Source organism: Medicago truncatula, chromosome 3 (assembly GCF_003473485.1).
Source record: "Medicago truncatula cultivar Jemalong A17 chromosome 3, MtrunA17r5.0-ANR, whole genome shotgun sequence".
NCBI lineage: Eukaryota > Viridiplantae > Streptophyta > Magnoliopsida > Fabales > Fabaceae > Medicago > Medicago truncatula.
In genome coordinates this window covers 50,637,564-50,707,619 of record NC_053044.1, presented here as the reverse complement: position 1 = coordinate 50,707,619, position 70,056 = coordinate 50,637,564, and the positions used below count along the sequence as shown (strand labels likewise).

The following is a 70,056-nucleotide window of genomic DNA, read 5'->3' as shown; positions in this document are numbered from 1 at the left end:
TGCTGGTCTAATCCCCTCTTTGCTTTGTTAAGTTCGTTTTTCATAGCAGTGAATAAATGACCATTTTTAACAAATTTTATTATTCTTTTTTTTTTAAGGAACAAATTTTATTATTCTGTAATTGTTGTTTTAAACCATTTAAAATTTTGGAAAACTTGGCCTTTTATTTGTCATTCTTTTTATTTTATTTTGAAGGATGTTGATATTAATATTAAATCTAGTTTGATTCATTTGTGAGCAATGTAGTTATGTATTTAAAGGATGTGAGCGATTTAGTTCTAATTCACTACCAATAAAAAAGGATGTGATTTTTTTTTATCTTTTTTGCCTGACATAAGTTTTGAGGAGCAAAAAATATTTGAGATTTAAAATATTTTTTCTCCTACATATGATGATTTAAACGAGGCTCTAAATTCAAATAAGTCACCCATGAAGTCAAGAATAACAGTGTTAGAACTCAAATTATTATAGATGATTGAGGATCTCATAGCGGTTTAGCCGTGTAGGATTGGCGGAAGAGAATGCCCGTAATAATCCACATCAGAAGGTGCCGATGGTTGGTGGTGGGGTCTAACAATAAACACCAACATTCAAATGAGTCAAACACTTAAAAAAAAAAAAATTCAAACACTGTTTTTATCGTGCTGTTAATTTGTGTAAATTATGAAAATTATTCTATTTATAAAATTTTCCTTTAAAAAAATTCTATTTATAAAATTTTAATTTTGGTCATAATATCCCAAAATGAGTCAGACACTTTTAAAAAAAAATAGTCAAAAACTTTTTTTTATCATATTGTTAATTTGTGTAAATTATGAAAATTATTCTATTTATAAAATTTTCCTTAAAAAAATAATTCTATTTATAAAATTTTAATTTTGGACATAATATCCCAATCTGATTTGGGCTTAAGTCCAGATTGGAACAATTATAATCTTGATTAGTTTTCAAAAATATAGAATAGTTAATAGTAATCCAGGTTTCTTTTGAAGGAGAGAAATATATATATTTTTTAATATGTTTTGTGTAAAAGTGAAAGAGAACGTAATTTAAGTATTTTTAGAGAGAAGTGTAATTTACTTGATAGTCAACCAAATCCTTTTAACAACTACGTAAAACAATTTTCCTTAAAAATGACCTGTTTTTTTAAAGCTTATTATGCCGCCCCTTAAAATCAAGTCTAATATGGCCCCTTAAGATCATAGTTTTGTAGGCACCGTTGTAGACTCTTCCGTATGAGGTACTTTTGTGGGTGAGTTGTTAAGAGTTTTGTATTTTGGAAAAACATATGGCTTGAAGATCCAAATGTTGTGGACACTAATCTTAACATCCATTCCGATTATCATTTTGCCTCTTTGAAAGAGAAAAAAAAACAATAGCAGATGATCTTCCGATCACATTTATAAGTAAAAATTAATTTTTTAGCTTATTTAATAACCAATGTATCTGATATATATATGTGTGTGCGCGCGCGTGATACATTGATTATTCAATGAACTTAAAAAGTTAAATATATTTCTAATAAGTATATAATTTACATATTTTGCTTTTCTCTTAATACCCATTTTCTACTCTGAATAGAAGGACTCACTAAAAAAAAAAAAAAAAATCTAAAGAAGGACTAAAAACATTTGCTATGGTCGTAAAAAAATGCCTAAAAAAGAGTATTTTAAAAGCAAATTACACCAAATAATTTAAAATTTTAATCATCAGGCTAATCGCGGGCGGGTAGAGCCAACGCAAGCCTTTTAAATTTTCGGGGTTTAATTATTTTCAATTTTTAATTGAAGGGGGGTAAAAGTAGCGCGCCAATTCCATGTGAGTCATTTTGGTTTTGGTCTTGTTTTCTAAAACACAAATTTCCCCCCCTTTTCTTTTTGTTATATAAAAGAGAAAAAACCCATTCTTCAATCCTCACCCATTCCCAAACCCTAATTTTCATCACTTTCTCCTTTTCTTTCAGAGCAACACACTTCACTACACTCTTGAAAGATGGAGACTCGTGCCTCAAAGAAGAGAGCCAACACCATTCAACAACCACCACAAGTCATGGTTCCCAAAAGACAGAGAGTTGTTTTAGGTGAATTTTCCGATCTCAATCTTCCTGATTTTGATTATCAACCTACTCAGAAACTCCAATGTAGGAAAAACCCTAACCTCAAGAATTCAGCCACAACCATTCCTTCCCTTGATTCCAATTTGAATAAGCCGGTTCATACCAAAATCAATGCCAAACGTGACAATCAACATATTATTCAGCCTTATGTATCTGATATCTCTGATTATCTTCGCACAATGGAGGTAATCTCTCTTCTTGATAAACTGTTATTCTTTTTACTCAAATCAATTTGTTATTTTATTTACAATTTCTGGGTGTTTAAATTTATTTATTGAATGTTTATCAGATGCAGAAAAAGAGAAGACCAATGGTTGGTTATCTTGAGAATGTTCAGAGAGGCATTTCATCAAACATGAGGGGGACATTGGTTGATTGGTTAGTTGAGGTTGCAGATGAATACAAGCTTCTTCCCGAGACACTTCATCTGTCAGTTTCATACATTGACAGATTCTTATCTATTGAACCTGTCAGCAGATCTAAGCTTCAGTTGCTCGGTGTTTCATCCATGCTCATTGCATCGTAAGCCCTCAACAACTGTTTTTATATTCTTACAAATGTTGTTATGTATTTTTACAAAAATCTAGGCCTTGTGTGGATAAATAGCTTATTTGCAGCTTATAACACAAGCACTTATCATGATAAATGCTCATGTATAAGCTATTTCAATAGCAACATATATAAAGTGAAATTAAATTATTTTTGTATTGGCTATCTTGGAGGACTTATGAAAATAAGCCAAAAACAACTTATGAACATGTCATAAGTGGTTTTCATAAGTTCTTTCAAACAATTTCAATTAATTTATGTCAGCATATAAGCTCAAATAAGCCAATACAAACATGCCCTTAGAGATTAATGAATTTGATAGAGATAAGATGGATGATAGAACATTTTGGTATTGTTTGATCAATGTAGCAGACCCCACTTAGTGTGATGAGGCTTGGCGGTTGTTGTTAGTTGTTGCTATGTCATTTTGCTTAAGCATTTAAATTTATCTCTTTTAAATATGCAGAAAGTATGAAGAAATTACCCCACCAAAGGCAGTGGATTTCTGCCAAATTACTGATAACACCTATGACCTGGAAGAGGTAAATATCCTATTCATGTCATTGCTCTTGAATCAAAATTTGTACATTTTATTTCTTACTGTGTTGCTTTGTTTCTCATGTATGTTGTTGTCTTCCTGCTACCGTAGGTATTAAAAATGGAAGCTGACATACTTAAGTCCCTAAACTTTGAAATGGGCAACCCTAATGTGATAACATTTCTTAAGTAAGGACATTTATTACTGTAAAGTTGAATATATAAATCCTTGCTGAAATGAAATAATTGGACTGACCATGTTTATGTGCAACTGTTATGTTTCCCTTTCAGGAGGTTTATTGGGATTGCTTGTGAGAATCGAAAGGTTAGTTGAAATATTGTTTTATTACTATTAGTTGATGATGTCAAAAGCTTGTGTTGTGTTTACTAATTGTTTGTTTGTTTTAATTGCAGAATTCCAATTTGCAGTTTGAATTCCTGTGCAGCTATCTTGCTGACTTAAGCTTGTTGGACTATGAGTGTACAAGGTTCTTGCCTTCTGTTGTGGCTGCATCGGTTATATTTCTTGCCAGATTTATTATCCGGCCTGGAGCACATCCTTGGGTAAATACTTGTTGTTATGGACATTGATTTATTTGATTATCTAGAGTAATATTTCAAAGTACCTAATGTTCAGAATCTATTGCAGACTCCTTCCCTGTGTGAATGCTTGGGTTACACATCGGCTAATTTAGAAGATTGTGTTATCATTTTACATGATTTGTATATGTCAAGAAAGGCAGGATCCTTCAAAGCTGTTCGTGACAAATACAAGCAGAACAAGGTGATTGTTTTAACTTTTGACAATTCTTTTGTTATAGTTATTTCTTATTATTGCAAGTTCATTGACTTGAAATCGTTTTCTGGAACAGTTAAAATGTGTGGCAAACCTGCCTTCATCGCCAGAGATACCAAATCATTACTTTGAAAAAGAGTTATGTAGTACAATTAACTTTGTGAATGAAGTTCATTGCTGACGAATATAAAGGACTTTTTGTGGTGGGATAGGTGGTGATATTATCAAATTTTGGGGGTTATGCGGCTTTTGACAATCAATTACTGATGGCCACATGCTGCTGGACTGGATCTTGGTATATATAGTAATCCAATCACTGATGCTGACTGCTTGTTAACTTTTGATGATAATCCGCTTGTACTACTAATGGCTATGCCTATTTCACTGTGTTCAAGTTGTCACTTTTACAGCCTATGCTCTGGGGTCCTGTCCATGATAAACAAATTCATATTTTTGGTCACTTACTAAATCGGTTATACTACATTAGTTAGTGGTTATAGTGTTCAATTGTTATGATTTCTGTGGTTGAAATATAATTGCATCAAGTGTAAACAATGTAAGAGATATATTATAGCACATGGTTATAATTTTTGCATGAAGAATACAAGAGTTCTCCTTTAGAGTTGAAACACTCATCTTTGTGCATGTTTGGTGATACAATGGGTCTCTGCCATAATCATTTTGAGTCTGTAATTTTGCAAAACCTACCATGATAACAAACACACACTTATCTTAACTCAATGTTTTAACTCTTTCCGATTTCACCTCTCCAGGTCTCTCTTTAAGTATTCCTGCTCTCTTCATTGTCTCTAAATTTTTTAGTAATCTTATTCCTCCTGTCATCTCTATTTTTCTATGAGAAGGATAGGGAAAGGAGAGGAAAATGTAGTAGAGCACCAATATTGCTATTGACAGCAATTGTGAAAATGGACGGTAGATGTATTGTGTTGTTGAATCAGCATCAATGTAAAATGTAGTTATCAGATAGTAAATCCTTTCTGAAATGTTTGATAGGGCGATCATTATGTTACTGGTGAGATGGACGGTTAGGTGAAGCCCAATGGCCATGTGTCTTACATAAAAATGGTATTTGTACATCTTTTAGACAATTTTAAAATGATGCTTAATAATATTATATTTTTGTAATATTTTTTTTTTGTAGTTAAATTTTATTTTCCAAACTTTTCAAAATTCAAATTCATTTACTAAGTTGTTGTGAGGTTGTGGCGAAATGGAATCATCAAGTCATCTATTTTTATCTTGCAATTTCTTTTTTACTCGCATTTGGTATATGATGCGTCATTGGATTGGATTGTCATCAGTTGATCCATTCACTCTATTGGATCATTTCACTCAGGTTAGTCACTTAGCAGGTAGGTCCCGGATGCGTTGTTCTATCACGAGGATTATTTGGTTTTCGTGCATTTGGATTATTTGGAAAGAAATAAATGACAAATTTTTTAAAAATCAAGAAGTGGGCATTCCTCAGCGTTGGACAAAGTTAAGTTGTTATTTTTTTGATGGTTGAAGGCAAAATATCCGTATTTTGGTTTCGGTTACCATAATTAGTGGTATTGTCCATTTTCTTGTCTTGGAATTGGTTAAGACATTTTTTGAGGTTAAGAGTGTGTTCTTAACCTTCTTTGTTGTTTTTGTTGTAAACTTGTTCGTTTCTCTCTGACACGCCTTATGCTAGAGTGAGCACAAGTTTATGTTAATATATCTTATTTTGATTTGTTAAAAAAAAATTGGTTCATATTAAAAAAAAGAAGAGAGCTTCACAGCAAACACTATTAACAAAAATGTAACAGAAAAAAAAACACTATTAACAAAAAATAAAGATTACAAATCAAGACTAAATGAAAAAATAAGATCAACTTGATTGAACCAAAATACATTTTCTTTTTGGGAAAAACTAATATGAAATTTTCGATTGAACTAATAAAATATGAATGATGTTGATTGTCTGATGCTGGATTTGTTAGTGTAGTTACTGATGTTGACTTGGTGCCTACTAATGACCAAGTTCCTTTGTGCTTAAGTTAGCACTTGTTAATACAACCTATGCTTTTGGGGTCTTGTCCTTGATAAACAAATTGATATGTATGGTCACTTGCAAAATAGGGTATACTACATTGGTTAGTGGAACTTATAATGTTGTTTAATTGTTTATGATATGTATATGGTCGAAGTATAATTGAATCAAAAGTAAAGAACGCAAAAGATATACCCCGTTGGTTTTTATTTTAGCAATGAAGAATACAAGATTTTGCGGTTTTGCCTCTATGATCAAAACACCCAACTTTATCTTAATTTGTACCCTTTCTTTTGTCACCTCTTCGCATCTTTCTTAATTATTCCTGCTCTCTTCATTCTCTTTTAATTTTATTTTTGAGAGGTACGGGGTGAGATGGAAGGTTGGGTGAAGGTGAATGGCCTTATGTGTTACAAGGGATGTTGTTGATCCAGACAAAAAATGAATGGAGTTATGGAGCTGGTAATTACCACGATTTAATTGGGGATTTTAATCTTCTTTTATCTCAAACTGAGATCAAATTTGTGGCGATTGAATTAAAATAAGCATTTTAAATTTATTTCAGTCCCCATGAACTTAAATTAGTAGGTAGGGACATTACATTAAATATGTAGTTGTCGAGGTTCAAACCTATGATTCACCTTAAGAGATAAATTTCTTGCACAAATATGTTAATTGAAGATCTAATTGCGCATTCATGACTTTGATTCCTAAAGCGGTTAGCCCGCATAAGTTATCAGATTTTCAACTGATTCCATCATTAGTTGTATTTATATGTTTATTTAATCTCATTCGACCTTTGTAAATAGTAGACAAATTTTGGATGATATAGTTATCGTAAGAAGGTGGTTGATACTGTTAAAAAAATTGATAGATGAGCTTATTTTGTTTAAAGTTGATTTTGAATTGAGTGGCTTAATTGGAAACCTTATGTTAAAAAAGGGTTTCTGTGCAGATAGTGTAAATTGTTGAATGTTTGAAACAACAACCTCTGCTTTGGTTTATGAAAGTTCCATTTCATATTTCACTAAATGAGGGGATTGAGCCAATGCGACCCTCTCTCGCCTTTGTTGTCATGTTAGATGCATCGGTGTAGGCATACCTTTTTACCGGCTATGGGGTTGGGGCGGAATCCAATTTATGGGTTTCTCATTTATAATTTGTTGATGATACAATGCTACCGGATGAGAAAAGTTGGATAATGCAAATTTGATTCTCTTTGAAATCATACAAGGGAAACTGAACTTTCACAAAAGTCTGTTGGTTGGTGTTAATGTAGCAGGGACTTAGTTATTAGAAGTTGTCGTGGTTTTATAATGTAAAGTTGTCGACATTGTTCGTTAATTTGGCCATTCTAGTGGTATTTTTTAAAATACTCATGAGTTTTGAAAAATTTATCATATCGATTTTTTCATATTGTTACTTTTGATGCAATTCTTTCTTGTACTGCTACTATTATTATGAATGAAACACCTTAAGTTTGCTTTCAAAAATTATTTTTTAGCACGAGATCATAGCTATAAGCCACTAGATGTTTATGTTGATTCTCAAATAGTGGTTCGTTGCCTGTCTTGTGTAGGACATGAGAAGTGTCGGGGATCCAACTTATTCAAAAGATACTGCTACTATTATTATGAATGAAACACCTTAAGTTTGCTTTCAAAAATTATTTTTTAGCACGAGATCATAGCTATAAGGCACTAGATGTTTATGTTGATTCTCAAATAGTGGTTCGTTGCCTGTCTTGTGTAGGACATGAGAAGTGTCGGGGATCCAACTTATTCAAAAGATATGATATTTCTGGAGATGGATTTGGAAAATCAAGATTTGCCAATCCTACCACAAATAGATGTGCTAATGTCCTTGTCAACATAGGTTCCGAAGTACTCGTGAGCTTAGCTCAGTTGGTATAGACAATGCAGTAATAAAAAATCAATTAATTTATCGACTTTTATATTTTAGAAAATATTATTTCATAAGAAAAAATATCATTTAATTATTTATAAGAATCACACCAATTTTTTTTTTTACAATTTATCATAAAAAATAATGAATTTTAACTATTTTAAGTAATAAAAATAATAATAATAAAGTTGTCAACATTTTTTTTTATAAAAGAGAGAAAATGATTTTTTTTAAAAATAATTTTGAAAAGTCATTTTACTATCAATTTAAAGACCATATGTACTTTAGAAATTTTGCTGGTGCATATAAAATTTTGAAACGTACTTTAGAAATTAGGGAGTTTCTATGGTACACCCTTAAATTAAAGTGTACCAGTACACCTATTTCATAAATCAATAAGTTATCGATCATTTTTATGTAATAAAAAGATATTTATCAACTTTTTTTATTTTAGAAAATATTATTTTATAAGAAAAAACGTCATTTCATCCTTTATAAGAATCATTCTAATTTTTTAACATTTTATCCAAAAAAATAATAAATATTCGCTATTATGGGTATTAAAAATTAAAAAAATTTTAATTTTAATTTGCCGACACTTTTGAGAAATAAAATATATTTATTATAATTGTAACTAATAGGAAATATATTTTTTCAAAAAAAAAAAAAATTCATTAAACTATTGATTTAACATATGGGTGTACCGGTACACTCAATTGTACCATAGAAATTGCCTAGAAATTATCAATAAATAAATATTTTTGGGGTTTAATTATTTTTAATTGGACGGGGGAAAGAAGCGCGCGCCATATTCAAACCTCTCAACGAAAGAACAATAAAACCCAAAAAAACAAAATTCGCCAAAAGCTACTATCGGCGCCATGGGAATCATTTTGGTTTTGGTCTTCTTTTTTGAAACACAAATTTTCCTACCTATTCTGTTATATAAAAAAGAAAACCCATTCACCAATTCTCACTCATTCACAAACCCTAACTTTCTCATCCTCTTTCTTTCATAGCAACACTTCACTACACTCTGAAAGATGGAGACTCGCGCATCAAAGAAAAGAGCCAACACCAATCAACAACCTCCACATGTCATCGTTCCCAAAAGACAGAGGGTTGTTTTGGGTGAATTTCCAGATCTCAATCTTCCTGATTTTGATTACCAACCTACTCAGAAACTCCAATGTCCCAAAAATCCCAATCTCAACAAATCAATCTCAACCCTACCTTTCCTTAATTCCAATTTGGATAAGCCTTATGTATCAGACATATTCGATTATCTTCAAACCATGGAGAAAAAGAGAAGACCAATGTTTGGTTATATGGAGAATGTTCAAAGAGGCATTACATCAAACATGAGGGGCACATTGGTTGATTGGTTGGTTGAGGTTGCAGATGAATACACGCTTCTTCCAGAAACCCTTCATCTCTCTGTTTCATACATTGATAGATTCTTATCTAACCAACCTATCATTAGATCTAAGCTTCAGTTGCTTGGTGTTTCATCCATGCTCATTGCATCGTAAGATCTCAACAACTTTTTCTTTTTTTATTTTCATAAATGCTGTTATGTTAGTTTGCTTTTGAATCAAAATTTTAATTCTATTTAATATGCAGGAAGTATGAAGAAATCACCCCACCAAAGGCCATAGATTTCTGCCAAATCACTGATAACACATATGATCTTGACGAGGTAATGTAGTATTCTTTTATCTGGTCTTGAATCAAATTTTGTTCTTGATTGAATAATTTTATTTCATTTTTTTTTCTTGTATTGCTTTGTTTCTCATGTATGTTGTTTGTTGTTAATATAGGTTTTGAAGATGGAAGCTGACATACTCAAAACCCTGAACTTTGAAATGGGCAACCCTAATGTCATCACATTTCTAAAGTAAATACATTTTTTATTGTGAATTTGAATATCTAAAGCCTTGTTGAAATGAAGTTAATTGGACTAATTCTGTTTATTTTCACTTGCTGTGATTCATTTCAGGAGTTTTGTTGGGATTGCTTCTGAGAATCAAAAGGTAATTTGAATTGTTGTTTTATTACTAGCTGGTGATGTCAAAACCTGTTATTGTGTTTTCTAATTGTCGTTTGTTTGTTTTAATTTCAGACTTCCAATTTGCAGTTTGAATATCTGTGCAATTATCTTGCCGATATAAGCCTGCTGGACTATGAATGTATAAGATTCATGCCTTCAATTGTGGCTGCTTCTGTTATCTTTCTTGCTAGATTTATTCTCCGGCCTGGAGTACATCCTTGGGTAAATATTTGATGTTATTGATTTTAATCTATTTGAATTCTAAAAAACAATAATATTTCAAGGTACTTAATGTTGCGAATCTATTTCAGACTTCATCCCTATGTGAATGTCTGGGTTACAAGTCGGCTGAATTGGAAGAATGTGTTATGATTTTACATGACTTGTATTTGTCAAGAAGGGCAGCATCCTTCAAAGCTGTTAGGGAGAAATACAAGCAACAAAAGGTGATTGTTTTAACTTTTAACATTTCATTTGTTATAGTTAATTCTTATTAATGCAAGTTGGTTGACTTGAACTCATTGTCTGGAACAGTTCAAATATGTGGCAAACCTCCCTAGCTCGCCAGAGATACCAAATTATTACTTTGAAGAAGACTGATGCAGTGTGAATAACTTAGTGAATGACTGAATGTGGTTCATGACTGACAAATATATTTTTGGTGGCTATGCGGTTTAACAATCAACTTAATTAGCTCAAGCATAATTATATGATATTCCAGTCACTGCCTGCTAATTTTTTATGATAATCTTAATGACCAAGTTCCTTTGTGTTCAAGTTGTCACTTGTTAATACAACCTATGCTTTTGGGGTCTTGTCTTTGATAGGGTATACTACATTGGTTAGTGAAACTTAAAGTGTTGTTTTATTGTTTATGATTTGTATGGTTGAAGTATAATTGAGTCAAGTGTAAAGGATGCAAAAGATATTACTCCCTCCGTCCTAAATTGTATGACGTTTTAGGCATTTCACACATATTAAGAAATGTAATTAATATTGTGTGGGAAAGAGATATTATGAATTGTTTTACAAAATTATCCTTAATAAATGATATGAGAAAGATAAATGAAAGAATTGAAAGAAGAAAGAGTAATAAATAGTTAAAGATATAATAGGAAAAATAACATTAATGTTTCATTGATATTGTAAAGTGGCATACAATTTGGGACAAATATTTTTTCTAAAGTGACATACAATTTAGGACGGAGGGAGTAATCCATTGTCTATTATTTTTGCAATGAAGAATACAAGACTCTGCCTCTATGGTTGAAACACCCAACTTTATCTTAATTTGTACCCTTTCTGCTGTCACCTCTTAACATCTCTCTTAATTATTCCTGCTCTAGTGCTCTCTTCATTGTCTCTTAATTTTTTTTTATGAGAGGTACGGGGAAAGGAGAGTAAAATGTACTACAATATACCAACCAGTATCACTATTGACAGCAGCTGAGAAAATGGGTGGTAGTTGTATTGTGTTGTTCAATCAGTATCATGAAAGCGTTGTTATCAGCAACTACGTGGTGAGATGGAAGGTTAGGTGAAGGGGGTTGGGAAAATATATGGTCTTGTTGTGTGTTGTAAGGGTGGTTTGGAGAATTAGACTATGGCAGGAATTGGGAGTTGATCCAAAAGAAAATGAATGGTTAATTGGTTATTGAGCTGCTACCGTTTAGTTAGCAAGTTTAATTTGGGGATTTTGATCTTATTGTTTATTGTGGTGATTAGATTAAAATTGGTATTTTTAAAATGCGATATTTTTTTTAAATAGGTTAGAGGCTGAACTCTCACACTTTAAATTTGGAGAAATAATCCTTTCAAAAAAAATATATGGAGAAATGATGAATTTGGATTTGAATTCGAACCATAACTTCTGCATACCAATGTCTTTACAACTATTAACTGAGCTTTATTTATAAAACTTTTCTTTTTAACTAAATAAAATAAAATTATAATGTGAGATTGTATTTTATTCAATTTGTTATCATGTTTTTTTTTAAGGAAGTTGGTGAAGGTTACCATGGGAAATGTCACTTTTTACCTACACATGGCAATGCAACAAGTTGCTACATATTTTGTTTGGTTTTTTTGTTTGAACAAACATAATTGAATGCTATATTATATTTAAATTTGAATTGCATCTCTCCTTTTAGAAAACATTACTTTGTACACCACCATCTTATGTATCTCAATTCTTGACGGAATTTTTTCTTTTCTGCATCACAGACTAAAATTATTGATAACTATACCCCTTGTTGATATTTAATAATGCAATGCAATGCCTTGTTTTTTTTTTTTTGGAAAGATTGCAAATGCCTTGTTCTATACATGCTTTGGAGAATAGGCATTTGTTTTCAAATTTTTTTGTTGTTGTTTTATTTTTATTTTGGCGAACAAGCCATTTTTTTAGTGTAGTTTTCACATAGGCTTTAGGGAACAACCATTTTTAATATTTTTTTTGGTTTTTCTTTTTGATTTTTTTCGTTTAGTTTTAGTTGATTTATTTTAATAATTTTTAGGATTAAATGTTTAATAAAAAATTAGCAACAGACCGTGGTCCATACGGATTAAACGTCAAAGCGCGACTTATGCATCAAATTATTGTGTCATAAATTCTCTTATTATTATTTTGAAGATGTGTAAGAAAATCAATTTAATTAATTAATTAGCGATTGACTTTTGTTCCGTGTATAAATTGTACAACAATATTATCTACTGAATGTTGTTTTCTAAAACAAGACTTTTAATTTTTTTATCAATATTAAAAATTCGTGATGAAATAACGTTTACCAAACGGAGCCTTTTTAAACATACGAGCTTGTAAGTTATTCGCTAAAAGAGGCTTATTTTCAAGTTGACATAAGCCCATAAACAACATGCCCATTCAATAAAAACAATCAGCCCAAACAAATAAACAATATTCTATTTACATGTGGGGTCCGCATTTTTGTGATTTTGTAAAAACAAAAAGTTTTCAAAAAATAGCAAGTAATACATCTGAACCATTCAATTTTTTTATTATTAAATCAATGGTGCAAAAGTCACTTTTCCCATGGTGTCACATATTTTTTTAAGGAACACTTTCTAAAGAAAGACCTTCAAATTTAAGAGTCCTTTGTTTACCATTAAATCAAATCAAATCCTTGGAGTTTTATATCACATTTTTTTTAACAACTTTTAAATGTTGTATATCTAGCAATATTTTCTTTTGACCATTTAGAAAAAAACAATATTTTTTTCATACAAAAATACAATTTGTTTTAGTAAACAAAATTACCGTTTTCAGTTCAAAGTTTAATTTATTTTAAAATAACGAGACATATCAAGATAAATTTGAAATCACTTATAAAAAAAAAAAAGAAGATAAATTTGAAATCATATTTTTAAGACCGGCTTAATACATGCTTTGAATTTTGCTGCCGTATCGTTAAGACCAAAATAAGATTGAAAATAAGTTAAATGATGAAAACATGTATTAACCTTTTTAAAACTACTATAATTTTGAATTTTTACACCATTGCCACATCCCAATTATTTCGTAACTCTCGTTCTTTTGTTGGCCCCAGAAACCCAAAATTGTTGCTACTCCAATACACTTTCCTCTCCCCAAAATAAAAAAAAAAATAAAAAAAAACGCTCATCTCCAAAAATGTCCGACTCAGAAGTCACAACCGTAACCTCATCGGACTCAAACTCCGTTCCACCACCGCAACAAAACGGCGACCAAACCAAACCCCCCTCTGCCGGATTCAGCATATGGCCACCCACTCAACGCACCCGCGACGCCGTCATCACTCGCTTAATCGAAACCCTAACCACTCCCTCCGTCCTTTCCAAACGCTACGGCACATTGCCCTCCGACGAAGCTGTCTCCGCCGCTCGTCAGATCGAGGAAGATGCCTTCTCTGTAGCCGGTGACTCCGCTGTTCCTGACGGTGGTGACGGGATTGAGATCCTTCAGGTGTATTCCAAGGAAATCAGTAAGAAGATGCTCGAAACCGTTAAGGCTAGACCTACCGTTGATTCTAGCGCCGTTGATAAGGATTCTGCTGCTGTGGCACCTACCGTTGATGATCCTCCTTCTGCAGAGGATGCTGCTGAATCCGCGAAGATCGAGACGGAGACTGAAACCTGATCATTGGGGATTATAGTATGTTGTTGTGGGATTTTATATTTTAATATCTTGTTTAGTATGATGATCTATCTGTAGAACTTTGATGATTTCTTGTGTTACCAATCTTTATCACATATTATTAAAATTGTGGGATTGTTGGTTTGTTTTAATTTGCGTCATTTGTGTTAAAGTTTATTTTCATTATGCTATCAAAATGTTTTGGAAATTTTGAAATTGGAATGTATTATCAGTGTGCGAATGTCTATGTCTAGGTATGGTGTTCATGATTCTTGTGGTTAACTTCGTTTATTTGTGTGTGATTAATCCTTATAGATGTTGTGGCTTGTGGGGTTGCATTTTCTGAATCTTGCAATAGAGTTTCACTAGTTTTCTATGCATGCAATTTATTCAAACTACTTGGTGATGATGATTTCAACTTCGCTGACACGATAATTGTTTGTATTAATTACTAAGTGATGATATGTTCTCATCTATTGTGTGGTTGAGTTTTCTTTATACTAGGTGGTGATTTAGATATATGATATACAATAGGAGTAAATATAGAGATGAGAATTTATATTTTACACTTTGTGCATTTTTTTGGTACAATGGTGGCAATGAGGTAAGAAACCTTTATCTCATGAAAACTATCCAAATCTATCACAACTAGTCCAATCCTAGTGAGAAATAAATTATTTGAAAGTTGATCAAGTGTTTAATCTCAGATGGAGGAGTCAGTCTCAGATGAATTCTGAAAGGCTAAAATTGATCCAATCTAATTCTAGAAATGAAGGAAGTGGCCTTCAACCTGCTAACTGTGTTAGTGCCTTAGTGGTAATGCTTTACTAATCTAATAATGAAAAGTACTTTGAAACACCTGTTTATATTAAGAAAGTATCAGATAATCTATTGATCTTTTAGGAAAGTGTAGTGATAATATCGAATTTATATGGAATGGGAATCTTGTTGCAATGGGTGGTGTTGTCGTTGGATTTGAGTTGTGGAATCAGCCTTTTGCAAATGTAAAGTAAGGCTATCTACAATATATCTTAAATGGGTCTGATTCTTTTTTGGACTGCTACAGTAAGAGCTCTACAGTGTTAGGTTTCCTTTTATAGTCTAATTTTTTTTTATGATATGTACTGCTAGCGGTCATACTAATTGATGCTTACAAGAGATTGCTTGATGAGCCTATTTTTTGGTAAAATTACAAATTAACTTCAATGGATTTGGCCTGGTGGTATTGGTTTGGGACCCGGGAGTGTGCTCCTCTTCAAGGTCTCATGTTCGATTCTCCCCGGTGCCAATTTGGGTGGGCTTATTTAGCTTCCTAAAATAAAAAATAAAAAAACGTAAATGGGTCCTCATCCTAATCTGAACATTTCCATTAGTAGAATGTATATCATCACTAGTCATGAGGACATCCAGAGCTTTGTTGGGAAGTGTTGGATTTCTAGCTTTTGATAATCTGAAATGGTAGAATGCAGGGTAGTATACATTATGCCTTGTTCTATTTTTATGTTTGATGCATAACTTGATAACGAAGAAGCCATTGTTTGATTTGATGTCTTATACAACTTGATTTCGTACAGTGAAGTCTTCGGATTTTTATGAACCAATAGAGAAAAGGTCCACCATATTTGGTTCTATTCTATTGGCCTCTGTTGGAAAATCATATGATTTGTAGAATCATATGATTCATCTTTAACTTACATTCTCAACTTCTGAGAAATGTTGGATTTCTATCTTTTTCCCACTGTAATTGTGTCTATTAATCTTAACTCTTTGTAAAGTTACTTATACATCCCTATTTTGATAGCTGAGAAATAGTCTCTAGGTTGTTGAATACATAAATCTTAGCCTGCTTGTTTATATGCATGAACTCTGACTCCATGACTTGGTCCTCTTAACATTACCTCTTATATTGGTTTTGGTTAAATCCTGTATAACACAGAGGCATGGGAAGATTCATCTCAGATTCTTCCCTGTATTATCTATAATCAATAACCAACAAGGAGTAGCGATGGAGCATCAATTTGAGTGCTCCGACTCTCCTTAGTGTTATCCTTCTCTTTTTCTGCCTCACAATTTATGTTGAGATGCACTTGAACACTTCATTTTTTTTTATTTTTTGAATCAGCAAATATTATTAAACGCCATCCCTGCAAGACGCAAGGTATGGACGAAACAAGATACAAATGGTGCCGCATATAGACGGTATACCATAACCATCTAAAAACACCCCTGGAGATAAACCCACCAAAATACATCACCACCTAAAACAGACTTAAAAAAAAACAAGCACTGTAAACACGGTATCCACCACCGTCCATCGTCACTACTCACCCACAAAGAACACCCTCAAAATAAAACTCGCAGACCCCAACACCCAAGCTGAACCACATTTCGAAGAGCACCTAACCGAAGGATCATGCAGCTATCACAAACCTCGCGACCTCTGATCCACCGAAAGAGCAAAACACAAAGCCCAAAAACCAACTTAAGTCAAAGAACCGACTCTCGATCTCGAATCAAACTATAGTCCCAAATTAGCAGGGCACCCCTCGCCCCCGGTACACTGGAGAAAAACCAAACCAAGTCAAACAAAGATTGCAGCTAGACCCTGACTCCCGATCTCGAAGCCAAATGAACCGGCCCATCGAAAACCAGCACACATTATGTAAGACGAAAGACATGGCGTGCGAAGTTTAAACAACAAACAAATCAAAAGGAAAAGGCTCAACACAACGTGACACGCACCCTCCAAACTCCGTAAACACCTAAACCACCCAAAAAAACACAAACAAGAGCTAGAGACGATGAACATGGACCCGTGTAACAAAGGTTGCTTCTAAAGGAAATCACCCCAACCAACACCCACCTCCTCACTTAAACAACACCAGCCACCCTCTATTATTGCTCCCGTCCGCAAACCGTTTTGACACCAAATCCAAGTCCAAAAAAAACCACGACCATCTATCCAACCCACACCAAGACAACCCCACGCAAAGTCATCACCACCTCAACCGAAAACACCACCAAGACCCCGGAGAGGGTCTGCCACCAAATCAAGCAAAACAACCAAACTGAAATTGAAAAGGAAGCTACACAGCCACCAACGCCCACCACCACTGGTACGAACAACCACAACCACCACGATCCTTACAACAACGAACGACCCGAGAGTTGCGTTGAAGGAGGATTAATCGTGGATGAAAGATATTCTGTCGCACCTACAACCGTCGGATACGGAACAGCCGTGGCATATCACCACCGTCAAAACCAGCTAAACAGTCACCGATCTGGACAAACAAAAACCTCAACGAGGAAAGGGGTGTTACAGAGGACAAAGCCACCCATCGCACCACCACCAGACACCACAACAACTAGAAATAATAAGGTTGGATAAGAAAGGAAGGGAGGCGATATCTGGATCCAAACTGAACATGACAGAAACACCAGAACAAAATAGAGCGGAGAAAGCACACCACCATAAAAATGACCTGGAGAGGCTGAAGAAGGTGGTGTCACACCACCACCAACAACAAAACCACCATGTGAAACCGACCCACCAACAAAACCACCATCAGCCTTCAGCTACCACCCACCAACACCAACACGAGTGAACCAGCCCTACCCGCCAACAGATCGCAAGTTCCAAGCAGATCCAGCCTAGAAACGCAAACAACTCAAACCAGATTGAACACCAAACCCAGCAAAACGTGAAACTAAGAGAAACAGGGAGAGGAGATCATGAGGATATAGGAAAGAACCGGCGAAACCAGATTGAAATTGATGAAGAAACCGACCCAGAAAGGGTTAAAGGGCTTGAAGGTGGTGTGGAGGAAGGACCTCATCGCATCACCACCATCGGAATTACATCGGAGAGGAAAGGTTTGGAGAAGAAGGGATGATGTGTTGGTTTCGGGAAGAAACTTCAGAGAGAGGTCAGAGGTTTTGAATTTTAGAGAGAGAACGTAATTTTGAAAATCTTGAACACTTCTCCATGATAGTATGTTAGGCAATGTGATCCTCATCTGCATTGCCAATCCAGTCATTTGTGTTCGCATCTTGAACTCTTCTCTTTATTGAGAACGGTTATACTTGCGACTACAGTTGGATTATCATTCACATTGATTAAGTTTTCTACTCATCAAATGTGTTTTAGTTGGGCCTTAGCGACTATCAATTGAAATTAGTGGTGGTACAGGTGCAGTCACGCAATCCCTTTCAATTGAAATTGGCCGACGAAGATTTAACACCATCAAATAAATTAAAATTATTGAACATAATCTAGTAAGTGTAGCGAAGATGAGGATATTGCGTTGGATGAGTGGTAAGACTAGACATGATAAGATTAGAAATGACACCATTAGAGAGAGAATGGAGGTAGCACCTATAGTAGAAAAGTTGGTAGAAAATAGGCTTAGATGGTTTGGACATGTAGAGAGAAGACCCGTAGATGCCGTTGTTAGAAGAGTAGATCAAATGGAGGAGAGTCAGGTTAAAAGATGTTGAAGAAGACCTAAGAAAACTATTAGAGAAACCATTAGAAAGGAATTAGAGGTCAATGAATTAGATCCAAATATGGTTTTTGATAGAACACTATGGCGTCATTTGATTCATGTAGCCGACCCCAGTTAGTGGGATAAGGCTTGGTTGTTGTTGTATTGAACATAATCTGATGGTTGAGATTCAGCTACAGTCACTATTTGACTGCAAGGAATCCATTTCCCTAGTTATTGGGTATGGCTGGGAGATTAGTGAAAGCAGTTGAGCGAGCGCCTTTGCCATTGCAAATTGAAGGATGCTCTTTAGGTACCTGAAATTGCTCAACCCTGAAAAAAGACCGATCGAAAGATAACTTCCGATGGATTTTCAGTAAAAATAAACCAATCGTTCTGATATTTAGATAAATTGATGGACTTTTGAGCAAATATGAAGGGCCGATGGAGCGCAATTATCTCGCAAATTTACACATGGACAAAATGTATGTTGGTTGTTCTTCCTTTCTTTTTGGGTCAATGTATCTCCTGCTCTTCCTTCCAATATGACAGCGGTCGCCAAGTTATTGGACCCGTCGTCTTACTTCCAATGTGAATCCTCTGTTTTTTATGCAGTTTCAGGCCCCTTCTAACCTTCATTCCCAGTTATTAAGCATAGTTGATTACAAAGTCGTCTTTGTATCTTCATAGATTTCCCAATTTGATTTTGATTAAATTATTCAACACTCATACTAAAAGTATTCACATTTTTCATCAATTATTTTTTGCCGCCACAAAAAGAAACTAAATTCCATTCTAACTATCAGTTGGAAAATGACAATTATTAATCATGTAGCAATATTTAAAAATGATTCAATAAGAAAGTTGAAAATATTTTTCGTAAGACCCAACACTTCTTTTATGTTGTACTTATCACTTTGTCGATAAGATACTTTGTATGAGTGTTGGGTAAAAGTTGCAAACCAACACTTTTTTCAATTTAGTCCTTAAACTATCACTTTTTTCAATTTAGTCCCTAAACTATAAAAATATATCAAATGGTCTCTAAATTATACAAAATCGTCAATTTAATCCTTAAAATATATGAAAACCTATCAATTTGGTCCCCAAAATCTCATACCAAGGACATAATTGATGAATTTCATATAGTTTAGGGACTATTTAATATATTTAAATAGTTTATGGACTAAATTGGTGAGAGATTGATAGATAATTCAGGGATTAAATTGATGATTTATTCAGGAATTTCATATGGCATCAAAGTAAAGCTTTTAGGAATCTTTTGAAACTAATTAAATAAAGAGAACCAACAATTTTGATGCCTAGTAAGTTGTCATAAGATACTTTGTATGAGTGTTGGGTAAAAGTTGCATCATTAGCAACTAAAAAACCGTCCACAGTCCGTAATCAAAAGCCGTCCACAGAGGCAAAACTTCAGTAAGCTTCAAGCTTCCTTGTTGGTATTTGAATTTGTTTGTTCGGCTCTCTTGAACCCCACTGGAACGTGTATGGCAAGTTATTATTAATTTTTTGGCAAAACATACGAAGTTATTATTATTAATATAGAAAATGCGGAAACTCTTATAAAAATAAATGTATAAATTTTGGGATGGAGTAATTAGCTCGATACAACATTTTGCTTGAAAAACAGGTGTTTTGACAAACAGATCTTGAAAAAAGGTTGATAATGATAACTTTAATTTCACATTCTATTTTATTGTAGCGAACAAAATATGTAAATTGAATCAAACCATTCTATTTTCTCCTCTTTTTGAAAATTTACGTTGGCCTTAAGAAGTTTGTGAATCATCATGGCAAATATTGTGCCGTGTTATATTAGCTAGACTCAAAGGAAGCTATTAGGCTGGGTCAACGTTTTCAGGCAGTGGCTGTTATTCAGAGAGAATCTTTCTTTTGATCTTAATTACGGAGTACTAAACTGTCTGTAGCTTTGGGACACATTCTTTGACATTGCTCACTGAAAAAAGAAACTCGTACATTCATTTTTAATTGTAAAAGGTTACATTTGGATTGGTTTTATATTTGTGTCCTCTGTTATGTTTAGTCTTGTGTGAGGGAATCATTTCCCTAATTGCATGCAATTGCTGCTTATAGATACGACTAAACTCAACGTGCACGACTTTATGCACAATAACTTGAAGAAAGAACGCATGCCATCGGACAAAATATTATAATAAATACAAAACCAAACCATGTTTATCTTTAATTTCCTATCTTATCCCAGATTAAAACCATGATGATTTAACATGTACTATTGTTGGTGAGTATGAGGAGTGCCAAAAGCAACAACATATCAATGTCCCAGGATCACAAGAAGAAAGCGTCACATTTTCATCCAAAACCTAAAATATTATGTATTTGAGTGACCTCTTTTATATAATCCAACATTTTATCCATTCATGGATTAGGTGAGATTTAATCCCTCACACTTGAAACTCATCAATCCCACTCTTGCTCCCTCACCAAGCCAAACCATGACTTCGATACCATTTGTTGGTGGGGCCGAAGCAGTGCTGAAAGCAACAACGAGACGATACTTCAGAACCATAAAAAGAGACGTCACATCTCCATCCAAAACAATCGCACTTTAAAACTCATACACGATTACACGCTCGAATTACACAATCAAACAAAAATTGACATTTTTTATGTAATGAAAGCTGCACAAATTTTCTCTTAAATAGTTGTAATTTTAACTTTATTATGTTTTCCACTATTTATTTTTGTTAACATTCTCATATTCACGAAATTAATTTTATTTTTTTATTGACTGTTACAATGATAACACCCAACCTTTCAATCTAATACTATATATACCGAAGTTTTCTCTTTGATCTTAGACTCGAACCACCACTCCTGCAGCTTGGATCACGCTTGGCATATAACTTAATGGATTTGAATGATCTACATTGATCAACTCAATGGTATCCTTAATAATCTAAAATAAAATATTTCTAATAATCATCTAAATACTCAAAAGATGAAGACATTAAAACATAATTATATCCACAAGTGCATTTATATTTATGATAATTAAACAATCTACAAATTACATACACTGAGAATTCCACGGAGAAGAAAAATGGCCATGGAAGAATTCAATATCTATAACCTAGAGTCTAGAGATAAAACATATGTAAAAAATAATAATCAAAAGAAAAAAATGGCAAAGAATGAATATAACTCAATGTCCAGGGCCTTTTTTGCTTGGTCCAGAAGCTAGTATGAATGAAAAGCTTTCCTTTGAACCACGATTGCTTGAATTGTTAGAAGAAACAAAAGATGTCACTCCATCTTTTCTAAACTCCTTGGATTGAAGAACTCTGCTTTGAACAAAACATAACTGTGATGATGACATCACAACCATAATGATAAAAAACACAATCAATATACTTTTCTTCATAATCATCATCACCAACTTTTTTTCCTTCCAATTCCTTTCACAATATTCCTTAGCTTGTTTGAGATATATTTTTATTTCCAAAAGTTGTATTTATTTTGAGCTAAATGAAGAGCCACTATAGTTTGGTTTATATACAAAAAAATTCTTATGAGGAGGACGGTGAAGCGCTTTCAAAGTGGGCCCTTTAAAAGTTGTAATCTGATTTGACTTTAATTGCTTCTTTGAATAATCTCGTTTGAAGAATTTGTGTTGGCACTCGTGTGGAGTTATATACCGGCCTTTTGCTGGTTTCTCACTTTGTGTTTGTGCTATTTATTTCCATGCTTTGAAATTGTTCTAATAATAATGTAAATGTTAGAATTTGACTTTATGATGTACAAATTCAAAAGCGAGTACTAGTCCATGTCGTGACTCAAGAAGGATATGATTAATTTAATTCAAAAAGATATTGACAACGAAAGAATGCAAAAAGGAGTTGGTGAAGTCTCTCTATAGTACATAGCTTAATTATATCTATATGTGATGTGCTTTTTGCATGTCCACGTTGTTCAACACATAATTAAAGTTGTTACACGGTTTTTTTTGACTATATGTTTGTGTTTGCAATCGGTTATGCTTACGCGGTCATGATCATTCTATATATTTGGTCAATATAACTTCTACTTTGCGAGCGAAATTGAACAAATGGTCCCTTTTTAAAGGTCTAAGACGGTGCATAGGACAGTGGCACATGCCCATAGAGGAAATATATCATGCGCTTATACAACTGCAAATATGAATGATCAGAAACGGGATTCATTGTTGTAGGGATTTCACACATGTTTAAGTTGTACGGATCTTGGCCGTTTATTTAAGGTTAAACAGTTCAAATTTAAAACTCGACCCTTTGAAACGGCCTTGACCATCAATTTAAGATCAAACGGTTCACATCTATTGCAACGTCATGTATCAACATCGAAGACACCAATTAACATATTTTATTACGTTTGCATGATAAAAAAATTACCAATGCAACTATGCAAGACAATTGACAAGCCCTTCACCCAAGAAAAAGAAGAAGAAAGAACTAAATTAAGTCATCTATGATATGTTGCTCAATCCTAATCTTTCTTATTGTTTTACAATGAGCTATATAAAAACCTAAAAGGGGCTTCAATTTGTTTTATCAATCATATTATGAAGTATGAACACTATCATTTGAGACCATTGACATGAATATATATACTGCACCGCATGTACCCTTATAAGATCATACAACATTGATTTGATTATTGTTTAGAAATTACAACTTTTGAAACACCCAAAATCATAGTTCAGTAGCTACCACGCCTTTCACGTTGGAAAGAAAAAAAAAAAAAGGTCATATGCAGTAGTAGACACAATAAGGTAGTAGATTCTTAGTTTTGGTGACTTAAAAGTTAAATTTAGTTATTTATCATTTGATTTGCACGTTCGATGGGTAAATTCTTATTAGTTTTATCTTGGGATTTCCACTTAGCAATTCAACATTTTTAATTAGCCAACTTGGCTTTGTGATACCTCTATATGACTTTTGTTGATTATAATTCTATGTACGTTTTATGTTGAGATGGTAATTGTTTATTTTAATTTCATTTTAACTTCTAAAAAAAAAAAAAATACTATGAAGCCATCACAATTAAGAAGATATCACAAGTTTTTTAGGCAAAGAGTGCATGATTACTTTATTTATTCTTTTATTTATTTTATGAAGATTGCACGATAACTTTAATAGGTATCATTTTGTTTAATTACTCTCAAAGAACTATTTGGAGACTTTTAAACAAACCTCACAACTAAAAAGTTTATAACTGGAAATTTGATTGTGTGCTTAAACAAAAAAGTTTATAATTGATTCCCTAAATTTTTAAATAATTTATAATTGAGCAAAGAAATTTATCAGGAACCCAAATATAAATTATTTGAAAGAGTGAGTACCTAGTTATAAATTCTTTAAGAGTTTAGAGGTTCGATTTCTTTCAAAAAAAAAAAAAAAAAAAGTGAGTCTACAGGTTCGATTGAAAAAGATATAGTTCATGGATCTAATTATCGATTTATGAAAAATACAGGAGACTAATCATATATTATGTATTTTTTCCTTATTAAGTCATAATTAAAAAATACGTATAGGCTTAAAAAAAACTTGTGTATCCTATTGTTTATACCAATCTTGTCTTGTGGGTTTATAAAGCCACGTGAACCAGCATCCAGCATTATAACAAAACATATTGTTTTCCATGCTGTCTATGGTAATTTATTAATTAATTTATGCCCTTGTGAAGCATGAGGTTGACAAAAGGCTGCCATCAAAGGTTTTTTTTTTCAATGGAAATTGTTACTTTTTTTTTGGTATGAAAATGCCATCAAAAGTATTAATGTGATGAAATGTCAACACAATATATGATTCTTGTACTTCTGATTAACTAACAAAAAAAAATATTGAAAGGGAAAAAAAATTAGTTAATCAGGAGTACAAGAAAATACGTTATATTTAAATTGCTTTTTAACCATTCAGTTCCTCAATAAATTAAAATCTCGATAGTTTCATAATTCGATTCTGAATTCGAAATAAGTGATTGTTCTGTACATTCTTTTGTCTTAAATTATTTAAGTTTTGTCTTATGATATATAACATTCTGGTTCACACACTAACAAAAACCACATTGGAGAAGTACTAAAATTAAATAATATTAGAAAAATCTTTTCAATTATTCCATATTGATGATATTTTAATATTGAACCAAATATTAATTTGATCAAATTGGATTAGCGGGGAAGCCATATAATTGGGAGATTACAAACTAGCTGAAGTCATATACCTAATCTGAATGACAAAATCTCTTAATTGATCACTATTATCTCCCTAAAAAAAATATTATTAATATTATTATCTACAAAAAAAAAAATGTAAGAGATAATGAAATATTAGGTCATCCAGACGCTATGATGACTTATATGTGGCATGTATATGTTATAGTCTCATTTTTCAGCCCAACAAGATAGGACAATTCAACACCAATAAAAGAATTAATTCCTAAAAGCAGATTTGCGTTTGAAAACCGTACCATATGCTCAATATATATATATATATATATATATATATATATATATATATATATATATATATATGAGTGTGTATCAAACCTCAAGGAACTGAACTAGAAAACACAAACTTAGTCATAGCTACCTTGTGTAAAGAACAAGCAAAATCGATATAGAGATGAAATGTATATTGTTCACACAGCAACATGTTCTTATTTTGGTGCTGATGATCTTATTTTGCTTGTCATCATGGTGTGTAGAGGGTTCGAGGCATTCACCTGCTACTTCCTTCTCCTTCAATCACTTCATCATGGCTCAAGCATACTCTGGTCCAAGTCGAAGAGGAAGGGGTCACAGTCTAATTTCATAGTTAATAGGTTTTCGCAATTCAGATCATATACATCATATAATAATTAATCAATCTATTTCATTTTTTCATCTTATATCTTCTTGAGCTTTATGCAGTTGGTCGTTAATTAGCTGAGTAGTTATGCTGATCATTTTCTTTAAAGGAGCTAGGCTGTTTATGAACTGTATACTGTTTCACATTTGTCATCCTTAGCAGCCATTTTTTTTTTTTTTTTTTAACATACTAGTAAATTGTATGTTTGGGAAGATTTTCACAATTTATAGTATAAAACAACATACAATTTATCCATGTGAGCATAACTCACTTAATAGAGAAGACTTTTAAAAAGAGAAGACTTTTAAAGCAAGTCATTGTGATGAATAAAGTATAAAATACTAGTAATTTATAATGCATTTAAAAAATAATGAAATAGTTCTTATAACATTTTTTATTGTCTTAAAAATACAAGACAATTACTAATTTTAAGTGTTTTTTCCTTGTTACCGAATAAAGCAAACATAATTTTACAGAAATATGAATATAGAAAATGTCTTTACAAAACAACTTGATCCTTAATTTGTGTTTTCCTCTATTTGTAGCAGACATGGGCCAATTTGCTAAGAATGTTTCTCTTTATCCCCTCATATCTCTAAGGCCTCTTAAATACACATCCGATAATTATCTATTAGATGTATGTTTCATAAATAAAAACGTACATTTAATAGATAACTACCAGATGTTTATTTAGAGGGTCTTAGAGATATTGGAGGCTTAAAGAGAAACACTCATTTGCTAAAGAGAGCTAGCCACAAAGTAACATTGGGCCTAGCCCAATCCAAGAGGCCACAATTGCAAGGCCCGTTGAAATGAGGAAACAACTAAGAGTGTGCCTCAATTGCTACTTGACTGCTTCCTGAAAGATTTCTATTCCGTTAAAGAGAATTTTCATTTCTTCATTACTATCATAGATTCACAAATAATGCTACAAGTTTTCTATTTTATTTTGATGTGTAATGAAGCAAGTTTTGGGCGCAGTTATGGTGCATAAGGAAATCCTTATGTACCCTGCATAAATCCAGAAATGGTTTCTGTGAGTTGTACTCTAAAACCATTAGATGTAGGATTTATGCAGGGTGCATAAGGATTTGTTTATGCACCATAACCGCATCCCAAAAATAAAAGTACACCGATGAGAGAATTAGTGTATAAATTCACGGGAGTTTCTTGTGAATAACCAAGAAGAAAAATGTCTAATTATACTGTTTCGTTGTCTCTCATTTCCCTTCTTTAAAGTCTAGCTTATACCCGAAATTGAGGGATATTTGGATTGTCTGCTTTGGGATGCAAAAGTTATGGTAACGTTTAGGCAAAATTGAGTTAAAATTGGAGAAAAAATGTCCTGTATAATGGAGAAAATGTACGAGGGATGTGGAGAAATGTAGAGATCAAAGTTGGACAATCCTTGTTTGAAATTGTTGACATATAGAACCAAGATAATTTACGTAAGAATTTGTTGACATATAGAACCAACATAATTTATCAGGGCTAATGTAGAGTTTTACAATGAAATTAATTGACTAATTTAGTGAAAATGTTATCAAGTTTTCTCTTTTCTAAAAATACATTTTTTTTTCTTTGAATAGGCTTGACATCTTCTTTCTAGTTTTCAAAACGATGACTTCACAATTGTATGTGTAAGTTTTAAGTGATGTTTGTCACTTCAATCATAAAAATAAATAAATTATATATTAGTATAATGTTAAAGAAACAGCACCCGTTCGATTGGTTTCTTTGATTACTTCCATGAAAATAATCTTATTCGATGCGACACTTAATGAGGGTATCTTTAGGATTTGATAAAATGTTTACGGCTAAATGTGTAAATCAAGTTTGCCTCCATAGCCATGTTGATTGATAGAGGAGACTTTGTTGTATTTTTAGAGATTTTTAGTTTTCCTTCCTTGGTTTTGACTTTCGTGTTTGGGGTTTGCCCCTCTTTGTTAAAAAAAAAACCTCTAAAGATGCATATGAATTCTCTCTTGATCTGTTGTTGATATACTAGTCCAACATGACTATTCCAGATTGATTTTCTCACTCAAATGATCAACAATTACATGAGTTTTATTGTTGATGATTGGCAGGTAATTCATCGCCAACTTCCTTCTTATTTGTTGTTGTCATTTTCATAGGAATGCAAACCAAGGTACTCATTTTTATGGTGTTCAAATAAAGACCAATTTAAATTAAAATAGCAAATCAACTAAAAAAAACCAAAAATCTCATAAAAATAAATATTTTGAATGTATTGGACGTCCTTTTGTAAAATCGCTCGGATCAAATCGTATTTTAGATTGATTTTTTAAAATAGAACGAAACCACATATATGTATTTTAATACTAATTATTTTTTTATTAGTATTTGTTGTTCTTTTAATACTACTTATTTGTTTAATGTAGTTTTTTTTTTCTTTTTTACTATTGCATATATTATATTTTGCGTCAAACTTATTACTTTGTCGTGTCTCTATAGTAAAATCTATTACCTAAAATGATATCTTTTGGTGATATGTTCAATCTAAAAAATGTTATGAAATAAATAAATAAAAAAAAAACAGAATAGGTGTGCATAGGACCAAGTCGACCCGACTGATCATATGATCCAACTTGACGCAACTACCCAAATTTATTCTAGAATTCCCAGTTCAATTAATTTCAAAGATATTTGGTTTAAGTAACAAGTTTAGAATTTCGAACATAATGATAGGATCGCAAATAATTTCCCCTCTCCAAATTTATCCTTTGTTTATTTTTTTCTCGTTTTCTTTTATCAATGTAAAAAAACAACAAGAATGAAAAAAAAAACTACAAACAGAGGAGCCGAGTTCCTCGAGGATCAACTAAACAATAACTTGGTAGAGAAAATGGACAATAGATGATCTTGAGATCATGAGAAAACAAAGCATCCAATTTAACAAGTCAATCTACAAAAGAGATCCCTTCATGCAAGGCATGATTATGACTCAACACAACATTTCAATCTCTCGGCATAAAATAACGATTAGTATCAATAAGATGAGCATAGGATGAGTAGGTAGAACCTTATTCTTGATAAACATTAATGTCGTTTGTAAATCTGACCCACAAATGATATCACTAAAACCAAAATCACAAATGATCTTAAACCCATACAAAATAGCACGAAGCTCAAGATTGATATTAGTATCCAAAATAAAGTTGTTGTTCTAATAAAATGTCTAACATTAAAAAGACTAATATATTCACATGCTCGTATTCTCAAAAAAAGAAAAAACCTAGGCTCAAATTACATGGAAAAAAAAGCATCCAAAATTATTAAAGCTTTAAACTTGTGTGAGTTAAAAATGCATAAATACGGTTGGTTCTTGTAAAGATATTGAGATAGTAGGTTGGGGTGATATCATCAGAGGGATTGATGGTGAGTGGCTATACGGTTTTTCTAAGAGTGTTGGGAATGCGTACAAGGCAAAGTTGTGTAGAGTGTATGAAGTTCTAAGGTATGCTGGAAGGTCGGGGTTTCAAGTTATCGAACTTAACGTGGATTCGTTAGCAGTGGTTGATGATGTTCTTACCAGTTATACACAAAAGTTTTGTGAGACGATCTTTGGTTAAGAAGATTTATCACCTTTTAGAGATAGATTGAGAGGTAGCAGTGAAATATTCTTATTGGGAAGCCAACTAGTGCGCTAACGCGTTAGTTAGCTTTGTGTTTCTTAAACACTAGTAACATGTATTTGTGAGCCGTGTCCAACTCAATTTAGTCACTAAATTTTTTAGCAACTAATCTTATGTGATATCTATGTCCGTCGTTTGATTGCTTGATATTTCTTTTATTTTTTTGGGTCTTGATTTTTCTTAATAAAAATTTTGCGTAAATACGATAGGATTATTCACAAATAAATTATTTTCATTTTTTTGGGGGCAATTGTTAGTAATACGAATAGCATTGTTAGTAGAATAAACTATCAATATCGTCTACTACCAACAAAAAAAAGACTATCAATTTCGTCATTGAATCATCAACCTCATTAATTTAGTCTCTAAATTATAAATTAGTATTCAATATTCTTCAAATTATATAAAATCTACAAATTTAGTTCATGATATTAAGATATTAGAGATTATATTGACGATTTTCATATGCTTTAAAAATTAAATTGATGGTTTCTCTATAGTTTTAAGATTATTTAATATATTTTAATAATTTAAGGATTAAATTGAAGAGAGTATGATAATTTAGAGGTTAAATGATGATTTATTTATTGTTAGTCCATTGAAGAAGGAATTGTTTGAGAGTGGAATAAAGACAAGAAGCACTTGGTGAATGAATTACCGACCAATTCTCATTTCCCGGTAGCAAGTAAAGAGTGGAAAAAGAATGCGAATAAAAACAAGAAACACAATGCCAGAAGGATAAGGACAAAATCGTCAATCAAAGGGAAAAAAAAGAATCGAAACGCATTTATTTCACTCTTTGTCGTCTTCGTAAATCATCAAAAACAGGTGCACCCCCCTAACCTTAACCTTTACTTCACCTGCCCCATTCTCTATCCTTTCCTCTTTTATCTCTCCCATTTTCTTCACTACTGACCTATTTCCGTTACCGTTATCTCCCTCAACCTTTTCTTTATTAATTAACCATTCCTTTTCTTTCTTATCATTATTCAGAACAATACCTCTTTGTTCTTTTCACACCCCCTTCAACTATCTTCTTCTCCCTTCACCAAAACTCCAACTTTTTTGCTTCACAAGAAAGGCAATCCAAAAGGGCCATCGATTCTGCAATTCAATTCTTAATCAGCGTTGAAATGAAGCGTTCACTTTCATCAGAAGCGAATGAAGACAGAAAAATGAAGAGGGTGAAGGAAGAAGAAAGTGAAAAAATTGATGGGGTTTGTGAAAAGAATCGCGGGCTAGCGAGTTTTGATGAGAATATGTTGTTTGAAGTTCTGAAACACGTTGACGCAAGGACTTTAGCGATGTCGAGTTGTGTGAACAAACAATGGCACAAAACAGCACAAGATGAGAGACTTTGGGAGCTGATCTGTACAAAACAGTGGGCTAACACTGGCTGTGGTGAACAACAACTACGATCTGTTGTTCTTGCTCTTGGTGGATTTCGTCGTCTTCATTCACTTTATCTTTTACCTCTTTCAAAGCCTCAAACATCATCATCGTCATCATGTTCTTCTTCGTCTTCATGGGGTCCAATACCTCAAGTGATAAAGTCTAAGCCTTTACCTCGTTTGGGGAAAGACGAGGTTCATCTCTCACTTTCACTTCTCTCTATTCGTTATTACGAGAAGATGAATTTCAACAACAGAAACCTATGAAATTCTTATGAATTCAATCTTCTATTCCTTTGTGTTTGGTTTGGTTTGTGTGCTATTTATTGTCTTATTATGATTTATGAATTATAGTTACCAGATCTGGTTTTTAATTCTGGCAATTAGCATGTGTCTAAGCTTGTTGTGTGTAAATTAGGGTGAAAATAATTGTTGTATTTTTATTTTTATTCACGTACTACTATATGATAAATTTAAGTTGAAATTGAAATATGAATGAGATCTTTATCTTGAGATTTTAATTACTTATTTTGGGGGTTTGGAAAATGGATATGTGATTGAATCTATCTGGGTAAGAAAAAGGATATCATATCATTGTGTAGAATAAGAAATGTGGGTTATTGTGGAGGTTTGTTGCCGAAAGGGGGTGGAAAGAGTAATTGGTGTCTTTTCCGAATAAAGACAAAGAGACAGACGCAGAGGTGTTATAGTTGTAATAAATGTGCCTATCCTTTCTGGCACTTGCTTTAACCCAATAGGTGAACGACACACATGAATTTGGAGTTTCATTGGTTCTGCAAAAGCCAAAAATTTCGAAATCGGACAATATTTGTCGTAAGGGGATCCCAATTTCCTTCGTGAGTGGTAAACATTTTTTTGGTATTAGATCAACGGTTAGAGACTTTTAGACGAATATATAATGTCTTTTTCTATAGTTCCAACTCCAATTTTAGCATTTTCTAATAATTACATCGATATTTTTGGGAGGTGGGGAATTTGATTGCAACAATGCAAGTTACAAGGTGAACAAGGCCTAAGTGACAACTGAAATTAAACTTTGGACATAAACTCAACTGGGATAGATATCTTCAATAGAAAATAAATTATGTAACACTAGTTTTCATAGAGTGGGCTCAATTGGTCAGTTAGTTACTTATTCCTTTCTCTAAAACTAAGTAACACTACAAATGGATTCCGTGCCTAAGGTCTTGTTATTAGTAGAAGTTACGGCCAAATATCTCCCCGGATCGTTTAAGTTTCATGTTTGTTTAAGATAGATCCTTTAAGTTTCTAAGGTTTTAGATATGTCCTTTAAGTTGGAAGTTTGTTTCGGATTGGTCCTTTAAGTTTCTAAGATTTCAGATAGGTCCTTTAAGTTTCGAGTTTGTTTTATCAACCTCTGTTAAAGTCAAAGTTGATTTGATAGAAATGATCTATGTGAAACAAACTCGAAACTTAAAAGACCTATCTAAAACCTTAAAAACTTAAAGGACCTATCCGAAACAAACTCGAAATTTAAAGGATTTAGTTGAAACTTTAGAAACTTAAAGAACCTATCTTAAACAAACGTGAAACTTAAAGAACCCAGAGAGGTATTTGGCCAAAAATTTACTTTCATTTTTCAAGTTGTAGGATGTAGTGATCTTAACCGTGAGTCAGCTCATTGGAGATGCTCTATGGGATTGGTAGTGAGAAGACCTTTCAATTAGGAGTGAAAACTGAATAAGCAACGTGAAAATGGAATAAGTAATATCAAAATCCCCAGCAAAACAAGTGGACATGCTTGACAATTTCTCAAACCGACTTTTTGGTCCCTCTATATAGCAATTGTTGGAATTTTTTGAAGTCCTCCACCATTTTTTATGATTCTCATTATTGACACATTACTTAGGTGGCATTAGTGACTTAGTTAAAATGTTTTCAATGTCATAACCCTTTATTTCCATGACTTGTATAAAATATTTTCCATGTTAATAATCACGGAAACCAATTATGGCACAAGCCCGTCATTTGGAGGGTAGAGTCATAGCTCGTTAGTTTGTGTTTATAGTTTGAGACACTTAGATCAAAAGTGTGAATGAATAGACCAAACTAATCGACTATGTTACACCTAATGACAGACATGTGCCATAATCCAACGAATTCCAATTTCGTATTTATTGTTCATCGATCCAACAACATCAACATTAGCTTTTAAAAACAGATTGGGAGGAGGAGATCAAGAAGATGAAGAACTAAAAGCATGAGATTGAGAACTTATAACCTCCATTTTCAACATAGTTTGATGATCATCGATTCTCCTGACTTTACAAACCATGAAACAACTTTCCTTTTAAACCATGTACTTCGATTCTTGCATACAGAATACCACTACAAAAGGATAAAACAAGACCAAAACTATGACACCCAAGTATTTCCCCTTTAGGGATAGTTGCTAGCCTTTTCAAGCCAATAAATGAAAGAAAGCTGATAGTCCTCCAAATTAAAGCCTAAAGAAGAGTGAAACCAAACCCGTTACTACCGCATACATTCCTTGAATAGATGATCAATGTTTTTTTTTTCTTTTCTTTGGCTTTCGCACCGGTTTCCGACCCATCAAAGGTGGACGACTAATCCGGCTCATGCGTAGAGGCATGCGCACTAGCCAAGCGTTGTTTCCCTTGGGAATCGAACCTGGTATTCCCCGGATACGTCCTTGGAAAGAGCTCATTACCACTGAAATCCAAACAACTTTGTTTCAATATCTTCTTCTATTAAACCACATTTAGGACAAAAATGTTCCATCATCAAACCCATATGGATAAAATTCTTTTTCGTTGGAAATAATTATCTTTCAAAACTCGCCAAGTCAAGTTAACAAACATGCTTTAAAAATTTATTTATATTGTTGATACATAATTACTATTTATTATCCCCTTTGCCCTCAAATATAATATTTTTTTCCTAAATTCTTTATTGAATAATCGATGTATCAGATTTATAATATAGATTAAATACATCAATTATTTAATGAATTTGATAAAAAAAAATGTTTATTTTTTATTTTTTAGCATTAACCTTTCGATTCTCAAGAGAAAGAGTTCACGATAATTCAAAATTCGACGAGAGATAAGTAAAGTTTAGCCAATAAATGTTCCATTAATATTGTTAAAGAGACAAATAATTTAAAATATACTAAGAAGTTAGAAAAGTGGACACTTAATATTAGACATACAAGGTAAGATTACGAATATATTATAATTTTGTCATCTATTTTCCCCTAATAGGGGAATCAAACCCGTATTCCCGAATACGTCTTTGATTGCAACAGGAGCCCAAACAACTTAATTAACATTTATTGTATTTCAATCACATGAATATTTCACTAATTATAATTAACAAATGTGTATTAGTAAATGATACTTATTTTATCATTAAAACTTTGAAAATAATCATTCTTTAATAATGATAGTGTAAAACTCAAATGGAAAGTGTGAGAGAAGTATATATTTTTTTGGAGTAAAGTAGGAGGAGCAGTGTTCTTTGTTGCTGGGTTCTGTTAATTGGATTTACATTCACCATTTGATAAAAACCAAAACACAGTAGCACTAGCTGCAAAGAAGAACTAGAATGAAAATGGTGAATTCAAAAACAAGCAGTGACGTTTCCGAAGATAGCAGTAGCTCTCAAACTGAAATCGAAAATCACATCTCTGTTTCTCCTTACGATGAAGGAGAGAAGGTTTTCGCTTACCACACTTCCTGTCTTTATGAAGCCAAGGTTTTCTTCCTTTCTCTTTTTTCTTTCCTTTTTCTTTCTTATTTAAACCTAATTCAACATTTTCACTATACTCTTCCGTAAATTAATAGGTTAAGCAAATTGAATACAAACATAAACGATGGAGTTTCTTTCTTCATTATCTCGTAAGTGTATTTTCATCATTTCTCTCCTTTTTATTTCCTCTCGTTTTCGTAACTCTAAAGGATTCTCAATTTTGATTGTTTCAGGGTTGGAAGAAAACGTAAGCTTTGTGATCGTTTTCTTGTTGTCGTTATTGTTGATTGTGTTGAGAACTGTGGGTTTGATTTGTTAGGGTTTTATGTGTTTTACTGCAGTTGGGATGAATGGGTTGGTATTGATCGATTGATGAAACATACTGAAGAAAATATGCGGATTAAACTTGCACTTGATGAGAAATATGGCAATGATAAGAATGCCAGAAAGCCTCGTGGATCGTCGAAAAGTTCTAACGGTCAGATATCTCTTTTCAATGCTTCAACTACCCAGATAAATTCTAAGCAATTTTCACCTTGTTTTCTATAGCATAGTATATATAGCAGAGATAGGCGACTGACTGCAGAAATTAAATTAGTACATGCGCGAATGTTTTGTAAAGCTTATGGAAACAACTTATGACATACATGTTCATAAACTATTTTCAGTTTCTTTCCGTAAGATCTTCAAAATAGGTTATGAAAACAACTTATAGCTTATGTAAAGACAATTTCACATTATTTTATGTTTTGTTAGAGAAATAGCTTATAGATAAGTACTTATATGATTAGCGCTCATGCTGTAAGTGATTACCTAAGCTGTTTATCCAAACAGGACCATATATTTATTGAATTATTGCTTCCATATTCAACTCGTAGAGGCATGCCTATTGAAAATACAATTCACATGGTAAGAAACAATTTACTGCAAGACATTCACATTGTTCAGGAATTGGAAGCCTCATAATTTAACATGATTGGGGGGAATTAATTGGTACTTATTGTTATTAGTATTATTTTTCAGGGGAAGGGTTATCCATCTTCTGAAATTTTTGGATAATAACTTGTTGGGTATTCTTTTCTATAATAAAGAAAAACATTCTTATGTTTTTGACCTCCTATTGAACTTTTTATGGCATTTGTGTAGAATGGCTAGTCCTTATGTATTTGACCTCCTATAAAACTTTTTATGGCATTTGTGTATAATGGCTAGTCCAAAAGAGTTTGAACACTGGGGAAATACAAACACTTAAGTAAGAGCAATTATTTTAATTTCATATGCTTTGGATCTACCTTACAAAATGATAAGGATATAGAGGGAGATGTCTACCATAGAGTCCATCTAGGGTGGACGAAATCGACGAATAGTTTGGATGCGATTTTTAATAGAAAAGTTCCATTTAAACTTAAAAGAAAATTGGACTGTTGTACAGGAGTGAGTGTTGTGTGATAAAGATCTAACAAGAAAGTAAACTCACTGTTGCATAGATAAGGATGTTATGATGGGTGGTGGTGGTACACAAGTCAAGATAGGTTTAGGAATGTAATCTTTACAGGGAAATTATGGGCAATTTTCATTGTAGAAAAGATAATAGGTATTTTCTTAGGTACTTCGAGCATGCAATGAGAAAGCTCGGAGAAGCACCTATGCGAAGCTTTGACTAGATGGAGGATAGTCCATATCTAGAGTTAGAGGGGGCACACCAAATAAACCTACCACATACCACACTTCTGATCTAAACTCACTGCACATTTTGATTTTATTTTTGTTGTAGTTATGTGGTAAAGTAAGAGGACTTTATGGTTTATTACTTCATGCAAATATGTTTAAACCAATCTAAAACATTTTGGGAAAAATGTAATGCAGTAGCGAGAAGCAGAAAACGAAAGAATGATTCTCTGGTTAAGGTACTCTCTCATTTTAAATTTTAATTTGTACCAGGAAATAATCATATATGACATAAACCCATGCGTCTTTGAAGTTCATGTAATTCATTTGTATCAATATAAACTATATCAAATTAGTTGGAAAGTTGTAATGAAATATTTCAAACTTTTTGCTCATGTTTTGTCCCATCTATGAGGTGATGGAATGGTTCTTTACAATTTTTTTTTGACTATAGGGTATAATATAATTGGTTTTACTGTTTGCTTAATGTCAGGAAAAACTTGCGGTTCTTCCAGACAAACTTGTCAACATTCAGATTCCACTAACACTAAAGAAGCAATTAGTTGATGATTTTGAGTTTATTACTCATCTCGGCAAGGTAGCAATATGGTTTTTAATATATTAGTATTAACATTATCTATAAGGATCAGTCAGTGCCTCATTTTCTTTACTGCCAATTTGTTATAGCTTTGGACGGATCACATTTTATTTCAAAGAAGAGAAGCTTATTTTCATTTCAAAATTGTTGATTTATGTTTTTTCTCTGCAGCTTGTTAAACTTCCTCGTACTCCTAATGTGAACGACATATTCAAGACTTATTTTGATTACAGATTGAAGAAAAGTGGATCGTAAGTTCATGCTGAGGCACCCTCCATATTTAAGCTTTGTGTTGAAATACCCCTGTCTTGTGGGAAATAAGTGTATACTGAATTATTACATATCATTTTGGAGTTACAGGGAGAAAAACTCCGCATAAATGCTGATATATATGTATCAGTTTAAACAGGAACGTGCAGCCAAGCAGAAAACTGTTTTTAAATTAATGATGTTGATGTGTTTATTATCATTAAGAGTAAATCTCTGCCTCAATCTTCTTACTAATTAGATGTGCCCTTTTCCTAAAATAACAGTTTGTTTATTCAGTCTATATTTAGGTGTTTTTTCCCCAGTTGATAGAAAGTTCCAATATGTTTAGCCTGTGCCTGGAATCTGTTTTTGTGTCCATGTCCTTTACCTGGTTTTTCTGCTTATACTGAGTTATGTTTTTGATACATCCTTTATATTTCCACTTGTGATGCTTAGTATTACAGTTTAATTCTATGTGTGATATAGGATAGCTGATTCCGTTGAAGAAATTATGAAAGGATTGAGTTGTTACTTTGACAAAGCACTGCCAGTGATGCTCTTGTACAATAATGAGCGTCAGCAGTACCAAGAAGCTTGTCCAAATGATATTGTTCCTTCTGCTATTTACGGTGCTGAGCATTTGTTACGTCTCTTTGGTATGCTCATTAGCCCTTCCCAGACAAGATGGTTATATTTAGGATTATGCATTTGTTGTTTTGCAAGGGAAAGTAGACATAAGGGTCTTAGCTCTTAAGGTTTCTCTTATTTTGCATGTCACGACTTTCGACTTAATTGTTGCACTTGCACCCTGTTATGGAAATACAGATGTTGGTAGAGTTGTTCTGCAAAATGCTGGCCATTTGGAATCAGCCTCACACATGGGTTTATCGCTATGAGCTCATAGTTTTTTTCTCTTCATTTTATAAAGCCTTTTGTTTTTAAACTGTGCATTCTGTTAATCTTTATTATTAGGACTTCTAATACCGTGTTTCTATTTACTGATGCACTTTTTCTGTATTTGAAAGTCAAGTTGCCAGAGTTATTGTTCCATGCTAACATTGAAGGCGATACATTGATAGAACTCCAGGCACAAGTACTTGACTTTCTCAGGTATCAATGTTTTCCTCCTAATTTTATCATTTTATGTTAAATTAGTCATCGATGATGAATTTAAATGTCAAATTAGTCATTGGTGGTTGACATTATAAACATGATCTGTAACTATCTATTTCATGGTGCAGGTTTTTGCGAAAAAATCAGAGAGCATTTTTCCTTTCTTCTTATCATGTCCAGGAAGATGTTGAGAACAGCAGTGACAAACAAGTTTGTATTCCACATAATATCACATAGCTTCTGCGGTTGCAGAATGCTTGTTACAAATGCAGGGCAAAGAGAGTAAATGTTGTCAAATTAGATTTGTTAAGTGCTACTTGTAGTATTGAAAATGTAAACCTTTTCAGGGTAAAGGGAGAGTAACTATTTAAAGGATACTACTGACCCTCGTTTTTAAATGTCAGTTGTATCTCTGAAATTTGTTAGATTTAATTAGTTGTTCAACGAGAAGGTTTCTATAGATGAAGTTTTATTATGAATGTAAATTAAAGTCTTGATGTGTTTTCTTCAAAAAAAAGAAAGTCTTATTGTGTGCATTAACTAAAATGTTATAGCTTCATACATAAGCGAGAGATTCACTTGAGATTGAACAGTAAGCTATCAGACCAAGATCCAATAGATACCTGATCAAACAAATTGTGCAATAGTTGAGATTGTTATCCATGAAATTGAACTGGGTTTGAGTGAGGATATTTGCCTATTAAATTTCAGGTCTATGCATTGCCATGTTTATGAACGGGGAGCATGTCCATATTGGACATTAGCAGGTCTAAATTCTACACAAAATTAGCAGGTCTAAATTATTCTGGCTCAAAAACTTTAGCAGGTCTAAATTCTCACACAAAAGTACATACACAACAACAAAAAGCTAATGAGCAAGATTTGCTCAAAAACTTTAGCAGGACTGAATTCTTACACAAAATTATACACACAACAATAATAGTTTGTCTTTTAGTTGGATGCCACATGGTTTGAAGGAATAATCTTTGTAGTTATAGTCAGAAATATTTGATTCATTACTAAAATAAATTTAAACCTTAAGTGAGCCTAAGAGGGATGTAACAAGACTTGTATTATTTTTAATGTAATATACAGTTTTTGTTGTTGATGGAACTGGTAGTTACATTGTTAAGTATTAGTGTACGAGATTGTCTTGATCTTTGACGCGAGCAAGGGTAAAATAAATTGCTAGTTTCAGTTTACTCATAGCGTCTGTGTTTCAGTTTAGTCATATTATTATCTTTTACTTTTCTCATTGTATTGATATTATATAAGTTTGCTTTTAAAAAAGGCCAACGACATTTTTTTTTAAAGGAGGTAGTGACATTCATAAAAAGCAATAACTAGATAGCAAAATAATAATAATGCACTAAACATGATGCTATTTTTTTTATTCAACATGATCATATTAAATTTAATTGATAGACTTGGACTTTCTTCGGTTATGAAGGGATCCTGAAATATCAGGAATCCTACTAAGCTAAAAACAACCAAATCTAAGTGGTTTGAACACCAAATGTAACCTTAAATACCACATCTTCACCAAAGATCTAAATTTAATTGACGGATCTTCTGTTATGAGGGGAGCTTTAAATACCAAAAATCTTCATATTAAGTTAAAAACAACTAAACAAGTGGTTTGAAAACCGCGTCTATATGAATCTCTTCATCAAGTTGTTAAACACACATTTTCATATCTTATGAGAATTTTAGTACACTTGATATTCCCAACCAACTTTGGTGCTATTTCACATATTGCCAAACGAGTTAAGAGTGAATCTTTAAACATCTTCACATATTGCCAAATTGGTGCTATTTCATTAGTTTACAAAAGATTGTGAAAATATTAGTCATTTATATTTTTTTTTGGAAACATATAAATTATATGCACACATTTTTTTTTTAAACAAAATGATGTTTTACAAGTTATTCTTCAGTCTCAAAATAACCGTATTTTACATGGATTCAAAAAATATGATAGATAAATGAATTTTTTTTTCATGATTTTACTAATAATTGATGTATTTTATTATCATAAATACAAAGTAGAAAAATAATTTGAGAATGATGCACATACATTGTGACGATTATTGAAAATTGAAAATGACATTGATAAATAATTTGTTTTATTGCAATTGTGACGGTTATTGACGACTCAATATTATATAATATTATACATCTAAATAGTTGTTGCGAATGTACCCCACTCGGATAAAATAAAAGTTGTCAATTTAATTCTTCAACCATTTCTTAAATTCCTCTATAGGGAACATTCATTTTTAAAATAATTCCATTCAGATTTGGTTTTGTTGTTAAAATAATTCCATTAAGATTTGGTTTTGTTGTGAAAATGAATGACACTTTCATTCGTTGAGATAATTTAGAAGATGTTATAATATAACAAGATAAAAGTTAACAACATACATTTTAATACACATATTTTTAACATTTTTTTTAATCGATTAAAATTCATAAAGGATCCATTAAATTTATACGGGACCATACGATTTGGCGAAATACATGTGAATTTTAACCAATTAAAAAAAGTGATGAAATGTGTGCATTAAAATATATATTGCTAACTTTTCTCATTAAAACAAATCCCATGTCAACCAAAATTCCTTAAAACAAAAAGTCCCTGTCACTCTCACCATAGTCATGCAGAGGTAGAAATGTTCATAGTCAACGCCGCCTAGGCCAAATTTTATATATTTTTGTAAGGATAATACTCACCCATCGTATTGATGTAGTAGCTATTCTAATAAAATCAAACGTGAATTTATAAGCAACAAAATTAAAATCACAATACTCCATAGCTCAGTTGAGGCCAGGTTCAAACCTCGGACACCCTGCTTCTCTATATTTAATTGTGTGAGCTTTATCCACTTGACTACTTGACAAAAAAAAAAAAAAAAATCTACTATATATACTTTGAATCTCTGAACTATCCACAAATAGTCCATACTCATTATACCAAGTAACCATGCATTTGACCCTTCTCAGTTTGCTTTTATTTCTCAAACTTTCATCTTATTCAGCATTTGATACTATGAATCAAGGTTCATCCCTCTCAGTGGAAGAACAAAAAGATATCATAGTATCACAAAATGGCATGTTCAGTGCTGGCTTCTATGCTGTTGGTGAAAATGCCTATTCCTTTGCCATTTGGTTTTCTGAACCAAATCATCAAACCACAAACCTTACCATAGTATGGATAGCAAACCGTGGCCAACCAGTCAATGGAAAAGGCTCAAAACTTTTCCTTCTCAAACATGGTAACCTTGTCTTAAGAGATGCCGATGAGTCTCACGTTTGGTCCACAAACACTGCCTCACTTTCCTCTGTTGATCTCCAACTTTTAAACACCGGTAACCTTGTTTTACACGGTGACGGTTTCACTTTGTGGCAAAGCTTTGATTTTCCTACTGATACACTTCTACCAAACCAAGTTTTCAACAGACATTCAAAACTAGTTTGTTCAATAAGCGAAACAAACAAGTCATCTGGTTTTTATACGTTGTATTTCGACAACGACAATATTCTTCGTCTTCTTTACGACGGTCCTGAAGTATCAAGTATTTATTGGCCAGATCCTTGGCTAACTGATTGGGATGCTAAAAGGGCTGGTTACAATAACAGCAAAGTCGCGGTTTTGAATACTATTGGTAACTTTAGTTCATCAGATGATTTCAATTTCATGACTTCTGATTATGGAGATGCGCTGATGCAGAGAAGACTAAGACTTGATCCTGATGGAAACATTCGCACTTATAGTCGAAAACATGGAGGACAAAAATGGTACATATCGTGGCAAGCCAAATCAAGACCTTGTAGAATTCATGGTGTTTGTGGCATAAATAGTTTGTGTTCTTATTATAGTAACAGTGTGAAATGTTCTTGTCTTCCAGGCTATAAAATGAAGAATCATCAAAGTTGGGCTTATGGATGTGAACCAGAATTCTCTCTTTCATGCAACAGAACCGAAACTCGGTTTCTAGTTGTATCGAATGTGGAGTTATTTGGTTATGATTATAGTATCGTGATAAATTACACACTTGAACAATGCAAAGAGTTATGCTTGCAATTATGTAACTGCAAAGGTATCCAATATACCTATGTCAAAGCCGGCAGTGGTATACCTGGTACTTATACATGTTACCCAAAAATGCAGTTGCGAAACGCATATCGAATACCTTATTTCAACGCTGATTTGCACATAAAATTGCCAGCAAACAGTTCATACACTTACAGGGAATCAATGGATGACAAGTACAAGCTTGCTTGTTTGGCGAATCCGAAAACAACAACTCTTGAAACATCATACAACAAAGTTCATGAAGGAAGGTATATTATTCGGTTTTTGCTCTGGTTTGTAGGGGGAATGGGAGTATTAGAAATCTTGTGCTTATTTCTTTTGTGGTTTTTCTTTGTAAGAAAAAAACAACAAAGTTCAGATACAAGAGTGTATAATAATTTGTGCTTAATTGGTTTTAGAAAATTCAGTTATTCTGAATTGAAAAAAGCTACCAAAAGTTTTAGTCAAGAGATTGGAAAAGGCGCAGGAGGAATTGTTTACAAAGGTGTATTGTTGGATCAACGAGTTGTCGCGGTGAAGAGACTCAAGGAAGCAAATCAAGGCGAAGAAGAGTTTCTCGCAGAAGTAAGCAGCATTGGAAAGCTTAACCACATGAATTTGATTGAAATGTGGGGTTATTGTGCAGAGGGAAAACATAGAATGCTTGTGTATGAGTTCATGGATAATGGTTCTTTAGCAGAACATATAAAGTCTAATAAATTGGATTGGGGAAAAAGATTTGACATAGCTTTAGGCACTGCAAAAGGTTTGGCTTATATCCATGAAGAGTGTTTGGAGTGGATTTTGCATTGTGATGTGAAGCCACAAAACATTCTTTTGGATTCTAATTATCAACCAAAGATTTCAGATTTTGGTTTGTCGAAATTGAGAAACAGGAAGGATTCTAAATTCTCTAGTTTTTCGAAGATACGAGGAACAAGAGGTTACATGGCACCTGAGTGGATTTTGAATCATTCAATAACATCTAAAGTTGATGTTTATAGCTATGGAATGGTTGTGTTGGAAATGATAACTGGAAGAAGTGCAACAAAGGATGTTGATATGGGTAATGATAAACTAGGTTTGGTTATATGGTTGAGAGAGAAAAGATACAAAAGAATTTCATGGATTAATGAAATTATGGACCCCACCTTAGATGGAGGCTGTGATGAAAGTGAAGTTGAAGCTTTGGCTGAAGTGGCTATGCAATGTGTAGAGGAAGAGAAGGACAAGAGACCTACAATGAGTCATGTGGTAGAAGTGCTTCAGAAAATTTGCCGTGAAAATGATGATCAAGAATCAGCACGTAGCTAGTTCAACACACAACTATGAGACTTATGTTTTTGTTTTGTCTTCCAAATTGTTAGATTTTGATGAATTATGTGTACATAGATATATAGTGTCTTGATGGAATAATATGTTGTGTGTGTGTGTGTTTTTTTTTGAGGAAAATATGTAGTGCATTGTAGTGACAATAATGTATTGTAGTCATTGAAATATGAATGAAACTATTATCTAGTGGTGTGTAGTCTTGCTTTGAAAACTAAGGATTTTACTATCATAAAAAGGTAAAATCTAAATAAACATTTATCCAGGTGAACTTAGTTCAATTTATAGATACAATGCACTATAATGATATGAAAATAAAATATAAAAATATACTACAAACAGCGTAATGATATGTTCTCAATAAAAAAAATTAAACTAATTTAGTTAAAATTAAATAGTAATCTTAGATTTATTCTTAAAAATTAGTGGAATATTCTAAAACTAAAAAAGAAAAATAAAAGCACTCTCGTAGCTAAGTCCTCGTGAGCTTAGCAGTTAGATTTAATCAATACTTGATCCATCCCTTAAAAAAAACTACGGATTTATCCAAATTTTATTTCAAATACGTAAACTAAAGTTTCTCTTATACTTACTATCCATCATCAATCATCCAGAAGTAGTAGTAGTCTGACATGTTAAACCCTGTGCTAAAGCCCACTTTGATGATCCTGGAGAAAGTTTAATGGTGAGAGGGTTACAAAGAACTTTCAAAGAATAATCCTTACGGAAATCAAAAGCACCCGTGAATCTGACAGAAGTGGACATCTCAATCTCAAAGTTAACTGCTCCACAAGAGAAACTACGTTCAATTTCTGCATCATGTAGATCCATCTTAAATTGGACTTGTTTTAAGACCGTAGCATCATCTTTTTTAGAGAAAGGTGCCAACTGAGTGGAGGCAAGAAGACTTGGATTATGCTCATTGTTGTAAAGGATACTAACACAAATAGTGTTGTAAGAGGCTTCATTCCAGCCATTGTTAGGGTTTGTAAAGGTGAGGTTAATGTTCCATTCACCACTGAGTCTAGAACCATTCATAGTAAGTGAGTTGAGAGAAGCTGATTCCACTCCAAAATATGGAAGCTTAGGATGTGAACTGTTGTCGTAAACTGCAAATAGAAGCATGCCAAAAGCAACGACGATGATAAAAAGAATGCAAAGACAACCCATAGGAGTTGGCAGGCATCTATCCTTTGGTACTAGACAATAAAAAAGATCACGTCAATGAAAAATATAAAAGGTATATGCATAACGTCATTTATTTAGAGGTGATGCATATCTACACTGCATGAAGATAAAACTAACATTTTTTTTTTTTTTTTGACGGAAAAAATAAATATATTCCGTCAAAAACAAATTAACATTAAAATTTATGGTTCCTATTTTTACCACATGAAATAATATAAGGCACAAAGTTCTTATAAATTTTATGGTTTCCGTTAAATTAGTCTATTTTTTTGAAAGTTTACTAAACTAGTTTAACCGATTTAGATCTTAAATACATGTTAAGTTATTTGTTTCTTCGGACCATCTAACATATTTCCATCCCTATTTTCAATTTTAGAAAATTGTATTGCATTTAAGTAGAGAGGCTTGAGTGAAGATGTTATTGTAAAAATATTGTATCTTCAAGTACTTGACAAAAACAAAAACTAACAATTAAACATACTCGTTGAAACACATACAAGGCACAATATTATGTAGTTTATAACGCTAATCAGGGTGCTTTTGTACAAAAAACTGAATTAAATTAGTAATTACATGCAACATATATGCACGTTTTTCATGCATTGAAAATAATCAAGAACAACAGACCAACAACAAACAAGAACTAACATCATATGCTATGAGAAATACCTGGAGCTGGAGGTGGAGCCATTGCTAACGATGAACTCTCGTCGGCTTTAGGTCTTCACGATACGAGATTATAGTTTTTTTTACAAGATATGAGATTATATACTTATGTCATAGGTATATCCGTATATGATGTAGTGAAAATTGTATCCTATCAATTAAATAAATAGTTGAAATCCGTTCATATATTTGGCCATATCAATTAAATATTCAATTAATTAATTATTTCACTATGGATCAATAATTAGAGTTTTGCCCTAAAAAAGTAAAATAAATAGTTAGAGCTATCAATTAATATATGTTTTTATAATTATTTTTTCACTTAAAATTTGATAGAATTATAAGCAATATTCACTATATTTTGTTGACAAATAATCAACAAGAATATTCCAATATAATATATAACTGCTACGATTTCCATTCAAAAAATAACCCTATGATTTCTTTTATTTTTATTTTTAAGTTTGATTAACATGTAGAAGATGTTAAAAAATATTAATATTTATATAATTTTTTTGGGTGTGAACATATCAATTAAATATTCAATTGATTAATTATTTCACTATGGATCAATAATTAGAGTTTTGCCCCCAAAAAATAGAGCTATCAATTCTCTCAAAAAAAAGTTAGAGCCATCAATTCTCTCAAAAAAAAGTTAGAGCCATCAATTAATATATATATTTATAATTATTTTTTTCACTTCAAATTTGATACAATTATAAGTAATATTCACTATTTTTTTTTACAAGATTTGATAGAATTATAAGCAATATTCACTATATTTTTTTGACAAATAATCAACAAAAATATTCCAATAAAATATATAACTCCTACGATTTTCCCTAAAAAAAAAAACTAAGATTTCTTTTATTTTTATTTTTAAGTTTGATTAACACGTGATGTTAAAAAATATTAACATTTATATAATTTTTTGGGTGTGAACCGAGATTGGAGAGACTGATCTTTAGAATCAAGTACCACAACGTGACAAAACTTCCCCTCGAGGCATTGTTACATCCCCATGACTGAATTCAAATTCTAAGACAATGATCTATAAGGTATCATATTCAAACCGCATTTACACTCTTTTCTACAATATCTGCAATTAAAAGGTTAAGGAGCAGACATTTTGTGTCTTTTTAAAACAGAAAAAATTAGATACAGAATACAGGATGAGGAAATAAAATGAGAGGATAGAGAGTGATGAAATCAACAAAAGGATGCAGTTATGATTTATGCTCCAATTTGTAGAAGAAATGCAAAAACCTAAGACTTTCATAAGTTTATAAAGATGTAAGTTTACTATGTAAGTGAGAAGAAACACTAACATGATTGAGGCCAAAATATGAAAGAGAATATAATTAATAAATAACACTACATGTAAGTGGAAGTTCTACAATCTTATATTCAAGTGTTGCAATGCGTTTACCGTGTTCTCAGCTTTTCTTGCTCATTTCTCAGTCAATTCTTCCTTTGCCCTTGGACAGAAATCCTTTGCTGTTCTAGATCATTAAACTCATTGCTAATGGCCGTGTTGACGCAAGATGGACGATAAGATATGTATATACCAAGAAGTTTAAAATCCGAAAAAGCATGCTATTGAAAAGCTGAAAACAAATAAAGACTTGTCTAATTCTAAATTCATATTGTTCAAGTTTCAAGCCGTTAACGAAGACTTTTTTTATAAAAAAAAAACTGTTGGAATAAAATGTGTTTTACCTTTGAGAGTTTTAATGATAACAAGATATTAAAAATTGTCAATTGGATATGCTAATATTTGTTCAAGTGTACAGAACCATAGACAAAATTTGACATCTTAAAAAGGTATTGGAAGAACAATAGAGAGCAAATGAATCAACAAAAAGGAAGCTTAAAGCGTCTGAAGAAAACTGCTCCTGAAGACAAAGTGCTCCTGAAGACAAGGTGCTCTTGAAGTGGTGACGTCATCAGAAGCTGAACTTCATCAGAAGCTGAAAATCACCAGAAGCTGCAGTTCATCAGGAGATGCAACATAAAACTTCAAAGGTTGTTCAATGGATTTAATCTCGTCTAAAGCATTGCAGAAGACTGGAAAAGTGAAGCAACGGCTAGTTTGAAATGATTTGAAGGCATTGGATGCTTGTTCTTCAAAGAGCGTTGACAAAGTACAATTGTACGAAGTGTACAACCACTACCTCCACTACTCTGTTTTTGTCTTTGCTACAAGACAAGAAAAACAGTTCAGCCTGCAACGATGTTCATTCACAATGGGAATGCATTTGAAATTGATTCTTCATAGGACAATGACCATATCAGGCAAAAAATCATTGGTGATTGATCAAAGCTTCAAACGACTTTATTTTGAATGAGCTAGCAATTCACAACGTCTCTTTCACATCTCTATATAAAGAAGTGAAGACTTAGAGATTGGCAGGGACTCAACAACAATTTAGAAAGTGCCAAAACTCTGTTGAAATTGTTATGCATTCAAAAGTTCACTTAGAATTTCTTATCAACTTTCATATCTTAGAAATTCTAGAGTCTTAAGAGTCTGTATCTGATTTGTATTGTGAACACCACTGATTGTATATCAAGTGTTCAACCTCAAATATTTTTCTTGTAATTCTGTTTGAATTAAGAAGTCTCTCGCAGTTGTGCTTGAGCATTAGAAGTCTTTTGATTGTGTTCAGAAGCATATGAAGTATCTTGCAGTTGTGCTTGAGCAATTTGAAGTCTCTTGCTAGTTTTAGCAGTGAGCAATTGTAATCAGATATTACATAGTGAACTCTCCTTGGAAGTGCAAGGGGGACAGGACTGACTTCCGGTTTGTGGAAGGAACCTGTATAAATTGCTTTGTGATTTTCTTCTCTCTCTCTCTATATATATATATATATATATATATATATATATATATATATCTGTTTTATCCGCTGCATCTAGTTCTAAACATCACTTCAGAAGTAGAACTCTATCTGCTTCTGATCAGTGTTTTCAGCTTAGGAGAAAAAGCTAACACAATTCAACCTCCCTTCTTATGTTTTTCTCACCTTCAAAAACTTGGTCCATGATAGGCAGAGGGCTGAGCCCAACTTAGAAGAGGGAAATGTGTTAGTGGGCAAGAATGATACTAAGGCCAAAAAATGGAGAGTTTATGTAAGTAAGCAAAAGAAAGAGAACGTACAAAATGTGCGACTGCTTAACTAGCCGAGTTGGTTAGGATATTTTCCCAATAAATAGGATTGTAAGGGGAATTATTAGACATGCAATCATTTTCTTATCACCTTTTGGTTAGGCAGTGACTCACTCACTGAGGAGCTTTGCTCTGGTTGTTATCTTTCTTTGGTACTATTCCATAAATACAAATCAATCATTTCATCATCTCTTTTTATCTTTTTTTATCTCTTCTCTAACAATTGGCCCGACCTACCCTTTTCATGCCCCCAAAAATGACTGATAGAATGACTGACGTAGAACACCGTTTAGATCGCTTAGAATCCAACCTTGATGGGTTGAAGGATGCCTTAATTGCTGAGATTAAGCGTGCTGTTGCGTCAACTGTTGTGTCAAAGGAAGCTTCCCAGAATATTGGTGTATCGGCTCATTCTTCCCTCGACGAGTTTCGACTCTCTACGAAGAAGGTGGAGTTGCCGTCGCTCACCGGCGATGATCCTGTAGCTTGGATAACTCGTGTTGAGACTTACTTTGAGGTCCAAAACATCTATGAGGAAGTGCAAATTCAACTAGCAAAGCTGAGTATGGATGGTCCTACGATTCACTGGTTCAATTTATGGCGAGATTCGACGGAGAACCACACTTGGGAGAATTTGTCAGAAGCGATGATGGCCCGTTTTGGTGGTGGTCGTTTGGAGAATCCGTTTGAGGAATTCAAAGAATTAACACAAACTGGATCTGTGGAGGATTATGTTGCAGAATTTGATGGCAGAAAACCACCAGTGTTGATGCATTTCGTGGAAGGGGAAACACGGGTTGAAACAGTGGCTCAAGAGCTGCGTGATAGGGATGAAGCTTTGCGACAATTGAAGTACAATCTGCAACGAGGTCAGGAGCAAATGAAGTATCAGGCTGATAAGAAGCGCAAGGAAGTGCAATTTGAATTAGGAGACTGGATTTTCCTTAAACTCATAATAGGCAACAATCTATGGTTCAACGGATTCATCAGAAGCTGGCTCCAAGGTTCTTTGGACCTTACCAAGTGATCAAAAAAATAGGGCAGGTTGCTTATAAGTTACAACTTCATGCAGAGTCCATAATTCACCCTACCTTTCATGTTTCTCAATTAAAGAAGGCATTGGGCAATTATACCCATTTGACGGAGTTACCTTCTAGTTTGGAGATAAGTTTGATGGGGGACAACATAAAAGAGAATGGTTAGTTCAATGGGAAGGGATGGATAATGGAGATGCGACTTGGGAAGAGGAATTGTTGTTGAAAAGTCAATTCCCTGATCTGAGCCTTGAGGACAAGACTGTTTATGATGGTGGAGGTGATGATAGGCAGAGGGCTGAGCCCAACTTAAAAGAGAGAAATGTGTTAGTGGGCAAGAATGACACTAAGGCCAAAAAATGGAGAGTTTATGTAAGGAAGCAAAAGAAAGAGAACGTACAAAATGTGTGACTGCTTAGCTGACAGAGTTAGTTAGGATATGTCCCCAATAAATAGGAGTGTAAGGGGAATTATTAGACATGCAATCATTTTCTTATCACCTTTTGGTTAGGCAGTGACTCACTCACTGAGGAGCTTTGCTTTGGTTGTTATCTTTCTTTGGTACTATTCCATAAATACAAATCAATTATTTCATCATCTCTTTTTTATCTCTGCTCTAACAGTCCACTACATTTATACTGATTCATATTGTTCAAGTTTAGAAGCTCTTAACAAAAGCTTGTTGCGACTGAAAGATGGACATCAACACCAACATCTCAGCGAATATAAAAACACTAATTCAAAGGGATCCAATCCAATAATCTATCTATTTAAGAATTTTACAAGTCTATTGCATGGATCTTTACTAACTCCTCATTAAAAGCTCTGTTTAGATAAGCAGATTATGAACACCTTATCATGATAAGCGTTTATGCATATATAATTTCAACTCAAAAAAGTGTAATTTAAACTCAACTCCTCAGGCCAAATGAGAGACTTATTGGTTATTTGAATCCAACTTAAATGACCAATAAGCTCACATAGCAGTGTAAATCGAATGTCTATCCTTCAAATAAATTCAATAGATGGGTCACCGGTAAAATTTGGCAAACAAAAACGTTAAACATCCTAACTTTTGTGCCTACCAATGTGAATTGTATTTATATGTATTTACTATATATGATCTATGCATACGATTATGTTTGAAGGTTCAATATTCTTTAGAATTTGTCAATTAAGCAAAAATATGGTACTTAATCGATTAGTACACATATGTTTGGTTGTTCATCCGTCTTCCTTAAAATCAAGGTAGAAAACTACGGACATAGTCTATAGTATCTCAGGTATGTATGTTCCTTAAAATCAAGGTAGAAAACTACGGTAAAAATCTATGATACCATGGTATGCATGTCCATTATGATTATTCAAAAGCTATACTTTGTAACTTCTGCAAAATCACGGTGAATCTATATGATTCTCACATACCTACCATGATATCAAACATACTCAAAGTGGATGTTACACATTGTAGCTTGTGGAGATCACGGCTAAAGACCCCTATATCAATTAATCACGTCAAAGTTGATTGCTTAATTGTTACATCGATTAGGCATGTAGTTTAGTCAACTAAACTGCACTAAAAATCCCTTCTTCGTGAGACAAATAATCTTCATTGATAAAGCTTAATTGAATAAGTTGCTCATTTCAACATAAAATTAACAAGTAAAAAAAAAAACAAAAAATTATGACTCTATTTTGGGTCAGTCCTTTCTAAACCAAATTTCACTAAGTGCACCTTTTAATTCCTCAAAAAAACTAAGTGCACCTTTTAAATTAAAGTGCGGGACGAACAGACTGTTTTTAGATAAAGACAGACAACAATCTTGAATCAACCATATCTTGAATCAAGTACTATTTGCAAAAATAATCTAAGAACCGCAAAAAACAGAAAAGCAATTATGACAGTCAAAGTAGAATGATATCAGAGAAAATAAATTCAGCAGAACACTAACATATGATTAAAGGAACCAAGTACTATTCACCAAAAAAAGGGACCAAGTACCAAGTAGTATTAGTAACATCAAGTCATCAACACGCAGAGTTGTAGATAAATTAGCACACTAACAAAGAGCCAACTGCCACAAGGTACTTAATATTTAACACCAAAATAACAACTTTTCTATGTTTGATTTCAGTATAAATTTTCAGGCATTGCACAAGCTACATAGGATCAAAACTTCTACTTGCACAGACAAAGCTCTCTCCAAATTAATGTAGAAAATGGGAGCATATTTCAGCCAAGGGGACAAAAAAGAAAGTAAAGAGTGTAGACAATCTGTTCATACACGGTTCAAACTTAATTCTCCTGAAACTGATGACCACACCGGGTGCATGTGTAGAAAGTAGTTTGCCCTTCATCCGCCGATCTCATCTAAAATTAGGAAGATATAGATACATAAATTTTGAGTACCAAATAAGCTTCAAGTTAAATTGGCAAAGCTTCATTGTGAAGCCTAGTAATACCTGTCTGGTATAAAAGGCAGCTTCGCCATGACCACATTTTTCACATGTTTTGTTGACCTGTAAAGAAACATAACATTAGAACATGTAAACATCCGCTTAAACATCATGCCATTAAATATATATATATTGCAGGATGCATTACCTTAGACAATTGCACCTTCTGTTCTTCAATTAAATCAATTCCAAGTTCTCTTCTGATATCCTGCCAACCAGAGAGTAGACAAGGATAATTTGCCAATAATCAATAACATATTAGTATGTGAATGTGTATGCGCTTAAAATCACATCACAATTTTTTCTATATTGATATCAAATCTTCAACCTAGGTTGATATTTCAAAAAGCTTAATTATTTACTCATACTTCTAAAACAGAGATCTTTTCACCATATATCCCACCAAGAGTCCAAGACAAAGCAAATCAAGGTATCATTTAGTTGCATGTACCAAAAAATACAGTTTATCGTAGATCTGTAAATTATATGTGCCTAGGTCATAGTGGAGGTGGATATAATCAATTTCATCTAAATACACCGGCATTGAACATAGATGATATATGATACGAGGGGTATTGTGACTTTGTTCAAGAAGGGCTAGTCTCCAAAAAATAGAGAAGGAAGCCAAAATTAGAAGAAAGGAGTTTGGAGAAATTTTTCACGACTATTTTCATTCATCACTCATCAATATATTGATGATTATGTTGTCTGCGTTTTTGAAGCATCGTTTTCCCAATGCACATATCAGTAGACCCTATACCTAAACACCAAGTCATTCAACCATAAGAACTATAAGCCTAAGCGACATGACATAGTGATATAATCATATCATATGTTAGGAGATGGAAATAACATGGTTAAGCTTATCAATAAAAAAAATATAGCATACCTCAGCAGAAATTGTGTAACTTATTTCCTTTCCTTTAATATCTGAAAATTACAAGGACATTCAGTTAGGACGCATAATGGGACTCCTAAACACACAATATATTAGTTCACTTGAGCACAATATGAACTTATTCACAGCAAATTATATCTAAATATGCAAGGACAGTAACAGTCTAACAGACGTGTACCACTACACCTAAGGAGTATCTAGCAGTAGATAGATAAATACATAAAATTAGATTTGATGTATATCATACGCATAAAAACATCACACAGATACTTTGTGAAAGCATAAGCATTAACAAGATGAGACATTTATTACAACTTAACAGGGGCACACGTTATGTTAAAAAGTAAGTACCTTATAGAATCATGAAGACTCCTCCATCAATATATCAAATCAAGACAAATCAAATAGCCCTTCGCAAACTAAAAAGTCACCTAATGTGTTATTTTTTGTTCTAGAGAGCCTAGCGGCCAAACTCACACACACTGAGTGCTGAGAAGGGGGGAATTGCGGGTACAAACTCGCGTCCCAGCATATTAAATGTGTCTGCACCCTTTCACCATCAGAGCTGTCACCTAATGTTATTTCCATATATGTGTGTAGTTGGCATTGTTCCTCTATATTATGTAGCCTAAACGATTTTTGCACCTTGCTTTTTCAAAATCAGAACAGTGTTTTGTTTCATTTCCATTAGTTATTTGATCACCTACACACCAAATTTTCCTTTCACACTTTCACTTAAGTTGTATAAGTACCAATCGAAATTTTGACTCACTATTCCCTAATTAGTAAACCATTTAAGCAATGATCGTGATAAGATAGAAGCATGTAATAATCAAATCAAAGAAAAAACAAACACAATGATAGATTATTTTGAACAGGAATAAAAAAAGGGTGTACCTTTTATGTTACACTTGGTTTTGCACAAGGGGCACAGTGCATAATCAGTTGAGGGAACTGTGAGCATTGTCCCACACAAGTGACAGAACAAAAAATCGCGACCACGTGAATACATTGGCACTGTTTGAGGTAACAAAGTATATTGTTGGTTGAAGTATGAAGTGAGTGTAGAGAGCTGAAGCTACTGCAAAAAGGGGAAGAAAACCGGTCTCAAAATAAAAACCCTAAAATCAGAAATCAAACCAGCACATCAGACGGGGGAAGATTCAAAAATTGAAGGGGAGAGGGTCAGAGGATAATTCATAGATTGAGCATTATACCAGCAACTTTCCTGAGGAAAAATCATGAAAATCAACATGAATGAAAAGTTTCTCAAATTTACCAAACATGACTAACACATTGTAACTTTGCGACAAACTCACGAGGTAAATGCCATCTTGAAGTCATACCCTTACCCAATTCATATAAAATAACACTAAATAGATTTATCAACAAATAATCACTTACAAGAACATTTATCAAACAGTTTGTGTTCAACGAGCAATAAATCAAAATTTATCAAACAATTTGTGTTCAACCAGCAACAAACCAAATAAATGAATGTAAACCAGAGTCTATAATATGAACTTATTGATATTCTCTTTCTGAAGCCATGAATTGCATGTTGCCAAAATCTCAAAATCCACAACAGAGGTTACAGAACGCTAGAATCACTAGAAGGAAATCCTAATCAAATTCATGAAATCAAATAAGAAGAGGAAGAGAAAATTTACTCACTAATGTTGAAAAATTTGTGTAGATCTGCGAGATAACGATTCTTCTACGTTCGAATCGCAAACCCTAGATCTGACATCTACAAATTGCGTGGAGATGAGAATAGAAAAACCAGAGAAGGTTGAAGCAGGGAGGTTGTAGGTGGTGGTCGCGGCAAGGCTCAGCGTAGCTGCGACGGCAGTGAAGGTTTACCAACAATGAAGAGAAGGGATCTTCGCGTTAATGCGTTATGTGATGGAAGATACCGTAGAGTTTAGTAACAGCTTTTAATTTATTAAAAACCTTTTTTAAGTCAGGTGGACCAATTTAAAAAATTTATTTGTTAAAGCCTTATCACCGGTTTGAGCTTTTAAATCATGTGGATAGCATCCTATTTAATATCCCTGAGTTAAAAAGTGATTTTTGTACTAGTGGGGAGACCAGAGTCTGGAAATGAACTTACAAACAAGCAGTGGCAGAGATCAGGACTTGAATGAAAGGGACTGGATATCGCAAATTGGCACGGCGTAATCGCGTTGTTGCGGCTGCAAGTCCATTTGGATAAATAATCCTGGATTTTTCATCTAAATTAAAGGGCATTGTAGTAATTTTCAAATTACAGAAAAAATGATGAGGTAATAGTCATTTTGGTCCGGAATATGTAACGAGTAGTCGCCGCAATTGAAATTTCAAAATAGTCATTGATCGTACACTTTGTTAGTCAAAATAGTTTCCGATATTAAAATGCTTCATTAATATTATCATATCAATCATTCAATATATTTACTTATTATCATATCAGTCCTTACAAATACTTACTTGTCATTTCAATCCCTATATGAAAAGAGTTATTGAGAGATTATTTTAGCGACGGAGACTATAACGATTAATATAGTACATAATTGGAGACTATTTTGAAATTTTGATACATTGAAGAATTATTGTGACTTCTCATTACACATTCAAGGGACTAAAGTAACTATTATCCTAAAAAGTAATAAAGAGGATGTTGTGGCCCGTGGTTTTTCCCTCTCTACGTTGAAGAATTATTGTGACTTCTCATTACACATTCAAGGACTAAAGTGACTATTGTCCTAAGAAGTAATAAAGAGGAGGCTGTGGCCCGTGGTTTTCCACTCTACATTGCTCTTCCACTGAGTGCATAGAGATGGAGTCTTGCCGCTGCCGAAGTGAGAGTGGAGGCTTTGTCCACATTCTAAACTTGCTTAAAAAAATGTATAATAAATAGCATATGTTGTTACCACTCATAATATTTTTTTTGGACCACTCATAGTTTTTTAAAACAAAACTTATAATTTTGGTATTTATTGTTAGTAAAATTTAAAAATATTTAACTATTAAATTATATTTATTTTAGGGTTAATTAAGTTTTTGGTCCCTATAAATATCTGCAGTTTTATTTTTAGCCCCTATAAAAATAAATCACACTTTTTAGTCCATACAAAATTTTCCGTTAGTGTTTTTAGTCCCTGTTAAATTAAAATTTGTTTAATTATGCTTAAAATTTTAAATTTTTTAATAATTTTTTACATACTTGTTTAAAACATTATAAAAGGTTCCGCCACAATAAATTAGCTCAAAATTTTATTTTTAGATCCAAATTTTCGTTAGTTTTATCTTGAATTTTTGGCGTTTTAAAAAAATTATATTTAATTCATTACATGTTAAAAAATTCTAATTTTTTATAAAAGAGATTATTATAATATTCTTAAATCATTTAAAAATATAAAAGTTTAAGTATAATTAAACAAATTTCAATTTAATAGGGGCCAACACATCCTTTTGGTCCTTGTAAAATTAAAATTTGCTTAATTGTGCTTAAACTTTTAAATTTGTAACATATTTTTCACATACTTACTTAGAATATTATACAAAGTTCCTCCGCAAAAAAGTAACTTAAAATTTTATTATTAGGTCCAAATTTTCATTAATATAATCTTGAAATTTTGAGTTTTAGAAAAATTTATATTTAATATATTGTTATACCCTGTTTTTGGACCTAAAAATACTGGGCCCAATTTCATTTCAAACTTTGTCAATTATCAAATTTCAACTGCACAGTTCAAATTGTCTCTACCTCGCAGTATTTTCAATCACAATTTTACCTATGTTTTTCTTGCATAAAACCTTTCGAAATGTCTTTACTTGTCTTGTAAGTCATTCAAAAGTGTCTCTGAATCATTACATTGCTTTTTCTACAGTTTATTTCAAAATTTGCAGAAAGTCGTACAGAAGGGTATTTTGGTCATTTCCTGCAGTGGGACCCATTTTCATCCTTGTGACTGTCTCTGAGTCTTTTCAGATTGTTTTTTAACATTTCATCAGTAAACCTTGTTAAATTCATTTCAAACTTGCATCTGAGTCAGTGTCAAGTCAATTTGAATCTGTTTAGGTCATTTTTAGCCCTAGGGGCATTTTGGTCATTTCACACAAAATTTTGGCATAGAGAGGTTACTTTGAAGTACCTCATTTAAGCCATTGGTTCGTTTTAGTCCGTTTTGTCAATTTTAGTTTTTGTTTCGCTTTACGTTTTGTCAGATTACCAATTTTATTTCAATTTTATTTTTATTTTGCATTTTGGTCCAGATACTTTCCAATTTGCATTTCAGTCCAGAATTCTTTCTATTTGCTTTTTTAGTCCTTTTTATTTTTTCATTTTAGTCCTATAATTTTTCAATTTTGCAGAAAAGGGCTCAAAGTGTCAAACTTGCGTTTTTTTTAGCTAGGGTCCAGATGTCACAATTCTATTGGCTCAAGTGTACACATGTCAGCTATAAATACATTGAGTCAGATTTCAATCCATTGATCACACGCCAACTCATAAACACCAAATCCATTTCTCTCTCTCAGCAATTGAATCAAAACAGAAAAATCTCAGAATTTCTCAAGAACACCAAGAACGCAAAACCCTAACCGTTTCCAGAAACTCAAAAGTTCATCAGAATCAACAATTTTTGGATCAATTCTCAGAGATTCTGTGGAATCTTCATCATTGAATTGATCGTTTTCTCTGCAATTCCAAACGCGAGCTCGCATTGAAGCAAGCTCAAGCGTTGATCACAGAGAAGATCAGAAGAGGAAAAGAAGCAAGATTGAAACCGGCGAAGAAGATGAAGAAGCAGAACCAGTGAAATCACCGGTTTATTTCCGGTCCAGCAACCGAATCAACAACACAGAAAGCCAAATCCAAGTGTTTCCGAAGAAACTCAACAGAATCTCCATAAAAATTCAGGTAAAACTCAGAATTTCTCTTCAAAAAAATAATATCATAGTTTAAACCTGCAAAAATCACGTGAATAAACAGATCTAAATTTTCCAGAATCACAAAGAAAACCATAACCGTAAACACAAAATCTAGATCCATAAGGATCTAAGTTTTGAAAGCAAGAACAAGCACCAGAGAAGTAACAAACGACGAAACGATGTAGATCTTTAAAGATCTAAACGTTTTCTTTCAAAAATCAAAAATCATTTCAAAACCGTACAAAGTTTTTCCAGATCTACGTCGTTTCAAGCTGTGTTTGAAAAAATATTTGCTGGATTCGTGTTTAGCGTTAAAGGACGAATCAAAAGGTGTAAAAATCTTTGAATTCTGGAAAGTTAGGTCACCGGAAGTTCATAGGTCTCGCCGGAGAAGATGAAGTTTCCGGCGGACCTTCAAGGTCTCCGCCGTAGCTTCATCCTCACCGGCGGTGAGTTTAGAGAGAAGTGAGAGATGAGAGAAGAGAGAAGAGTTTAGAGAGAGAAAGGGAAGTAAAGAATGAATAAACCGGTGCTAGTTCCTTTTTATAGACAACTGAACCGGACCGGTTCAAGACCGGTCCAATCCCTTCAATCCTGAGCGTTGGATCTAGGGTTTCCCCCCCTGGATCAATCCAACGCTCCCTGTGCATCCGGATCCTGTGGTTTTGGGCTTGGGCTTGTTTTTCTTTGTTTTTCTATGTTTTTGTGTTTTTTCTTGCTATTTGCACTGCCTTTCTTGCTACCTGAACCTGTTGCTTGCTTACATTTTTTACAAAAAATTCCTAAAAAATCCTAGTTGTTTCTTGATGTATTTGTGGTATTTCTATGGTGTTTTTGCATGTAAAAAAATGTTAAAATGGCATGAACTAATTCCCATGTGTTTTCATACTTTTGGTACACTTTTTGCTATGTTTTTGTTCTTGTCACTTTGATATGTGACATGGATGAATGATGCCTAATATTGTGATGAATATGCCTCTGGTCATGTGCCTTTTTTTGCTGTTTTTGAATATAACTTTGTGAATTTCTTGTTTTGCAAGCAACAAGTGTTTGTCTTAAGGAATAAAGTGTCAAATTTCTCTATGAATTTGGTATGATACCTTGCTTGCATGTGTCTCTATTAGTTTCATGTCATGGCTTGAAACAAAATTCTTTCAAAATTGTCATGATGTGATAATATGAGTCACAAGCACCTTTAGGTATCATATCAAATTTTTTAGGTTTTTACCACTTTATTACTTCCTTTTTGCCATTCTTATGCTTTCCTTTTTATTTATTTCCTACTATTTCGTGCTTTATGATTACTAACCATTTCATCTCATGTGACATACATTTCATAGCATTCCACTATCTCCTCCACTTTCTTTAGCTTAGCATTTATTCTCTTTGCAAGTTTTAACTCATTTGGTGATGTAATTTGTTATCATTGGTTTGTAGCTTGGCAAAGGGGTCATAGAATGTATTTAGGCAATTTTTGTAATATGGACCATGGACACTATGACGCACCGGCACGCACACACTCACCCTAGATGTATGCCTAGGATTGCATGTTTAGATGAATGCTTAGGTTTAAACACCTAGAGAAAATCCAATTTTTTCCAAAATATGCAAACAAATTCACTTCAAATATTTTTCATAAAAAATGGAGTCAAAACTCCAATAATTTTCCCTTTTTATTTCCTTAATCAAATTCTCAAATAAACCTAACCATTAAGACTTTTTTGCAAAATCACTAAACAAACCTCCACTTTTTCATACTCTAATGCTCATGAAGCCTCTCAATCCCCTTCTTCAAAATCATTTTTAAATTTAAAATCAAACAATTAAAACAAAAAAACAAGTCTTTTTAGCAAGAACTACGCCGGTTTTGATCCCGTAAAACGGTACGTAGGCAAGGGACTTTAACCCCTCCAAGCCGAAATAAAATCAAATTCTACTTCTTCTCACCCCCATTCTTCACTCAAATAAAACTTCTTTTCTTTCAATAAGTAGGCAATAAAAATAAAGCGTAGAAATCAACTTAGGAGAACGGCTCTTATGGAATACCATAATCGCTCCGGGTGCTTAACACCTTCCCGTAGTGAAAACGACCCCCGAATCTAGAACTTTTTTAAGGGTTTTTCTCCTTTTACCCTTCCCAAGAAAAAAGAGAGATATCAACGGTCGAAAGGTTCAAGTCCAATTAATGGCTTGGCACCCAAAAACCATGATAACATATATTATATGTTAAAAAACTAATTTTTTTTATTTTTATTGTCTTACGATGTTATGAACATGTATGTAAAAAATCATTCAAAAATTTAGAAGTTTAAGCATAATTAAACAAATTTTAATTTAACAGAGATTAAAAACACTAACAGAAAATTTTGTAGGGACTAAAAAATGTGATTTATTTTTATAGGGATTAAAAACAAAACTGCAAATATTTATAGGGACCAAAAACTTAATTAACCATTTATTTTATTTTAGTTGAGCGCGCATGGTTTCAAAGTCATCGCAATCTCTCTCAGTGAGTTGTGGCCATCGCATATTTGGTGCAATGATTCCCATCGATTATATCCAAACTGAGTTGGAGGTTTGGACTTTGGAGTATTTAAATGGAAAAGTTTCTGTACATACATAAATTCTTCTCGCACACCAATATAAAATTGTCATGTGAGTTGACTAAAGTATACGAATGAAAGCATGACATCAATAACAAATTTTTATTCTGCCAAAACATTAAATTATTTTTCTCTCAAAAAAAAATAAAATAAATTATTTTAATAAGAGAAATTAATAATTAATTGGCATGAGACATCCCATTCGATCATATGATATGGCCTATAGCTACGTTTATAAGGAAGTTTTGTCCTGACTATATCTATTATATTATTTGAAAGAGAAATGTTTTTTTAAAGGAGAAAGAGAAATATTTTTTGACATCAAATTTTTGACGTAGAACATGAAGTTTTTTAGTTTTTACATATATTATTTAAAATGTGATAAGTTATAAAAAATAAAAAAGAGATAGAGATAAAGAAATATATGTATTTTGATTTTCAAATAGGGAAATGGTTAAGATTTATAAGATAGTATGAGAAAAGATCAAGAGCCATGTTATTCAAGCATGCTATCTCACATATATTAACAATACAAACTTGCTAGTTATCTCATGTATATTCACTAGAAAAGATAGTGTAAACTATTAACTATACAATTTATTTTTTATTTTATTTTGCTAAGGAATACAATTTATTAGAACAAGCACGTTATTCAAGCATTTTGTGGAACAATAAAGGAAAAAGAACTAACGAGGGGTGCCTCTTTTTTCATGGGACTGAAGAAGCATCTCCACTACTTGACTCATGGATGGTCTTTCATTCATGTCATCTTTCACACACATCAAAGCCACTTTAACCAAATTCTCAACCTGATTAACATCATATTTTCCTTCCAAATTACCATCAACAATCTCTTCAATCCAAAACATAGTCGTAGGTGCACTTTTCACCTTTTCCATCACCCAACTCACCATTCGATGATGATGCTCCAAACCTCCACTATTATCAACAACACTATGAATTTCCATTGGACTTTTTCCACTCACCATTTCAAGCAAAACAATCCCATAACTATAAACATCAACTTTTGAAGTAATACGAAGATTATAAACCCATTCAGGTGCCATATAACCTCTTGTCCCTCTTATTCTTGAAAAAGCAGAACTATCACGTTCATCTCTATTCAATAGTTTTGATAAACCAAAATCAGCAACCTTTGGTTGAAAATTTGTGTCAAGTAAAATATTTTGAGGTTTCACATCACAATGTAAAACCCATTCCAAACACTCTTCATGTAAATAAGCCAAACCTTTAGCTGTTCCAACAGCTACATTAAACCTCTTATTCCAATCAAGTGAATTAGAACATAGATTCTCCGCTAAAGAACCATGTTCTATATACTCATAGACCAAAAGCCTATGTTTCCCTTCAACACAATATCCCCACATATCAATTAAATTCATATGGTTCAACATACCAATTGTGCTTATTTCAGCTAGAAATTCAGCTTCTCCCTGATGAGCTTCATTTAAGCATTTAACAGCAGCAACACGATCATCATCGAGTGTACCTTTGTAAACAATCCCTCCTCCTCCTCGACCGATCTCTTTGCTAAACCCTCTTGTCGCGGTTTTGAGCTCTGAATACGAAAATCTTTGAAATCCTGTTGCTGAAAGAAGGTGTCTTTGTACTTGATCAACATCATCATGGTTCTTATTGGTTCTAAACAAAAAGAACCATACAAATAAAATTATGGAAAACTCAAACACCCCTATACCTAATGCTAACCAAGTCAAGAAACTTAATATGGAGTTTTTACTTGGTTTTTCGTAGAATCTATTCAAGGGTTGAAACAAAGCAATGGAACAGTTCAAAGGTGAATGTTTAAAAGGAATGGTGGAAGATAACAAAGTATTTTTGGGCAATTTCAAGTAAATATCTCCATCAATATTGTGAGAATCTCTTCCATTGGCCAACAACGTCTTAGGAAAACAATCATATGTAGCAACACCATTGAATTTGAATTGAACAGCTTTGCATTTTTCACAAAGATCCAAACACAACTTTTGACATTGCTTCAAGCTTGTCACTTTTGCTACATACAAATCATAGCCATACAACTCCATGTTTTGAAGATGAAGAAAACCGAAATCCTCAACGCGAGCACTGTCGCAAGAAAGATCAGCAGGTTTAAACTCAGGCTCACACCCTTGTGTCCAATCATTACGATTCTTCAACTTGTAACCTTTCAAACAATAACATGTTCTTCCATTAACAGGATCATAACTACACATGCTATTTTCTCCACAAATACCATGAACCTCACATGGTTCAGCAATAGCTTGCCATGAAACTTCCCATGTCTTAGTTTTATCATTGAAGCTATAAACACGTGGGTTACCATCATGATCCATTTTGAGTAATCTATGAAGTTTCTTTGGATAATCAATGGTGACAAATTGGTATGCATCAGAGGACATGAAATGGCCAAAGGAATCGAGTAGCGCGATTTTAGTAACATTATAAGTTGATCTTCCTGCATCAACAGGTAATACCCAAGGTGATGGCCAATAGACACTAGATAACAAAGGACTTTTGAATAGAAGACGAAGAGCATTGTCGTTGTCGAAATAAAACTTATAGAAACCTGAGGAATAGTTTGTTTCACTTTTGGATGAAACTAAGGTTGCTCGCTCATTAATTTCTTGGCCAGGAAGAAGAGTATCTGTTGGAAAATCAAAGCTTTGCCAAAGGATACTAATGTTACCGTTGGTCGTGGAGAGAACGAGGTTGCCATTGTTTTGAAGCTTGAGCTGTAATGGAAAAGGAGAAAAGGATGAAGTGGACCAAATTGGTGTTCTTTTTCTGTCTGCATCGGTTAAAATGAGATTACCGTTTTTGAAAAGTGAGAGTTTTGAGTGTTTGCCGTTAACAGGTTGGTCTCTGTTAGCCATCCAAACAATGGTGGGTTGTTTGGATTTTGTGAAGTAGACGGCGAAACAAAAGGCGTTATCTCCGACGGGGAGGAAACCGGCGGAGAAATCGCCGTTGGATGAAATGAGGGTGTTATTTGATTTTTCAACTGAAAGAGATGAGCCTTGTGGGAGGATGTTTGTTGTTGATTGTGATGAAGTTGTTTTGGTGAACAAGAGAAAGAGGAGGAAGAAGACTTGGATTTGCATTGTTAGAAGATAGAGCAAATTCAATGAATTAAATGGAGGGGATGTTAGTTTTGTAGTTTAGTTTAGTTTGATTTCAACTTTGCACCAATAATAGATATAAATAAATATTTGTAATATCTTTGCTGGAAAAAGTTCCTATAATTTTAATTTAAAATTTCAACTTGATATTTTATCTTTTTTCTAGCATCAATTAATCATTTTTTTTTTTTTGGTCAGGTAGCCTAGTGGCTAGAATTCATCTTATAAGGTGAATAAGTGGGGTGTTCGGGGTTCGAACTCCAGCCCCTGCATATAATAATGCATTGTCCCTGCCAACTGAGCTATGCTCACGGGGACTCAATTAATCATTTTTAATATTGAATCAGTCAGTCCATCTATGTTTAAAAAATTTAATAATGTTAGACCGAATTTCATTTTTTTACTCATGTTCATGTATATTACTAAAAAGTCTTAATTAGATATTCAAAACATAAAATTAAATATCAAATAACATTAATGTTATATCACAATGACTCTTACAATATCTAATCTTTTTTTTTTTTTTTTTTACCAAAGCAATTCAATTCATTTCATTAAGGAAAATGTTACATGAACACCCTTTATTCCTACACCTCATTGTACACCCATGTATTAGAGATATTTTGATAAGTTCATCTCACAACCACACTTTATCTTCTATTTGTGTGGGGTCCAAGTTACCACATGTCAGAATTTTGTGTGGGTGTAAAGGGTGTATTGCCACATGGAATGGTACATGTATCATCACTCTTTCATTAAAGATCAACGGATTGATATAATCTAGTATGTCAAAATCAATTTAAAAACTAACATTGTATATGACCGCCTTAGTAAAATCATGAACAACCATATTAGCCTCTCTCTTAAAAATAAAAATAAAAAACTCTGCATAAGAGCTATTGCAAGAATTAGGTAAAATTGCTCTACAATTAGCTAAGATGTGTCATCTATCTTGCACATCTGAGTTGAAAGCATCTACTACTTTTTTTGAATCCTGGTAGAGCACAACTTGATCAAAAGCCAGCTATTGCACCAACTCCACAGCAGCTCGCTTGCCTAGAGCTTTGTCAATATCAACTTTCGTAACAGATTACACTTGATCTTATTTGAAGTTAAACTTTATTGTTGGCACTGTTTTAACAAGTTACATTCCCACTGTCATAATAGGTTACATTCACATTGTTTTGGCATCTGCTGTATCTGCTCTATAAGTCTCCACAAATCAAGATTTCGCCAAATCTCAACACTTTTAGCGTTGAAGCGTCTAATCCAAAAAACTAATATGATCTTATTTTAAGTTAAGTTTTATCTAAAATTGTGATTTTGTTGTTGTTAACGAGAGTCTAATTGTACTGCTGACCGGCAAAATATTCTATATGGTATATTTTTGAATGATTCGGTATACAAATTTATAACAAAATTGGACTCTGGTGCCGGGATTTGAACCGAGTTTCTCGAGGTTGAAGAGAGAAACTCTCAACCAAATGACCTCTTGGAAGACAGGCGCACAATTGGACTAAAAATGAAAGTTGAATCAATCACATAAACATTTTTAAAAATAAATGACTACTAAAAAATTCTAATTGCATACCTTTGTTCAATCATGTGGTATTTATAAATTATAAGTGGCTCCGATTGTGATAAGAATCGATGGCCGGCTGTAATGTGTGAATCATAGCAATGCAAGACCACGCATGGGGAAAATAATGAGAAAAACTATCAACTTGCCATTGTGCTTACGTCCTGTTTTGATTCTTTGACTATTGCAATATCATTTTTGTTTTTAAGTTCTAGCCCTCTAACTTTTTCAAAATATCAATTTTGACCTTCTAAGAAAAAAAACTACAAAACCGCTCCATAAGTTTTGCATTTGTGGCAGTTTTGACCCTCAAGATCAATTTTGACTTCGTCTACACTGACGTGACACCTTAAGTGAGGTGTCACGTGTTATTTTTTTATTTTTTTTGGTTTTGGAGGGCCAAAACTGCTACAGTTGCAAAACTTAAGGGGCGGTTTTATAGTTTTTTTTTAGGGGGCCAAAATCGCAACTTCATAAAAGTTAGGGAGCGAAAACTGTTATTAAGCATTTTCCTTATAACTACTTGTTTTCCATGAAATTTCTCTTGAATTATTAAATTCAATTAATTCTATAACCATACACATCCTACACGCTCGAAAAATCATATGATATACATAATACTATATATAGAATATGAGTTGACTAGGTTGATAAGAGCTGATTGAACTACCTGTTGTTTCTGCCCTGGTTTTTTGGTCTATGGGTGACCATTTTCATGTTGGCTAGTACAAAGAATTTGTAAATACGTTGATAGCTCTGCTTATGAGTTAGTTGGTACTTGGAAAATATTTTATAGAAAGTAACGAGCATCCTCATTAATTATACATTAATCAGTGACTAATACATGGCGTGCGTTTTTCCTATTCAACCAAATACTGCCTGCTAGTGTCACCCAGGTTAAAAAACATGCAGGTTGTATAACCTCGATGATGTCAGGTGGTGGATAAAGTAACTACAATTTCCAAATAAACTTATAAAAGAATACGAGGTCAAGATCATCGACGCATGCATTCAAACAAGACAATTACAAGGAGCAAAACTAAAATACAGGAGTATTTCACTTCACTTATAATAATTTCATGCTTTTAGATGGGTTAGTATTACTCCCTCCGATCATATTTATAAAAGAATGTTGGATCAACAAAAGTTAATTTACCTAGTTCAAAATTTTGTCTTGTTATATCAACTTTTCTTGACCAAACTTTTTTATATATAAATAAGACCGAATAAAGTATTTTGTATTGAAATTGTACTGAAGTTCAACAATGTCATAATTTCCGGATTGTTAGATGCATATGTGTGTTTAGACACTCTCATCTAATGGATTAGCTTTTGGAGCAAAATCCAAACACACTTAACATGGCACGATCATAATCAGATTAAGGGTGTGTAACCATTGAAGTTGTATTAGAGTCCTGCATTCTTAAAGTTCATGTGTTGTTTAATGCATACATATATGTGTGTGTCGACACTCTTATCTTTTGAGTTAATTAATTTTTATGAATGAAATGCAATTTTATTAAAGGATCTTGTTATTGGATTGAAAACTACTACAAACCCTAGCTTAGCAGCTTCACAACAAACTCTTTTTGTTCATGTTGAATCTCAAACCAAACACCACAATTGTTGAAGAATGTTCTTATTATCAAATGACCTTCGGAAAACAAGCGCTTCACTACAAACTCGGCCTAACAAGTTATCTCGAGAGGTAAATTTTTTATCAATGGTGTAGTTCTTCACAATATCTCAACTGGTAAATTTCTTATTAGAGGTAAATTAATTGGAGGATCCTCCATAACTGAAATGATATCATGAAATTGAAAGAAATTTAACAACAAAAATAAAATAAAATAAATCATACCTACTGAATAGACTGTGATCTAGACACGCTTTTTCATCACACAAAATCTATCATTTTAGACACTTTCCAACAGCGATAAGGGTTTTAGAGTTACATTACATTTGTTGTCATAAAAAAAGTGTTTATAGAGCTAATGGATGATAAGATTATGTTTTGATACTCAAAATTCTTTAATAAAAGGTTATGTTTAGGAGTGTTTTTAGTTAGGAGTGTTGGAGAAGTTTGAGTTTTAAAATCCTCATCAAATTATATATACATGCTACTGGATCCCGACAATCCTGACGAATCTCGTCTGAATGGGTGAATGTGATAAATGCTAAAATGGAAACTAAAAGGAGACTTGTAACGATTTGAGAAACTTTCATAATCCAACTCAACCATTTGGATTTCATTCAACCTTGATTTGAAGTACTAGATGTGTGACTTATTACAAAATATTATTTGGTATAATAATTGAAGATTCAAGTTCTCGTAATATCAATTGTTAATTTTAAAATTAAAGGTAGGTATTATAGATACGATCTAATAAACCATGAATTTATTACAATAACAACTCTTAATTTTCTCACTTTACACTTTACTCGCTTTAGAGGATCTAAAACCAATGTGAATGTTAAAACTTCTTAAGTAAAATCACACCGTATTTTGTTAAGAGGAATGATATTTGTACAATTACTTTTTCACAACTTTTGAAACAACCCTTTCTCTCATACTTACATGTGTTTTAATTCTTTCTCTTTTTCTTTCTCTCTATATTGTTTTTATCCAGTAAGAAGAGATGAAAAGTGGTTGTCACAAAAGTTGTTTAGAATTAATTGTACAAATATCATTCCTCTTTTGTTAAATCAACAATTTATCAAAAGACCACATCAAAGGCTTCACCAAATCAACCCGAGGACCTTTAAACCTATATTGATTATCAAAAACAACTTGATTATGAGACTTCCAAATAATCCACAAACAAACCATCCATATCGAGTGAAGACACTTCTTCGCATTTTTTTCATGGGAAATCAACCTATAAATTGAGTAACGTGATTAGAATTATTGTTCGTCAAAGCACAATAATGCCTACCCATGACATATCATCCGACCATGACTTACAAGATGCATGACAATGAGATGTTAATGCAAGTGACATATACTCGGTCAAGAAAAGCTCATAAGCTAATTAATCCTATTAGTATCGCTAATGTCTCTACGTATAGATGAATGATTAACTCGACAAACTTACAAATGAATATCCATGCATTTTAAATGAAATGGCATGATCGTATATCTACAATACATGAAAGCTACAACTTGATAAATTTGTCACTTTTGTAATAAATAAATAAAGTGCTAAATATGATTTTGTCCCTATAAATATACCAACTTTTCGTTTTAGTTCCTCTAAATTTTTCTTCAACTTTTAGTCTCTAAAATTTTCAATCACTACTTTTGATCCCTCTTTTAGAGTAAACTCATATATAGAATTCATATTTTTGAATAAAATTTTGCAGAAAAATTCATAATATTATAATAATCTCTCCCTACAAAAAGTAGATTTTTTTAACATAACATGAATTTAATATGAAATTTTACATTTTTTACAGTTAAAAATTCATATTAAATTTGAGTTTTGTTAAAAAATTCTAACTTTTATTGTGAATTTTTTTTACAATATTCTATACATTTCTGCACAATTTTATTAAAAAATACAAAAAAAAAAAACTTAAAAATAGGGACTAAAAGTAGTGACTGAAAATTTTATAGGGACTAAAAGTTAAAGGAAAATTTTAAAGAGACTAAAACGAAAAGTTGGTATATTTATAAGAACGAAAAACATATTTAACCCTTAAATAAATTCACATCTAACATGAAAGCTACAACTTGATAGCTTCTGTAAGAGCTCGGATAGCACTTGTGTACCATTATGTTATATAACATTAGCCAATTAAGGTGTGCCATGTGGCACACACTTTAAAAAACATATATCAAATAAAGTATTTATAAAGTAACATTGGTATGTGGCACACTCTTATTGGCCAATGTTATATAACATTGGTACCTTAATGGTACACAAGTGGTGTCCCTGTAAGCTCATGTCCGCGTTTGGTATCCACATTACCAAACACTAGCCGGCTGACTTTCATATTTTAAAGGTTTTTTTTATTATTAAAGTTGATTTTACTTCTAGTCTGAAGACAATATATGTATCTCCTAAACGTGAATTTTATATTTAGATTATTTGTTCAGCATATTTTCACATATCATATTCAAACATAAATAATTTTGAGTCATGCTAACAACTTACTTTCTTGTTTTATATTTTAAATTAATTTTTAGCTAAAATCAGTGTTCTCTATGTAGAACTAAACATTCACGGAAATGTCCTCTTAAGTTTAGCTCAGTTGGTAAAGACAATGCATAAAATATGCAACGTCTAAAATTCAAACCCCGGCCACCACACAAAAAAAACATTCACAGAAATACAATTTTTTTTTTTTTTTAAGTCTCATATTTGATGAGATATGACTTGACAATGTGTTTATAACACAAGGTCGTTCATAGAGTTTTAAGATTCTTAGGCATAATATGAGAAAAGACCTCTTACATAACACGTCATAAAAATTGTTAGCTCGTTATTGTGATTTTATTAACTTTTCATTTCATTTATTTTTCGCTTTCCACTACCAAATAAATGTTTTTTTAGGCAACATCTAAAAATAAATCAAATACTCTATAGACATCAAAACAACATAAAATATCGTAGAAATATAGAACAATAGCAAATGTGAAGTAGACTGAAATTTTGACACCTAAGAATAATAACACCAGAAAAGAAAAAGTATATCAACAAGTAATTAACTAAATTTTAAACATTTGGATGCAAAATTCTCCAATGTTAAACTCATAACAACAATAATTCATGATACAAAATTAGTGTTAGACTTTTTAGAGGAATCATAGATACAAGAACTCTTTTGTACATTATAAGTACATCATTTCTCTTTTTATATGCTATAAGTATCTCTAACAAGTTCATTGTGATGATACATGAATGTGTCTCACATGATTTTGTACTATCAAATTCAACTATGCAATCATTTCAATCAATTCAAGAAAGTTGACATTATTATATTGATGTAATTTGTTTTTTTGGAACCTTTGAAAGACAAGATTAAGATTAATTTCTCTAGTGGGTCCATTTTCAACTAAAATATAATTTGTTTTGTTATGAA

The 70,056-nt window shown here is 32.8% G+C and overlaps 9 protein-coding genes across 12 annotated transcripts; 6 read left to right on the top strand and 3 right to left on the bottom strand.

Annotated features, from left to right (window-relative positions):
• The first annotated feature begins 1,869 nt into the window (after positions 1-1,869).
• On the top strand, positions 1,870-4,762 carry LOC25489918 (putative cyclin-A3-1). Its single transcript, XM_013606276.3, has 8 exons — positions 1,870-2,301; positions 2,406-2,638; positions 3,132-3,207; positions 3,315-3,391; positions 3,494-3,527; positions 3,617-3,766; positions 3,852-3,986; positions 4,075-4,762. The coding sequence occupies exons 1-8, from the start codon at positions 1,993-1,995 to the stop codon at positions 4,177-4,179; spliced, it is 1,119 nt and encodes a 372-aa protein (XP_013461730.1). The 5' UTR covers positions 1,870-1,992; the 3' UTR covers positions 4,180-4,762.
• A 4,013-nt stretch (positions 4,763-8,775) lies between these two features.
• On the top strand, positions 8,776-10,890 carry LOC25489917 (putative cyclin-A3-1). Its single transcript, XM_013606275.3, has 7 exons — positions 8,776-9,466; positions 9,562-9,637; positions 9,759-9,835; positions 9,938-9,971; positions 10,061-10,210; positions 10,300-10,434; positions 10,523-10,890. Exons 1-7 carry the CDS (start codon positions 8,982-8,984, stop codon positions 10,586-10,588), a joined length of 1,023 nt encoding a protein of 340 aa, XP_013461729.1. The 5' UTR covers positions 8,776-8,981; the 3' UTR covers positions 10,589-10,890.
• Positions 10,891-13,454: 2,564 nt separating this feature from the next.
• Positions 13,455-14,399, top strand: LOC25489916 (MFP1 attachment factor 1). Its single transcript, XM_013606274.3, has one exon. The coding sequence runs from the start codon at positions 13,635-13,637 to the stop codon at positions 14,118-14,120; it is 486 nt and encodes a 161-aa protein (XP_013461728.1). The 5' UTR covers positions 13,455-13,634; the 3' UTR covers positions 14,121-14,399.
• A 15,565-nt stretch (positions 14,400-29,964) lies between these two features.
• On the top strand, positions 29,965-31,051 carry LOC25489913 (F-box protein GID2). The gene has a single exon (XM_013606271.3). The coding sequence runs from the start codon at positions 30,281-30,283 to the stop codon at positions 30,803-30,805; it is 525 nt and encodes a 174-aa protein (XP_013461725.1). The 5' UTR covers positions 29,965-30,280; the 3' UTR covers positions 30,806-31,051.
• Positions 31,052-33,988: 2,937 nt separating this feature from the next.
• Positions 33,989-38,404, top strand: LOC25489912 (protein MRG2). 4 transcript variants are annotated; one of them, XR_003010629.2, is made up of 10 exons: positions 33,989-34,297; positions 34,387-34,440; positions 34,525-34,538; positions 34,633-34,769; positions 36,158-36,198; positions 36,453-36,557; positions 36,729-36,808; positions 37,293-37,462; positions 37,632-37,916; positions 38,048-38,112. XR_003010629.2 is itself a non-coding variant. In XM_013606267.3 (10 exons), the coding sequence occupies exons 1-10, from the start codon at positions 34,148-34,150 to the stop codon at positions 38,154-38,156; spliced, it is 945 nt and encodes a 314-aa protein (XP_013461721.1). In that variant the 5' UTR covers positions 33,992-34,147; the 3' UTR covers positions 38,157-38,404. The 4 variants fall into 4 exon arrangements, 2 of the variants coding, with proteins under 2 accessions (XP_039687721.1, XP_013461721.1); XR_003010630.2 differs by having other exon boundaries at positions 33,990-34,297; positions 37,837-37,916; positions 38,048-38,404; XM_013606267.3 differs by having other exon boundaries at positions 33,992-34,297; positions 37,832-37,916; positions 38,048-38,404.
• Positions 38,405-40,872: 2,468 nt separating this feature from the next.
• LOC11432328 (putative receptor protein kinase ZmPK1) lies at positions 40,873-43,522 on the top strand. Its single transcript, XM_039831786.1, has one exon. The coding sequence runs from the start codon at positions 40,903-40,905 to the stop codon at positions 43,306-43,308; it is 2,406 nt and encodes an 801-aa protein (XP_039687720.1). The 5' UTR covers positions 40,873-40,902; the 3' UTR covers positions 43,309-43,522.
• A 407-nt stretch (positions 43,523-43,929) lies between these two features.
• Positions 43,930-45,202, bottom strand: LOC11420917 (uncharacterized). Its single transcript, XM_003603056.1, has 2 exons — positions 45,181-45,202; positions 43,930-44,522 (listed from the first exon to the last, which is right to left on the bottom strand). Exons 1-2 carry the CDS (start codon positions 45,200-45,202, stop codon positions 43,930-43,932), a joined length of 615 nt encoding a protein of 204 aa, XP_003603104.1.
• A 6,133-nt stretch (positions 45,203-51,335) lies between these two features.
• On the bottom strand, positions 51,336-53,919 carry LOC11424547 (DNA-directed RNA polymerase I subunit RPA12). The gene is made up of 5 exons (XM_024780034.2): positions 53,633-53,919; positions 52,727-52,767; positions 51,986-52,045; positions 51,844-51,900; positions 51,336-51,751 (listed from the first exon to the last, which is right to left on the bottom strand). Exons 1-5 carry the CDS (start codon positions 53,745-53,747, stop codon positions 51,677-51,679), a joined length of 348 nt encoding a protein of 115 aa, XP_024635802.1. The 5' UTR covers positions 53,748-53,919; the 3' UTR covers positions 51,336-51,676.
• Positions 53,920-60,721: 6,802 nt separating this feature from the next.
• Positions 60,722-63,433, bottom strand: LOC11421441 (putative receptor protein kinase ZmPK1). The gene has a single exon (XM_003603053.4). It carries the CDS (start codon positions 63,372-63,374, stop codon positions 60,939-60,941), a length of 2,436 nt encoding a protein of 811 aa, XP_003603101.2. The 5' UTR covers positions 63,375-63,433; the 3' UTR covers positions 60,722-60,938.
• Positions 63,434-70,056: the final 6,623 nt, after the last annotated feature.

What these genes read in the sequence shown, in the direction of transcription:
- LOC25489918 (XM_013606276.3), top strand. Translation starts at nt 1,993, where the DNA reads ATGGAGACTCGTGCCTCAAAGAAGAGAGCCAACACCATTCAACAACCA. An exon ending in TCATCCATGCTCATTGCATC is followed by an intron (nt 2,639 to 3,131) that starts GTAAGCCCTCAA and finishes TTAAATATGCAG; the next exon opens with AAAGTATGAAGAAATTACCC. An exon ending in ACACCTATGACCTGGAAGAG is followed by an intron (nt 3,208 to 3,314) that starts GTAAATATCCTA and finishes CTGCTACCGTAG; the next exon opens with GTATTAAAAATGGAAGCTGA.
- LOC25489917 (XM_013606275.3), top strand. Translation starts at nt 8,982, where the DNA reads ATGGAGACTCGCGCATCAAAGAAAAGAGCCAACACCAATCAACAACCT. An exon ending in TCATCCATGCTCATTGCATC is followed by an intron (nt 9,467 to 9,561) that starts GTAAGATCTCAA and finishes TTTAATATGCAG; the next exon opens with GAAGTATGAAGAAATCACCC. An exon ending in ACACATATGATCTTGACGAG is followed by an intron (nt 9,638 to 9,758) that starts GTAATGTAGTAT and finishes TTGTTAATATAG; the next exon opens with GTTTTGAAGATGGAAGCTGA.
- LOC25489916 (XM_013606274.3), top strand. Translation starts at nt 13,635, where the DNA reads ATGTCCGACTCAGAAGTCACAACCGTAACCTCATCGGACTCAAACTCC.
- LOC25489913 (XM_013606271.3), top strand. Translation starts at nt 30,281, where the DNA reads ATGAAGCGTTCACTTTCATCAGAAGCGAATGAAGACAGAAAAATGAAG.
- LOC25489912 (XM_013606267.3), top strand. Translation starts at nt 34,148, where the DNA reads ATGAAAATGGTGAATTCAAAAACAAGCAGTGACGTTTCCGAAGATAGC. An exon ending in AGATTGAAGAAAAGTGGATC is followed by an intron (nt 36,809 to 37,292) that starts GTAAGTTCATGC and finishes TGTGTGATATAG; the next exon opens with GATAGCTGATTCCGTTGAAG. An exon ending in CAAGTACTTGACTTTCTCAG is followed by an intron (nt 37,917 to 38,047) that starts GTATCAATGTTT and finishes TTCATGGTGCAG; the next exon opens with GTTTTTGCGAAAAAATCAGA.
- LOC11432328 (XM_039831786.1), top strand. Translation starts at nt 40,903, where the DNA reads ATGCATTTGACCCTTCTCAGTTTGCTTTTATTTCTCAAACTTTCATCT.
- LOC11420917 (XM_003603056.1), bottom strand. Translation starts at nt 45,202, where the DNA reads ATGGCTCCACCTCCAGCTCCAG. An exon ending in GGCTCCACCTCCAGCTCCAG is followed by an intron (nt 44,523 to 45,180) that starts GTATTTCTCATA and finishes TTTATTGTCTAG; the next exon opens with TACCAAAGGATAGATGCCTG.
- LOC11424547 (XM_024780034.2), bottom strand. Translation starts at nt 53,747, where the DNA reads ATGTATTCACGTGGTCGCGATTTTTTGTTCTGTCACTTGTGTGGGACA. An exon ending in GTTACACAATTTCTGCTGAG is followed by an intron (nt 52,046 to 52,726) that starts GTATGCTATATT and finishes TCTGGTTGGCAG; the next exon opens with GATATCAGAAGAGAACTTGG. An exon ending in CTGCCTTTTATACCAGACAG is followed by an intron (nt 51,752 to 51,843) that starts GTATTACTAGGC and finishes TCCTAATTTTAG; the next exon opens with ATGAGATCGGCGGATGAAGG.
- LOC11421441 (XM_003603053.4), bottom strand. Translation starts at nt 63,374, where the DNA reads ATGCAAATCCAAGTCTTCTTCCTCCTCTTTCTCTTGTTCACCAAAACA.